Raw genomic sequence first — 72,089 nt, forward strand, 5'->3', positions numbered from 1 at the left:
CTAGTGCAGGTGGTTTCCATTTAAGTAGCAGGATCCTGGAATGGCTCAATGAGAAGGTGGCATTTGAGCCAAGCTCTGGAGGAGGCAGGAAGCCAGCTGTCAGGAAACCTGGAGAAGCCTATTCCAGGCAGAGGGAACAGCCACTGCAAAGACCCTGACAGAAGTGGCAGGTCTAGCTGGAGAGGACCGAGTGTGGGGACAGACTTGCTTGAGGGTAAAGAGGTAATGGGAAGTGGGAGAGGGATCATTTAAAGTAGTTGAATTTGGATTCAGAGCAAGGTGGGAAGCCTTTGGAGGTTTTGAACAGAGGAGTCACATGATCTTAGACCTCACAAAGGTCTCTGCCCCTGGTGCTCAAATAGACTGTAGGAAAGGGGCAGAGTGGATGCACCTGACCAGCTGGGCAGCCACTGCATTGCCATAATCCAGGCAAGGGCTTCTGGCTGCTTAGGGCTGTAGTAGTGGGGATGGGAGGAGTGGTTGGAGTCTGGATATCTTTGAAGGAAGAGCTGAGAGGATTCGCTGATTGACAGGATGCAAGGGGTAAGAAAGGGAGAGGAGTAGAGGATGCCCTGAGTTTTCTGACACAAGCAGGGTCATGCCCACACAGGGCAATCACTTGCAAACTCTGAGTGGACAACAATCACTTGTCATTGTTGCTGATGGCAGTCTTCCCACTTGGCTACCACCCAACTGGGGCAATCCTGTCTCTCTCCTCAACTTTTATCCTCCTGTACTTCACATCCCCTCCCCATTTCCATGTCTCATGGTGCAGCCAGACTGGCCTTCCTTAACAGAGATAGAGCACGTCACCCTCACTTCTTAAAAGCCTGATCTTCCTTATGAGACAAATCCCCTTCCCTCCATGAAGTTAGTCCTTCAAAACACACCTGCATGCGCGCTATGTGCCAGACTGTGCAGAAGGTAGGCTCTGCACCTGTCCCTCTCTCTAGACCCTGCCCCACGGCATCCGTCCAAGCCCAGGACTCTTGGGTATTTCTGGAATTGGCCCTGCACAGAGACACCTGTATTCTTTTGCTCATGCAGTTCCCACTGTTTAGAAATTCTCACTCCTTTCCTCACCTGTCAATATCATTCACTGCCCAGAGCCCACCGCAGGCGGGCAGCGCCTCCTCCATGTAGCCTGCCTTGCATCTTCCTTTCAGAGGGGCTGCTCTTGCTGGCCTCCCATGGCAGCCCTGCCTGAACTGCACAGCCTCTCAAGGCACCCAGACTTGCACCCCAATCCTGTTCTGCATTGTCAGCCATATTGAGTTAGGATCTGCACCTTGTCCAGCTGGGTCTGGTTCACTTTACAGAACATCTCCCCCAGGCAGCCCGAACTACCTCGTCAGTCATTGGCTTTTGTAGAGCAGACCAGAGGTCCTGGAAGCTATAGGGTCTCAAAGGCTAAGAATTGTCCAGTTCCATCTGATCTCCAGGAGGGAAATACAGCCCATGGGGCGTGGAACTGGGAAGATGGCACAGAGGACTGATGTCTCTGAGAGGGACCCGCAGCAACCCTGCTAACAAGTAATACCTAACATTCATTCAGCCCTTCCAGACACCAGGTGCTGTGCTAAGTATTTCACATGTGTTCAGCCATTTAATCCTCACAATAACTCACCTCTTAGATGAGAAAACTGGGGCCCACACAGGTGAAACCCAACCAGTAAGTAGCAGAGCCAGGCTTCAGATGGTGTTAATCTGCTTTCAATGTCCATGCTCCGTTTTTAACACCACTGTGACTAAATATGAAATATAAAAATATAACTGTACCCAGAACCAGCTGCCCTGATGGCAACATGTGAGTCAGGCTCTCTCTAATCTGTGACCATATATAAATTATTTGTCAAAGGTAAAACCTAAAATGGGGATATGGATCAATATACTGTGAGTTCATCATTGATTCTTTTATTCATGATTTTCTCTCTAATAGGGCATCACATCCTAGTCTAGGCTCCTCGAGTGATGAGGGTTCAGTACCTCTTCAAAGCCACCCATGGATCAACATCAGCTCTTATTTAAATACAGATGGATAGCACAATCTCTCCTCATTAATCACAGATTCTGCGTTTATAAATTCACCTGCTTACTAAAATTTCCTTGTAACCCCCAAATCGATACTGGTGGCACTCTCATGGTCACACACAGGCAGGCACAGAGCAGCGGAAACTGGATTTGCATGATGGGCACATTCCATCTAAGATCCGGCGAGGCGACCTTTGTCTTCTTGTTTCATCTCTTATGCTAACAAGTATCCTCTTCGCGGTCTATTTAGTGCCATGTGTTCTGCATTTTTGTGCTTTTTGTGGTGATGTCACTATTAAGAGTAGCCCCCAAGAGTAGCGCTGCTGTCTGGCATTCCTGAGCTAAGCAGGCTGTGCTGTGCCTTACGGGGAAGACCCCTGTGTGAGACAAGCTTTGGTAGTACTGCTGGCCATGCATTCAGTGTTGAAAAATCTGCAAAACTGCACATCCAGGAAAGAAGGAGGAAATTGGCCAGTTCATACGTGAGGCTGTGATGGGAAGTGCTAAAGTAACACCTACTGTGTGTGATGGAGATGTGGAAAGATGGAAAAGCAACTACATTGGAAGATTCATGAGATGATGAAGGAATTTTTAAAAAGCAGGGTGGACAGCACTGTTGTGAAGTAGAAAACTAAGGAAATTTGAAGTCATGTTACCCAGGGTCACAAAAATGGGAAAGGCTTTCCAGCTGGTGTTTTATTAAAAACAATCCTACTTATAATTCACTCTTTGTAAGACTTATATATTATGTAAAGTGTCTTTCAACAGAAAACCACACATAAAGGGAGGTTGATGAAAATATTGTGACCAGAGGTTTGCAAGAATCTAACCCAGTATTTCCCCTTTGAGTGATGACTCTTTATTCTCTAATTCAGCACTCATGGGAGTTTTATCGGAAGCAACTGCCGGGACTACCGAAAATCAACTATGGACAGAGAGAGGGAAATGCATGCGCTTCCAATTGAAATACATAGACATGTAATTTTATATAGATAATACATGTATTTCAGTCTGAGTGAAGATTTCTTCCTCTCCTAATCATCTGACCAGTGTCAGCCTCTGCCTGAAGTTCTACCCTTGAGCCACACACCTACCCTCCTTAGTTAGGACCCTGAGTGTGTGTAGCCATGGCCTATGGTCACGCCGGTCTGGGGTGCGGGTCTCACCCTCAGACAGGCAGAGTTGGGGACATGAGTGTGACCTTGGGTGAAAATCACAGGCGCTGTGCTGCTCTCTCCCCCAGAGTTACCCCCACACGCCCACCGTGATTGATGGAGTGGTGCTGCCAAAAACACCTGAGGAGCTTCAAGCTGAAAGGAAGTTCCTCACTGTCCCCTACATCGTCGGAATTAACAAGAAGGAATTTGGCTGGTTTCTTCCAACGGTGAGAAGGCACAGGCCTCTTGGAGGGACTCACCCACCCAAATCAGCCCTCCTGTCTCTGGTCCCAGGAATGTTTCCCTCTCCAAGCACCACTCTGAGTCCTGGGCAGCTGTTCCCTTCAGCAGGAGTTACCACTTCCATGGAAACCTTCCCCAGGAGGGGACAGTTGTCACTGGGGTTTCAGGGCTCTGGGATCCTCTCTCCCCAGACTCTCTGATTGTCTTCCTATTGAAGAATCCTGAAGTGTCTGTGCTAGGAGGGCCAGTAAAGAAAATAACTGTGCAGATGGGAAAACTGAGGGAGCCTAGGAGGGGGAAGGAGCTGAGGAGTCTGGAGAGGCAGTCAGGTGCTTTCTGGCTTCCCACCTCGGGCTGGGTATGCATAGTTCCCCCATAAATCACTCGTGGTCTTCATCACCTCATTGAAAAGATCCAAAGAAAGTGGCTTCTTTTGATCTACCATTGACTTCTAGTGTACAGTAGATACCAGTGTCTACTTGAGAGATGACGGACAGAGGAGGGTGAGAATGGAAAAGTTACCTAATCAGGTGCTATGCTCAATACCTGGTGACAAAATAATCCATACAGCAAACTCCAGAGACCCAATTTACCCATGTAACAAACCTGCACATGTACCCCCAAATCTAAAATAAAAGTTGGGGGAAAAAATGAAAAAAAAAAGATTGACTTCTAAAAGCAAAAATAGTGTTCTCCTTCCAGTCGAGGACACACAAAACTGACCATGATTAAAGCAGTAGGACAGAATTTATTCGGTAACATGATTGCGCAGGGAAAGAAGAGTCCAGTATGGATTGGACTCAAATCCCCAAAACTAACCCCTGGTGCTGTTTTAAAGGCTGAGCGTGCTAAGGGAAAGGCACTGTGGGTTGTGGAGAGGGTCTTGGTCCATGTGACTAGACCACCTGGATGTCTTCATCCTGGCTCACCTGGGGCAGAAACAAACTTCTCTTATCTTCAGGACAGGAAGCCATGCGTTAGACTGCAGGAAGCTTCCATTGAAGTCAGCCTCTACTCTTTCCACGGGCACTGGGAAGATCAGGAGTGAGCTCCCTGAATGCTTGCATTGCAAAGAGAAGGCTCTCAGGTCCTCAGGGAAACAGGGTTGGGTGGTAGATTCACATCCCAAAGGTCAGAGAAAGTGTTTATCATTTCAGGCTTCTAGAGTAACTGCTCTAGTTGGGTTCAGGGGCGTGTCAGCTTCTCTCTAGGTTTTGGCTGGTGCAGAGTAAATTGTCTTGACAGGGCTGAGCCTTCCCAGGCAGGTATGTTAAGAATACTGGGGTCATTCTAGGGACACAGCCTTAAGCTGCTAGAAGCAATGCTAGAATTTGGTCATCTCTGAGTGCAGAGGTTTGGGCAGAGTTGTTTTATGAGAAGAGATATGAAGTTCACCCCTCAGAAGGATTTCAGAGGTTCTACCAGAGACCAAAGCCATGAAGGCAGGATCTAAGGCTTTCAGTGTCATCTGTGACACGTGGTAGTACTTGGGACGTCTATGTCCTCTTCCCAGAGCCCTGTATTCCACACTGGCCTGGCAGACACCTTGCCTCTCCATATCACTGACCACTGTGGGGATCCCAACCTGAGACACACACATGCACACACACACACACAGACACACACACACACACACTGCAAAACAATGCTACAACTTCTCCAATTTGGTTTTTTTTTTTTTTTTGTAATTTTTGTGATGCTTGAGTTTCTGGATATAAGCCCATTTGATTCATTGATTCTGCCCATTTCAGTAAAAACTCATGCCCTTAGAAACCCCCAAAATTAGAGGACTTTCAGTCTGCATTGGTTTGGTTGGTTGGTCAGTTTGATTCTCCTCATTAATTCCCAATGATTCATAAATGCTTAATTTTTTTTAACAGTTGATGGGCTATCCACTCTCCGAAGGGAAACTGGACCAGAAGACAGCCATGTCACTCTTGTGGAAGTCCTATCCCCTTGTTGTAAGAGTCTAGGAATCATGGGAATTGGCTGAGACCCAGAGAAGGACAAGGACTTGCCCAAATCATAGAGCAATTAAATGGCAAAAAGAAGACTGGGGCCTCAGGGTTTCACCCATCTTTCCACCTTCCCCACTTCACTTTCCATCCTAGGGGGGAGTTGCACAGGGCTCGCAAGGTTCACCATTGAGGCAGGCCTTCCTGGTGGGCTGGAGAAACTGCATCGCTCACCACGGGGTGGTGGTCACTTTGTTGATCTATTTTAGCACATTCCTAAGGAACTGATTCCAGAAGCCACTGAGAAGTACTTAGGAGGAACAGAAGACCCTGTCAAAAAGAAAGACCTGTTCCTGGACTTAATGGGGGATGTAATGTTCGGTGTCCCATCTGTGATTGTGGCCCGGCACCACAGAGGTGAGTCCCAGAGGTCGAACAGGGGAGGGACATGGACCCCACCAGCTTCTGTGTCTGACTCACCTGCCTCCCAGCGTAGACAGTCGTGGAAACAGCCGAGGGTCAGGCCTCAAAGGCTGATTCCATATGGCGTGGAGTGAGGTGATGTCTTATTTTGGTTTGTGCCAGTAGCAGATTGTGAGAAGAAAAATCCAGAGGCAAGTGGTTTTTTAAAGTGATGATCCCAGATAACAGCAATAGGGATGTGGGGAAGTGAGAGAGGAAAGAGATGGAATCCAATCCATGATGCATTGCCAAGAGAATATCCGCTGTGGACAACTGGAGCTGGGAAACTCAAGGAAACACGGAGAATACAGCGCTCAGGGGCATCCCATCTGAGTGGCAAGTGGCAAGGGAGCTGGGGTATTTATCCACCAGCTTCCACTTGTCATTGGTTAAAGGCTCTTGCAAGGAGTTGTTTATTGCCTGTGACTTTGACCTGCTGCACACAAGGGCAGAGTAGTCTCTTGTGACCAGACAAAGGCCTCAGGCTGGCCCTACAGATGCTGGAGGTGGAAGTCAGGCTAGCATGCCCAGGAAGAGGGAATATGGGTGAGACACTGACAGCATCTGCTGCAAGGGCTCCATGCCTGGTGTTATCACATAGGGCTGCTGTAGGACAAATATTGAAAGATGAGTTGTGCAAGGTTTTTAAGGTCCAAGCCGGCTGCAAGAAAGTTTGTTAAGTATTGGAGCTGGGGGAAGACTGGGAGCACTGCATGGGATCCAAAGGATTGTCAAGGACCAAGAAGACCAAAAGGAAGAGCTGTGGCAGGTGTCGGGGAGGTGGTCTGAAGAATGGCAATGTCTGAGACTGGCTTTTGTCTATCTCGGTGTGTGCAGTAATGGGCAAGCACAGGGCCAGGGCAGGGTCTATGCAGGACCTTCTACCACTGACCCAAGGCTGTGTGAGTGGGGTGTGAGGTTAGGGATGCATGGGCTCACTAGAGAGGAGTGTCCTCTCCTGGGTGCAAACTAGAGGAGGCTCACAGGACTCCTCTTTTTCTTTCAGCTGTCATTCATCTAGTCTGCAAGCCAGGAAATGTCCTCTCTCTAACCATGCTGGAAGGATTTTTAAATGCAGAACTTCATAAGCATGATAAAAACTAACTAAGGTTGATCTAGCAGGTGCCCATACACTCCTTTGCACAGGAAGGGGCAGGTGTTCGTAACTCTCACTTGGCTTTGCCCCATGCTCTGCGTCTGATCTATAAATAGTGTTCCCATCTCCATCTTCTGATGGTTTGAGCAATACTGAGCCTCTGTTTTTCATCTGATTTCCCATGACTTTGAGTTCAGGGTTGTTTTTATTTTTCCAGGAAGACACATATTTTATCAACTTTTCCTTATTGTCGTGTCTCACTCTTTTTGATAAAAACAATACTTCTGAATATAAAGTTAATATGATAAAGTTAATATGCAGAAAGTTTCAAAAATATGGAAATCCATAAAGAAGAAACTAGATATCACTCCTAATTCCCCCACCTGGAGGCAAGTGGTGTACATTTTTTTTGTGCTTTCTTCTAAATATTTTTCATGTCCTATATACTTTAAAAATCAATTTTCTATTTTGCTTTTGTTCATAGAACAGTATGTTGTGAGGATTTTCTGAAGGTTGATAAAAGCTCATCAAACCATTCTTTATTGCATGAAATGGCTGTATTAAACAGCCTTTAATATTCCTATCCTATTAGATGTTTAGCCTGGCTGCTCACATTCTGATGCTACAATAAGACTGAGCTCAGCCTGATGTTTATAAATCTCCAACCACATGTCTAATAATTTTCCTAGCATTATTTTTAGAAGTGAATAACTAGGCTGGACCTTAGAAATATTTTAGAACTCTTGGCAAATAATGCAAATTTGCATTCCAGAATTAAGAATGTGAATTTCTTAATTTCCTTTCTCATTTGGGATACTAAGATTAAAAGTTAATGCTGCCAATTTTCCCCACCAAAAAGAAGCACATCACCCATCCTGTTTTCATTTGCATGTCTTTCATGACACGTCTTTCATTGTCTCTGCTTCTCTTATTGTGCCTATTTGTCACTGCGCAAAACTGTGCCCTACTTTCCTCTCAAGACTTGTGTTGTGACTCTAGGAATTGTATGAATATCAATGGCTTTAGCCAAAAAGGTTTTACAAAGTACGTTTTGGGCAGCATGCTGCCTATAATAAGTTCTCTCATTCCCCAAAGCTCTTTCTTCTATGGTTGGCGCTGAGTTCCTTTGGAAAATTTTTGAGGGCAAAGGCAAGGTCAAACCCTCCTTTTAGCAAGTTTTGCTTGACATTGAAGTAGCCATTTAACAGGTGGATTACAGAGCCACAGAAGGATGGCATCTTCACAAGCGCGTTTCCTGCTGAGCCGAGGGTGCAGTGAAGGAGGCTGACGAAGACTAGTGAATAGATTCTTCTTCATTCTCACATTGAACTGACATGTGCGGGTGGGGCATGAGGTTAGGGATGCATGAGCTCCCATTGTTAAATCCTTTTGTGGATAAATATTTAAGGATGTTAAGAAATGATGGCTGGAGGTGGTGGCTCATGCCTACACTCTCAGCACTTTGGGAGGCTGAGGTGGGAGGATTGTGAGAGCCTAGGATTTCAAGATCAGCCTGGGCAACATACTGAGACCCTGTCTCTACAAAAAAATTGTTTTTAAAATGTGATGGTAGTATATTACAAAATAACACATGTAATATCATCCCAAGTTTATATACATAAAAAAGAGATATGCTAAAATAAAAAAAGAAGTGTTCTTTGTGGTAGAGTTATGAGTGAAGTTTTAAATCCGATTTTTAAAATGGATTTTCAAACTGATTTTTAAATTAAGTAAGAGGTGAAAAATGCAAAGTGCTGAGGCACAGGACCGGGTGGCCCATAAGGTAGCCCTGAAGGGGCAGCGATGTGTGGTTCCAGTGAGCCAATCCCTGTGAACCTGGCATCTTCTTGGGGCTGGGACAGGAGAGTTTCGTTGCTGGGATAGGAGGGCAGAGCAGAAGGAGAGAGGGCAGGGGAGAGGCAAGGTCACCCTTACTCAGCCCCTTCTTTTCTCTGCCAGGACTTTAATGCCTTAACACCCTAACACTCCCAGGCCAGGCAGGCAGCAAGACACATGGGGACAGTGAGATATAAAGCAGTGAGCGCCACAGATTCCTGAGACACAAGAGGCAGATTGTTCCTTCTCTGCATATGTTTGTATGTAAATAGCCTCACATTCGGACAAGAAACTTGGATTTGCTTCAGTCTTCTCAGGATGGGTGAGAGAAACACTGAAATGCTTGGAAACACTTGGAAAATGTACAAGTGAATGAATGTGAGACTGTTATCAATGAAGTACATCCAGTGTAACCAGATGTAGAGAGATTGTCTTGTGAGAGAATGCACCAGCAGGCAAAGGGGTTTATGAGGCTGAGTCAGTGTCCCTGCACTGGCAGTTATTTTAAATGAATTGACCCAGGGTCTCTACATTCGTTCATTAAAGATTTGTTCATTGAACAAATATCTGGCTCAAATTTCGGTTCTACCTCAGCCAGCTATGCAGCCTGGAGCACGTCACTGAGCTTTCCTGTGACTTTGTTTCTCTACTGTGCTGACAGCCCGAGGTTTCCTGCAGAGCTGGAGACCTTGGTAGCCTCCAGGTGTGTGTCGGGTAACATGAACTGTGCATGAATCCTTGTCTTCTCAGATGCTGGAGCGCCCACCTACATGTATGAGTTTCAGTATCGTCCAAGCTTCTCATCAGACATGAAACCCAAGACGGTGATAGGAGACCACGGGGACGAGCTCTTCTCTGTCTTTGGGGCCCCATTTTTAAAAGGTAATGGCTCCTTGCTGTCCGTGAGCTTGGAGTTAGGAGACCTGGGTTCCAGTGTTGGTGTGGTGGGCTTCAGCAAGTTTCTCCTCTCCTGGTCTTAGTCTCCTGATTCTCTATAACAGGGTTGAACATCATTGGGTAGTCCCTGGGCTTCCTCCCGCTCTAACACATGTGCAGGGGGATGTGTCTTCATGTGACCTCTGCACAGACACTCAGAATCCTGGGCTGTGTCATCAACAAGACAGGTGTGGGGTGGTCTCCCGCAGGATTCACTATGACGGGGTTTAATGTCATTGGGTTGTCCCCCAGGTTCTGCCTGCTCTAACACACCTGAGGGAGGATGTGTATTCAGGTGGCCTCTTCACAGACACCCAGAATCCTGGGCTGTGTCATCAAGATAGGTGGTGGGACACATGCAGGGCCCTGCTCTAGGTTGAGAAGCCACCGATCAATTTCCCTCTCCCAGGAGTGCTGAGAATGTGACTGAGGGTGAGGTTAGAATTGGTGTTAACCCTGAGTCAGGTCTAATGTGTGTCTGTTTGTCTTTCTGTCTGTCTCTAACAAAAACTCATAAGCCTTTAAATTTAATATATTTAATAATTGTTAATTTTAAATCGTAGGATGTATGAATTTGGAATAGGAGAGGAAACTGTATTTTTGATATGCCTTATAGCCAGCAAGGTGGCCATCCCACAGGCTGGGAAGGTGCCTCTGGCCAAGCCCAGACACAGGTTCATCGAACGAGGTGGGATTGCGTACGAGCTTTACGTAAATGGATTGATTAAACATACGTGTTCAACAGGTTACAGGGGGAGCAATGGATATTCATGAAGATAGTCCTGACATATGTGTATTAAACAAACATGCAAGTAACGTGGCCCATGTTCACCTGGTAATGGAGACTTAATATTATATTACGATTAGGGCTTATAAGTCCAAAGGTCTTCTCAGGACACAAAGCCCAGCAAGTGAGCAGACTCTGTACACTGGCCAGGTCCAGTGCATGGTTGGTGATGTTCTTATCTGGAGAAAGTTACTGAAATCAGTCTCTTATGCAATCAAAGCCATAGTTAAGGCTGGCAGGTCAGGGTTCCGTTCATCCGTGTCTCCAAGCTGCAGCCATTGTAATTGTTTTCACTTTGCTTAACTCCAGGCAATGCTGGTTTAGCTGCTAGAGAAAAAGAAGCACCTTGCAGCAGTGAGAACAGAGTGGATTCTTTAAGGGTAGAGATGCAGGCCTGAACATTTGCCCGGCATAGTCTTAGATCTTTTTTTAATTTGGTGTCTTATTGCCACAAAGAGTGTGTTCTGTCAGAATGATGACCTTTATTTTATTGCTGATGTTGGTCCAGTGGTGTCTAAACCACAAAAGGGAAGGGATATTATGAGGTGTGTCTGACCGCCTGTCTGTTTCCAGGCAGGAACCCAGTTTAGGGCTTTTCTGGGCTCCCCTTAGACCAGAGAGGGTCAGTTCAGTGAGTTGAGGGTGTTAGGATTTTATTTTTAGTTTATATTATACAATATTTTAAAAAATCCTTTCACAATGTCTTCTAAGCCTTAACTCTCAGCTGTTGTAGATCACATGGGACTCACCCCATGGCCACTCAGGATGTACTAGCTCCGCTTGGCATGTCCCAATTATACACCCTTAGGAGCCTTGAGCTCTGCTATATTTCAGAATATGAATTGTGGATGTGTGCAGGAGAGGGAGAAAAGACACAAGAGAGAGCAACCCTGGGAGGTGGGACAAGCACACAGAATGATGCATGCCCATTGCTGAGCCCTAGGTCAGCCATGCTCAATAGAAAAGTACACACAAATCCACCAGGCTCTTCTAAAATTGCAGACCTCAGCTCAGTGGGTGTGGAGCATTCGCCAAGACTATGTTTCTAGCAGGTTCGCATGTGATGTTGATGCTGCAGGTGTGCGGATCACACTTTGAGTCACAAAGGCTTTTTTTCTTCTTCCCCACAGAGGGTGCCTCAGAAGAGGAGATCAGACTCAGCAAGATGATGATGAAATTCTGGGCCAACTTTGCTCGCAGTGGGTGAGGCTCTTGGCAAAGATGGAGCAGGGCTGGTGAGGATCAGGGGCAGGGCATGCCTATTGGGAAGGGGCAGCTTCTAAGGTTCTAGTGATCAATCTCCTGACCCTGTGACCATAGCACTCTGACAATGAGAGCTCTCTACAAATGGAGAGGCCACTCCCGGAGATAGTCAGCTCCCCATCTCTGGAGATATACAAGCCTCTTGACAGAGATAACTTGGGCATCCGCGCACATCTCAGAAAATTGTTGGGAACACACAGCAGCTTTGGGGCAATTCTATTTGATTCTGTTTCCAGAAACCCCAATGGGGAAGGGCTGCCCCACTGGCCAGAGTACAACCAGAAGGAAGGGTACCTGCAGATTGGTGCCAACACCCAGGTGGCCCAGAAGCTGAAGGACAAGGAAGTGGTTTTCTGGACCAACCTCTTTAAGAAGGCAGCGGAGCAGCCACCCCAGACAGAAGACATTGAGCTGTGAATGGAAGGTCCATCCAGCCTCGGGAGCCTGCAGGAGCAAAGACTGGGGTCTTTTGCAAAAGGGATTGCAGGTTCAGAAGGCATCTTACCGTGGCTGGGGAATTGCCTGGTGGTGGGGGGCAGGGGGCAGGGGGCAGGGGGCAGAGTTCATGAGGGAGCAAGTTTTTTATTTGTGACCTCAGCTTTGGCAATAAAAGATCTTTCGATAGCTAAATCAGTGCTTATGTCTTGTATTGAAGATTAATCCATCCTCCTCAGAGACAGGAAAGTGATGAAAGAGGCAGTATGAGAAGGAAGTTGGCTTTGCTAGAGATTGCCTGGCCTCAGGACGAGCAGAGACCAGAGGGCTGGGCCATGGACAGTGCTCAGGGGAGCTCTGGACCTGCTGGGTGTTTCTGGGCCCCCAACAATTTCCAACAATAGGATTTGGGATTGCCAGAGTGCAGCATCCCTATCCTCCATTTGGAGCTGCCTATGGAAATGGAAGTGGCCCAGGCTGAGAATTTGCCTGGATCAGGGAAGAGACAGAGGTGCCGAGGTAATCCCTTGCCACTGTTGGATGGCCTTTATTGATTCTTGCACAGGTCTGCAACACCTTCCTCAGTATGTACACTAGCCTCCTAGACCCCTCCCTGAGGTTGTCTCATTCAACAGCTAAACTCCCTCTGTAATCCAGACCACTTCTGCTACGGGCAGTGACCACCTTGGAGTAAGTCTCCAGAGGGTCATCCTAATACTGTGTCTTTCAGAATCTCAGGGGTGATTTCTGGATTCTGCTAGAATGTAGAAAGCTCTAAAGAGTGTCACTCCTGCCTTATCAACAAGAGAAAGCTGCGTTGTCCTCAAAATCATAACTTTTCCTGCACCAAATAGCTGAAGTTGCAAGGCACATGATTACCCTGAAATCAATGGGAAGACAAGCACTTGGGGGAGTGGTGGGATTTGTTTTTTTTTTTTTTTTTTTGAGACGGAGTCTCGCTCTGTCGCCCAGGCTGGAGTGCAGTGGCCGGATCTCAGCTCACTGCAAGCTCTGCCTCCCGGGTTCACGCCATTCTCCAGCCTCAGCCTCCCGAGTAGCTGGGACTACAGGCGCCCGCCACCTCGCCCGGCTAGTTTTTTGTATTTCTTAATAGAGACGGGGTTTCACCGTGTTAGCCAGGATGGTCTCGATCTCCTGACCTTGTGATCCGCCCGTCTCGGCCTCCCAAAGTGCTGGGATTACAGGCTTGAGCCACCGCGCCCGGCCAGAGTGGTGGGATTTGAACACTGCATTACCTCTCACCTGCAGGCAGGAGACAGGGTAACCATAATGAGCAGAAATACTCTGAATTTTAATAAGTGCTGAATGCCAAGTGCGGGCCACTGTGAGAGTATAAAATCTCTGGGAACCATGGACCCAAGGAGGAGTTGACTCCATTCACAGACTCTACCCAATGGACATCTATCGGGAGCCCATGAGAAAGATTGGATAGATAGAAAGAATGGAGAGGGCCAGGCACGGTGACTCACGCCTGTAATCCCAGTACTTTGGGAGGTCAAGGCGGGCAGATGACGAGGTCAGGAGATCGAGACCATCGTGGCTAACATGGTGAAACCCTCTCTCTACTAAAAATGTAAAAAATTAGCCGGGCGTGGTGGCGGGCACCTGTAGTCCCAGCTACTTGGGAGGCTGAGGCAGAAGAATGGTGTGAACCCAGGAAAAGGAGCTTGCAGTGATGGAAATAATGCCACTGCACTCCAGCCTGGGTGACAGAGGGAGACTCCGTCTGAAAAAAAAAAAGAAAAAAGAAAAAAGAAAATTCCCCCAGAGCAGAGCTGCAGGGGAGGGTGGGAAGCTGGCTCAGGCCCTGCACCTAGGTAGCTGCCCCACCTGGTGCTGCCCTGGGTAACCCACCTACTAAATGAAACTCCCTTCCCCAAGCAGGGACAGATTCCACTCATTCCTGCCCCATGTGCTCTGCTAAAAATTTCTATCAATAATGTGCCTCATTATTCCTTGGGACGGGAAGGACTGGGGAGAAAAAAACCTCACCATGATTGTGTCAAAATACAAGGGAATTCATTGCAAAAAGCTTGCTGTGCTCCACGAATGGGGTGGAGCTCAAGTCTGAAATTACAGGACGGCTACGAAGGCGGATGGCCAGCCACAGCGTGGCGGAAGTGTAACCCTGAGCAGTGGTGGCAAGGGGGCCAGCCCACGGGCAGCAGGGCTGGTGTTGGCAAGGTTGCTGGAGCATATCACGGGTGCCTGGAGGACAGCTTTTCTACCTTGACCTGTAGGAAACAGACTTCTCTCTTTATAGGAAGATAATGCCATAAAATGTCTGTCTGTCTGTCTGTCTATCTATCTATCTATCTATCTATCTATCTATCTATCTATCTATCATCTTTCTACCAATTATCTATCTATCATCTATCTATCTATTATCTATCTAATCTATTTATTTCATTAATTACATTTATTTATGTAATTGTGTTTCAAGCTCTGTTTACCTCCTGAACTTTTCATGTGAGAGACCACATTTATTCAACATATGCTTTAGGTAAGTTTCATTTGGATTTCTCTTAGTACATACAATAGAATCCTGATTAAAATCACTGCTGCATTTGAGCATTTATATTCTATCCTGTAACTATAATTTATATGATCACCAGTAATTTTATCTGTATCAATCTTGTCTCCTGTATTAGATAACAGGTTCTTAAAGTCTGGTACAAACATTTAAGTTTTTTATTGAATAAAACATACATTTAAGAAATATATATATACACACACACATATACACATTCACACAAACACATACACGCTATGTATATATTACGACTTGGTAATTTCACTAACTGATAACACTGTGTAATTAGGACCCAGATCAAGAGACAATATTACCAGCATACCAGAAGCCATATGGAGCTCAATTCCAGGCCCTGCTCACTTCCCCCTCCTTGCCTATCTGCCCAAAATGGTCATCACATTCCTGACGTCTAACAGCAATATTACTTTTTCCAGGTTTTGTGCTTTATATGAACAGCATCACATACTCTTGCATCTGGCTCCTTTCCCTCAATGTTATGTTTAGGAGATTCACGTGTATTGTTGTATATGGCTGCAGTTTGTTATCATTGCTGTATAGTCTTTCATTGTATGGATATGCCATAATTTATCCATTCTACTGGTTTAGGGCATTTGGAGAATGTATTAGTCTGCTCGGAATTCTGTAACAAAATACCATAGACTGGGTGGCTTACTCAACTGAAATTTTGCATTTGCACTGTTCTCAAGGCTAGAAGTTCCAGACCAGGACACAGCGAGAAGGCAGCAATCTGCAAACAAGGAAGACAGCCCTCACCAGGAAATGAGTCAGCTTAATCAACTAAAATTCACGTTTGCTTAGTTCTCTAGGCTAGAAGTTCCAGATCAAGGTGCCAGCTGCCTATGTGGCCTTTCTTCTGTGCATGAGCAGTGAGACAGAGAGAGAGAGACAGACAAACAGACACAGAGAGAGAGAGAGAGCGCACGCTCTGGTGTTTCTTCTTCTTATAAGGACACCAGTTCCACTGGATGCTAGCCACACACTTACGACCTATTTAACTGTAATTAACTTCATAAAGGCTCTATCTCCAAATATAGTTACATAAGGGGTTGGCGCTTCAACATAGGAATTTTGGGGGGAATATAATTCAGTCCATAATAGATAGTCTCTAGTTTTAGATTATTATAGTGTTGTTATGAAGAATATTCTAGGACATATCTTTTAATGACCACATGAGTGCATTTCTCTTGGATATATACCTATGAGTGGCTTTGCTGGGTCAAAAGAGCTTCAGGTAACAGCCTCACCCATTACGAGCAGAATTGGCCCAGAATTTCATCACCATCTTGCTAAGTCTGATCTCCTCTTCTGAGGCACCCTCTGCGGGGAAGAAGAAAAAAAGCCTTTGTGACTCAAAGTGTGATCCGCGGACCAGCAGCATCAGGCTACAGAAGGAGTTTAGACCAGTTGTTGGAAGACACAGCCTCATGGGGGGTTTTGAGAGGCTAGTGTACATACTCAGAAAGGTGTTGTAGGCCAGTGCAAGCATCAGCAAATGCCATGCAACAGTACCACAGGATCACCTCAGCATGTCTCCCTCTTCCCGGATCCAGGCATATTCTCAGCCTGGGCCATGTCCATTTCCACAGACAGCTCCAAATAGAGGGTCTGGATGCTACACTCTGGCCATCCCAACTCCTATCGTTGGAAATTGTTGGGGGCCCAGAAACGATCAACAGGCCCAGAGCTCCCCTGAGCACCATCCATGGCCCAGTCCTCTGGGTTCTGCTCATCCTTAGGCCTGGTCATCCCCAGCAGAGCCACCTTCCGTCTCACATTGCCTATTTCATCATCATTCTGTCTCTGAGAACAATGGATTAATCTCCAGTATAAGACACAAGAATTATTTTGGCCTTCAAGAGATACTTTATTCCCAAAGCTGAGGTCACAAATACAAAACTTTCTCCTTCATGGCCTCTGCCCCCTGCCCCCCACCACCAGACAATTCCCCAGCCACAGTAAGATGCCTTCTGAACCTGCAATCCCTTTCACAAAAGACCCCAGTCTTTGCTCTTCCAGGTCCCCGAGGCTGGCTGGATCTTCTATTCATAGCTCAATGTGTTCTGTCTGGGGTGGCTTCTCCACTGCCATCTTGGCAAAGAGTTTGGTCCAGAAAGCCACTTCCTTGTCCTTCAGCTTCTGGGCCGCCTGGGTGTTGGCACCAATCTGCAGGTACCCTTCCTTCTGGTTGTACTCTGGCCAGTGGGGCAGCCCTTCCCCATTGGGGTTTCTGGAAACAGAAACAAATAGAATTGCCCCAAAACTGCTGTGTGTTCCCAACGATCTTCTGAGATGTGCGAGGATGCCCAAGTTATCTCTGTCAAGAGGCTTGTATACCTCCCGAGATGGGGAGCTCACTATCACAGGGCGGCCTCTCCATTTGTAGAGAGCTCTCATTGTCAAAGTGCTATGGTCACAGGGTCAGAAGTTTGATCACTAGAACCTTAGAAGCTGCCCCTTCCCAATAGGCATGCCCCGCCCCACCCCACCCCCACCCATCTTCAAAAGTCCTGCTCTGTCTTTGCCAAGAGCCTCACCCATTGCGAGCAAAGTTGGCCCAGAATTTCATCATCATCTTGCTAAGTCTGATCTCTTCTTCTGAGGCACCCGCTGTGGGGAAGAAGAAAAAAAGCCTTTGTGACTCAAAGTGTGGTCTGCAGACCTGCAGCATCAACATCACGTGCGAGCCTGCTAGAAACAGTCTTGGCGAATGCTCCACACCCACTGAGCTGAGGTCTGCAGTTCTAGAAGATCCTGGTGAATTTGTGTGTACTTTACCTTTGAGTATATCTGGCTTAGGGCTCAGCAATGGGCATGCGTCATTCCATGTGCTGGCTGCCTTTCTCTCCTGTGACCCTTACCTGCCTCCTCCCTGCTCAGGGTCACAGGCAATGCCACACCCCAGGGTTTCCTCTATGGCAGCCCCACCTCCCAGGGTTGCTCTCTCTTGGGTCTTTTCTGCTTCCCCGGCACACACCCACAATTCACATTCTGGAAAACAACAGAACTGCAAGGCTCCTAAGCATGCACAGTGAGATGCCCAGAGGCGCTGGTGCGTTCTGAGCAGCTGCGGGGTGAGTCCCATGTGATCTGTAACTGCTGAGAGTTAAGGTTTAGAAGACATTGTGAAAGGACTTTTTAAAATATTGTGTAATGTAAAATGTACACTGTATAATGTAAAAATATTGTCTAAAAATAAAATCCTAACACCCCCAGCTGACTGAACAGACCCTCTCTGGGCTAAGGGGAGTCCAGAAAATCCTTCAACTGTGTTCCTGCCTGGGAACAGACAGGAGGTCAGACACACCATAATAATTGCCCCTTTGTGGTTTAGACACCACTGACCAGCATCAGCAATAAAATAAAGGTCATCATTCTGACAGAACACACTCTTTTTGGCAATAAGACACCATATTAAAAATCAGACCTAAGGCCATGTCAGGCATGGGTTCAGGCCTACATCTCTACCCTTAAAGAATCCACTCTGTTCTCACTCAGCTACTTTAGGTGCTTCTGTTTCTCTTAAGTAGCCAAACAAGTACGTCTGGACTTAAGCAAAATGAAAACAATTACAACGGGCTGCAGCTGGGATACGCAGACAAACAGAACCCTGTCCCTCCAGTCTTAACTACGGCTTTGATTGCATAAGAGACTGATTTCAGTAACTTTCTCCAGATAAGAACATCACCAACCACGCACTGGACCTGGCCGGTGTACAGAGGCTGCTCACTTGCTGGGCTTTATGTCCTGAGAAGATCTTTGGACTTATAGGCCCTAATTATAATATATTTAAATATTAGGTCTCCACTCACCAGGTGAACATGGGCCATGTTACATGCATGTTTAATACACATGTGTCAGGACTGTCTTCATGAATATCCATTGCTTCCCCTGTAACTTGTTGAACACGTATGTTTAGTCAATCCGTTCACATAAAGCTCCTACTCAAACCCTCCTCATTTGATGAGCCTGTGTCTGGGCTTGGCCAGAGGCACCTTCCCAGCCTGTGGGATGGCCACCTTGCTGACTATAAATAATAGTTCACTATAAATAAAGACTAAAAATAAGTCTCCTCTCATATTCCAAATTCATACATCCTGTGATTTGTAAATTAACAATTATTAAATGTATTAAATTTAAAGGTTTATGAGTTTTTGTTAGAGACAGACAGAAAGACAAACAGACACACATTAGACCTGACTCGGGCTAACACCTCACCCTAACCCTCATCCTCACTCATATTCTCAGTGCTCCTTGGAGAGGGAAATTGATCAGTGGCTTCTCAACCTAGAGCAGGGCCCTGCATGTGTCCCACCACCTATCTTGTTAATGACACAGCCCAGGATTCTGAGTGTCTGTGCAGAGGTCACATGAAGACACATCTCTTGCCTCAGCAGCTAGAGCTGAGGAAGCCCAGGACTACCCAATGATGTTCAACCCTGTTATAGAGAATCAGGGAAACTAAGACAAGAGAGGAGAAACTTGCTGAAGCCCAACACCACACCAACACTGGAACCCAGGTCTCCTAACCCAAGCTCACGGACAGCAAGGGAGCCATTACCTTTAAAATGGGCCCCAAAGACAGAAGAGTCAGCCCCTGGTCTCCTATCACCACCTCGGGTTTCATGTCTGATGAGAAGCTTGGACGATACTGAAACTCACATGTAGGTGGGCTACCCATCTGGAGAAGACAAGGATTCATGCTCAGTTCATGCTGCCCAACACACACCTGAGGCTACCAAGGTCTCCAGCCTGCAGGGAAACCTCGCTGCGGCTGTCAAAGCACAGTAGAGAAACAGAGTCACAAGAAAGCTCAGTGACGGCCCGGGCTGCATGGCTGGCTGACGGAACTGGAATTTGGAGCCTGTATATTTGCTCTCAATGAACAAATCTTTAATGAATGAATGTGGAAATCCTGGGTCAATTCATTTAAAATAACTGCCAGTGCAGGGACACTGACTCAGCCTCATAAACCCCTTTGCCTGCTGGTGCATTCTCTCACAAGACAATCTCTCTACATCTGGTTACACGGGATGTAATTCACTGATAACAGACTCACATTCATTCACTTGGACACCATCTCCACCCTGACAGGTGTCTTCTGTTCTGCCTCATTTTGAGCATTTCTAGTGTTTTTATCACCCATCCTGAGAAGACTGAAGCAAATCCAAGTTTCTTGTCTGAATGTGAGGCTATTTACATACAAACATATGCAGAGAGGGAACAATCTGCCTCTTGTGTCTCAGGAATCTGCGGCGCTCACTGCTTTATATCTCACTGTCCCCATGTGTCTTGCTGCCTGCCTGGCCTGGGAGTGTTAGGGTGTCAAGGCATTACAGTCCTGGCAGAGAAAAGAAGGGGCTGAGCAAGGGTGATGGCCTTGCCTCTCCCCTGTCCTCCCTCCTTCTGCTCTGCCCTCCTATCCCAGCAACGAAACTCTCCTGTCCCAGCCCCAAGAAGTGACCAGTTTCCCAATGATTGGCTCATTGGAGCCACACACCGCTGCCCCTTCAGGGCTACCTCGTGGGCCGCCTGGCCCTGTGCCTCAGCACTTTGCATTGGTCATGATACCCACCGAGAAGTGACACTAAGAAGGAAAGAGTCAGGGCAATGCCAGGCTGGTGGAGAAAATTTACAATGTCTTCCCTTTGGGTACAGTAAGAAATTTGGAAAACAAAACAAAAACAACTAGGAATAGTTAGAAGAGACAAAACTATGGAAACACATAAAGCCAAACTAGATACCACTCATAATTCCACTACCTGAGGCAAGGGCTATGCATTTTTTGGAATTCCTTCTAAAATTTTTCCATATCCTATCATTTAAAAATTCATTTTAACAATCAAATTTAGAATATCACTTGTAACTCAACCACTCAGAGAATGCTTCTTTTTGATTTTAGCATACCTCTCTTTCACGTATATAAACTTGGGATGATATTATATACAATAGTTTGTAGTATATATATGCAATATATTATGTACGGCATTTCGTAGTATAATTATTTCCTTTTTAAATGTGTTTGTATAAACAGGATCTCACTATGTTCCCCAGGCTGGTCTTGAAATCTTAGGCCCTCACAGTCTTCCCACTTCAGCCTCTCAAAGTGCTGAGAGTATTGGCATGAGCCACCACCTCCAGCCATTATTTCTTAACATCCTTAAATATTCATCCACAAAAGGATTTAACAATGGGAGCTCACGCACCCTAACCTCGTGCCCCACCCGCATATGTCATTTCAATGCGAGAATGAAGAAGAATCTATTCACTCATCTTTGTCAGTCTCCTTCACTGCACCCTTGGCTCAGCGGGAAGCGTGCTTGGGAAGATGCCATCCTTCTGTGGCTCTGTAATCCACCTGTTAAATGTCTGCTTCAAGGTCAAGCAAAACTTACTAAAGGGAGGGTTTGACCTCGCCTTTGCCCCTTGAACATTTTCCAAAGAAACTCAGAGCCAACCATAGAAGAAAGAGCTTTGGAGAATGAGAGAACATATTATAGGTAGCATGCTGCCCAAAACATACTTTGTAAAACTCTTTGGTTAACGCCATTGATATTTATACAATTCTTACAGTCACAAGTCTTCAGAGGAAATTAGGGCACAGATTTGGGTAATGACAATTTGGCACAATAAGAGAAACAGAGACAATGAGAGGGCTAGTCATGAAAGACATGCAGATTAAAACAGGCTGATGTGCTTCTTGTTGGTGGGGAAGGCTTATGAAACTGGCAGTCTTATGTTAATATTTAACCTTAGCATCTCAAATAAGAGGGAAAATTAAGAGATCCACATTCTTATGCAATGGAATGCAATTTTGCAGTATTTGCTCAGAGTTCTAAATCATTTCTATTGCCCAGCATAGTTATTCACTTCTAAAAATAATCCAAAGAAAATTGTTAGACATGCCGTTAGAGACTTACGAACATTAGGCTGAGCACAATGTTATTGTAGCATCAGAGTATGAGCACCCAGGCTAAATGTCTAATAGGATAGGAATATTAAAGTCAATTTAATACAGCCATTTCATGGAATAAGGAATGCTTTGATGAGTTTGTATCAACAATCAGAAAATCCTCACAACATAGTATTGTCTGAACAAAAGTAAAATATAAAATTGATTCTTAAAGTATATAGGACATGGAAAATCTTTAGATGAAAACACAAAAAATTTATACCACTTGCCTCTAGGTAGTGGAATTACGAGTGATACCTAGTTTCTTCTTTCGGTGTTTCCATATTTTTGAAACTTTCTATAATTTTACATATTAATTTTATATTCAGAAATGTTATTTTTACCAAAAAGTGTGAGACAGGACAATAGGGGAAAGTTGATAAAATCTGTGTTGTCCTGGGAAAAAACAAAACAAAACGCTGAACTCAAAGTCATGGGAAATCAATGAGAAACAGAAGTTGAGTATTGCTGAAACCATCAGAAGATGGAGATGCGAACATTATATATAGATCAGATGCAGAGCATGGGGCAAGGCCAACTTTAAGAAAGAACAGATTCAACTGCAATGGTCCTGGTTATAGGGTTTAATCAGGACCCTGTGAAGAAGTGAGAGTTATGAGCACCTGCCTTCTCCTGTGCAAACCAGTGTCTGGGCACCTGCTAGATCAGCTTTAGCAAGTTTTTATCATGCTTATGAAGTTCCAAATTTAAAAACCCTTCCAGGATGGTTAGAGAAAGGACATCTCCTGGCTTGCAGGCTAGGCGAATGAGAGCTGGAAGAAAGAGTCCTGTGAGCCCTCTCTAGTTGGCACCCAGGAAAGGACACTGGTTGAAGGCTCTTACACGGAGTTGTTTATTCCCTCTAGATGAGCCCACATATCCCTAACCTCACACCCCACTCACACAGCCTTGGGTCAGTATTAGAAGGTCCTGCATAGACCCTGCCCTGGACCTGTGCTTGCCCATTACTGCACATACAGAGATAGACAAAAGCCAGTCTCAGACTTGCCATTCTTCAGACCACCTCCCCCACACCCGCCCTGGCTCCTCCCTTTGGCCTTCTTGGTCCTGGACAATCCTCCAGATCCCATGCAGGGCTCCCACTTTTTATCCAGCTCCAATACTTAACAAACTTGTTTGCAGCCGGCTTGGACCTTAAATACCTTGCACGACTCATCTTTCAGTGTTTGTCCCACAGCAGCCCTGTGTCCCACGATAACTCCAGGCATGGAGCCCTTGCAGCAGATGCTGTCAGTGTCTCACCCATATCCCCTCCTCCTGGTCATGCCAGCCTGACTTCCACCTCCAGCATCTGTAGCTCCTGACCTGAGGCCTTTGTATGGTCACAAGAGACTACTCTGCCCTTGTGTGCAGCAGGTCAAAGTCACAGGGAATAAACAACTCCTTGCAAGAGCCTTCAACCAATCACAAGCAGAAGCTGGGAGACAAATACCCTGTCTCCCTTGCCGTTCAGATGGGACGCCCCTGAGCACTGTATTCTCCGTGTTTCCTTGAGTTTCCCAGCTCCAATTGTCCACAGTGGATACTCCCTTGGCAATGCATCATGGATTGGATTCCATCTCTTTCCTCTCTCACTTCCCCACATCCCTCTTGCTGTTATCTGGGATCATTACTTTAAAAAACCACTTGCCTCTGGATTTTTTTTTTCTAACAGTCTGCTGCTGGCATAAACCAAAATAAGACAGCATCTCATGCCATGCCATATGGAATCAGCCTTTGAAGTCTGACCCTCAGCTATTTCCAGGTCTGTCTATGCTGGGAGGTAGGTGGGTCAGATACAGAAGCTGGTGGGGTCCATGTCCCTCCCCTGTTCGACCTCTGGGACTTACCTCTGTGGTGCCGGGCCACAATCACAGACGGGACACAAAACACCACATCTGCTATCAGGTCCAGGAACAAGTCTTTCTTTTTGACAGGGTCATCTGTTCCTCCTAAGTATTTCTCAGTGGCTTCTGGAATCAGTTCCTTAGCAATGTACTGAAATAGATCAATAAAGTGGCCACAATCCCCTGGTGAGTGATGCTGCTTCTCTAACCCATTGGGAAGGCCTGCCTCAATAGTGAATCTCACGAGCCCTGTGCAACTCCCTGCTAGGGTGGAAGGCAAAGTGGGAAAGGTGGAAAGATGGGGGAAACCCTGAGGACCCAGTCTTCATTTTGCCATTTAATTGCTGTACGATTTGTGGCAACTCATTGTCCCTCTCATGCCTCTGTAGCCACCCCATGATTCTTAGACGCTTACAACAAGGGGATAGGACTTCCAATATGAGTGAGACATGGCTGTCTTCTGGTCCAGTTTCCCTTCGGAGAGTGGATAGCCCATCGACTGTTAAAAAAAAAAAAGTTAAGCATTTATGAATTGTTGGGAATTAATGAGAAGGAACAAACAAACTGACCAACTGACCAAACCAAGGCAGACTGAAAGTCCTCACATTTTGGGGGCTTTTAAGGACATGGGTCTTTACTGAAATGGGCAAAATCAATTAATCAAATGGGCTTATATCCAGAAACTCAAGCATTGCAAAGATTACGAAAAAAAAAAATTTCGGAGAAGCTGTGGCAGTATTTTGCTGTGTGTGTGTGTGTGTGTGTGTGTGTGAGAGAGAGAGAGAGACTGGGATCCCTATAGTGGTCAGTGACATGGAGAGCCAAGGTTTCTACCAGGCCAGTGTGGAATGGAGGACTCTGGAGAAGAGGATGTAGACCTCCCAAGTACTGCCACATGTCACAGATGACACTGAAAGACTCAGGACCTCCTTCACATGGTTTTCCTATCTCTTGGTGAACCCTGAAATCCTTCTGAGGGGTGAACTGCACATCTCTATGCACATAACATTTCTTCCCAAACCTCTGCACTCAGAGACTCGATCAAACTCTAGCATCGCTTATAGCAGCTTAAGGTTGTGTCCCTAGAATGATCCCAGTATCCTTAACATACCTGCCTGGGAAGGCTCAACCCTGCCAGGACAATTTACTCTGCTCCAGCCAAAAACTGGACAGAAGCAGAAAGGCCACTGAACCCAATTAGAGCAGTTACTTTGGAAAACCTGCAATGACAAACCCTCTGCCCTTTGGGATGTGAATCTACCACCCAACCCTGTTTCTGAGGACCTTGAGAGCCTTCTCTCCTTGCAATGCAAATATTCAGGAGAGTTTCACTCCTGATCTTCCCCAGTCCCTGTGGAAGGAGTAGAGGCTGACTCCCCAGTGGCTCCCATCCTGCAGTCTAATGCATGGCTTCCTGTCCTGAAGATAAGAGAAGTTTGTTTCTGTCCCAGGTGAGCCAGGATGAAGACATCCAGGTGGCCTAGCCACACGGACCAAGCCCCTCCCACAGACCACAGTGTGTTTCCCTTGGCACACCTGGCCTATGAAACATTGCCAGGCTTCTGTTTCGGGGATGTGAGTTCAGTCCATGCTGGACTGTTTTCCCTATTGCAATCATGTTACTGAATAAACCCGTCCTACAACTTTAACCAGGGTCAGCTTTGTTTATCTTCAACTGGAAGGAGAACCCTTCTTTACTTTTAGAAGTCAATCACTTTTTCCATTTATTTGTTTCCATCTTTTATTTGAGGTTTGGGGGTGCCTGTGCAGGTTTGATCATGGGTAATTTGGGTCTATAGAGTTTGCTGTATAGATTATTTTATCACCAGGTATTTATCATGGCACCCGATTAGGTAGCTTTTCCATCCTCATCTTCCTCTGACCCTGCACTCTCAAGTAGACCCTGATGTCTACTATTCCCTAGAAATCAACAGTAACTCAAGAAGAAGCCACTTTCTTTGGATATTTCCAATGAGATGATGAAGAGCATGAGTGATTTTCAGGGGAACTATGCATAGGCAGCCCGAGGTGGGAAGCCAGGAAGCCCCTGACTGACTGCCTCTCTGTACTCCTCAACTCCTTTCTCCTCCTAAGCCCCCTCAGTTTTCCCATCTGCACAATTACTTTCTCTACTGGCCCTCCCAGAACAGACACTTCAGGATTCTTCAAGGAAGACAATCAGAGAATATAGGAAGAGGGAATCCCAGGGCTCTGAAACCCAGGTGGCCCCTGTGCCCTCCTGGAGAAGGTTTCCGTGGAAATGGCAACACCTTCTGAAGGGAACAGCTGCCCGGGACTCAGAGTGGGGCTCAGAGAGGGAAGCACTCCTGGGACCAGAGACAGGAGAGCTGATGGGGGTGGGTGAGTCCCTCCAAGAGGCCTGCGCCTTCTCACCATTGGAAGATTCCAGCCAAATTCTTGCTTGTTAATTCCGACCATGTAGGGAACAGTGTGGAACTTCCTTTCAGCTTGAAGCTCTTCAGGTGTTTTCGGCAGCAGCAGCCCATCAATCACGGTGGTAAACAAAGGGTGACTCTGGGAGAGAGCAATGCAGTGCCTGTGATTCCCTCCCTGGTCACACCCATGTCCCCAACTCTGCCTGTCTGAGGGTGAGACAGGTACCACAGACCGGCGTGACTATGGGCCATGGCTGCACATGCTCAGGGTCCTAACTTAAGGGGGTAGGTCTCTGTGACTCAGGGTTAGAACTTCAGGCAGAGACTGACACTGGTCAGGTGATGAGGAGAGGAAGAAATCTTCACTCAGATTGAAAAATATGTATTATCTATATAAAATTACATGCCTATATATTTCAATTTGAAGTGCATGCATTTCCCTCTCTGTGTCCACAGTTGATTTTTGGTAGTCCTGGCAGTTGCTTCCGATAAAGCTCCCATGAGCGCTGAATTAGAGAATACAGAGTCATCACTCAAAGGGGAAATACCGGGTTAGGCTCTTGCAAACCTCTGGCCACAACATTTTCATCAACCTTCTTTTATGTGTGGGTTTCTGTTGAAAGACACTTCCACAGCTCCATCCCACACAAGAGATGTTACTTTAGCCCTTTCCATCACAGCCTCATGTATGAATCAGCCAATTTCCTTCTCCTTTTTCTGAACGTGCTATTTTGTGGATTTTTCAACACCGAATGCATGGCCAGCAGCACTGCAGCTCCTGCCTCACCCAAGCTTGTCTCACACAGGCACCTTCCCCGTAAGGCACAGCACAGCCTGCTTAGCTCAGGAATGCCAGACAGGCGCGCTCCTCTTGGGGCCGCTCTAAACAGTGACATCACCACAAAAAGCACAAATGTGCAGAACACATGGCACTAAATAGACCACAAAGAGGACACTTGTTAGCACGAGAGATGAAACGAGAAGACAGAGGTGGCCTTCTCGGATCTCAGATGGAACATGCCCATCATGCAAATCCACCTTCCCCTGTTCTGTACCTGCCTGTGTGTGACCACGAAAGTGCCACCAGTATCGATTTTGGGGTTACAAGGACATTTTAGCAAGCAGGTGAATTTATAAACGCAGAATCCATGATTAATGAGGAGAGATGGTGCTATCTATCTGAATTTAAACAAGAGCTGTTACTGATCCATGGGTGGCTTTGAGGAGGTACTGAACTGTCATCACTCAAGGAGCCTAAACTAGGACTTGATTCCCTATTAGAGAGAAAATCATGAAGAAAAGAATCAGTGATGAACTCACAGTATTTTGATCCATGTCTTAATTTTAGGTTTTACCTTTGATGAATAATTTTTATGCTGTCACAGATTAGAGAGAGCCTGACTCACGTGTTGCCATCAGGGCAGCTGGTCCTGGGTAGTTATATTTTTATATTTCATATTTAGTCACAATGGTGTAGTTGCTAAGATAGAGCATGGACATTGAAAGCAGATTAACTGGATCTGAAGCCTGGCTCTGCTACTTACTGGCTGGGAGTTTCACCTGTTTGGGCCTCAGTTTTCTCATCTAAGAGGTGAGTTATTATGAGGATTAAATGGCTGAACACATGTGAAATACTTACCACAGCACCTGGTGTCTGGAAGAGCTGAATGAATGTTAGGTATTACTTGTCAGCAGGGTTGCTGCGGGTTCCTCTCCTAGACCCCAATCCTCTGTGCCATCTTCCCAGTTCCACGCCCCATGGGCTGTATTTCCCTCCTGGAGATCAGATGGAACTGGACAATTCCTAGCCTTTGAGACCCTATGGCTTCTGGGACCTTTGATCTGCTCTACAAAAGCCAATGATTGACGAGCTAGTTCAGGCTGCCTGGGAGAGATATTTTGTGAAGTGGACCAGACCCAGCTGGACAAGGTGCAGATCGTAATCCAATATGGTGACAATACGGAACAGGATTGGGGTGCAAGTCTTGCCTCTTTGAGAGGCTGTCCAAGAAGGCCTGCCCTGGGAGGGCAGCAAGAGGAGCAGCCCCTCTGGAAGGAAGATGCAAGGCAGGCTACGTGGAGGAGGCGCTGCCCGCCTGCGGTGGGCTCTGGGCAGTGAATTGTATTGACAGGTGAGGAAAGGAGTGAAAATTTCTAAACAGTGGGAATTGCATGAGCAAAAGGACACAGGTGTCACTGTACAGGGTCAATTCCAGAAACACCCAAGAGCTCTGGGCTTGGAGAAATACCGTGTGGCAGAGTGTAGAGGGAGGGACAGGTGCAGAGCCTACCTTCTGCACAGTCTGGCACACAGTGAGCATGCAGGTGTGCTTTGAAGGCCTAACTCCATGGAGGGAAGGGGATTTATCTCATAAGGAATGTCAGGCTTTTAAGAAGTGGGGGTGACATACTCTAACTCTGTTAAGGAAGGCGAGTCTGGCTGCACAAAGAGACATGGAAATGGGGAGGGAAGCTGAAGTAGAAGAGGATAAACGTTGAGGAGAGAGACAGGAGCACCCCAGTTGGGCAGCAGCCATGCAGAAGACTCCCATCAGCAACAATGACAAGTGATTGCCGCTGTCCACTCAGAGTTTTCAAGTGGCTGCCCTGTGTGGGCATGACCTTGCTTGTGTCAGAAAACTCAGGGCATCTTCCACTCCCCTCTCTTTCTCACCCGCTGCATCCTGTCCATCAGCAAATCCTCTCAGCTATTCCTTCCAAGATATCCAGACTCCAACCACTCCTCCCATCCCCACTGCCACAGCTCTGTCTAAGCAGCCAGGAGCCCTGGCCTGGCTTATGGCAACACAGTGGCCACCCAGTTGGTCAACTGCATCCACTCTGCTCCTTTCCTACAGTCTATTTGAACACCAGAGGCAGAGACCTTTGTGAGATCTAAGATCATGTGACTCCTCTGTTCAAAACCTCCAAAGCCTTCCCATCTTGCTCAGAATCCAAATCCAAATACTTTAAATGATCCCTCTCCCACTGCCCATTACCCTTTCAGCATCAGGCCAGTCTATCCGCACACTCGGTCCTCTCCATCCAGACTGGCCACTTCCATCAGGGTCTTTGCAGTGGCTTTTCCCTCTGCCTGGAATAGGCTTCTCCGGGTTTCCTGACTTCTCCAGAGCTTGGCTCAAATGCCACCTTCTCACTGAGCCATTCCTTGATCCTGCTACTTCAACTGAAACCATACACAAACTCTATCCCCTAATGCTGCACACCATCAAACAGAATACACACTTGATTTGCTTTTCTATTGCACTCTCCCTGCACTGTAATGGAGGGTCCCAAGAGGGCAGGGAATCTTTCTTGTTTCACTCCTTTATCCCCAGCTCCTAAACAAGTCCTGGCACATATGAAGTGTTTATTAAGTCTTTGCTGAATGAATCTCATGTACTCCTCCCAAGACCTTTTAAGGAGAGTGCTGTGACTTCCAGGGAGGCAGCATAGAGGACAGGATTGTAAGATGCTGCAGAGGTGATGTCACCAGAAACAGTCAACCCACTGGGCGGTGGGGGTGGGGGTGAGGAGATCGGGAGGATATGTTGGAGTTTCCTGTGTGCTGGGAGGAGGCGAGTGTCCTTGGACTGAGATTCAGGCTTCCCCTCTCCATGCCTAATCATCCCTGTTATCTCTGCTTCCTGATAGTGGAAGGTTCTGGTTCAGCCTCCTCCCATAGTGCCATTTTGGGGAGCAGAAAATGTAAAAAAGAAGTGGAGTGGGCAGAGTCCATTCCACGCAGAGGTGAAGCCTGGGAGCACTGGACTGGGAGTCAGGAAAATGGGTTCCAGGCCTGCCGCTAGTCCTCCTGGCTGTGTTACCCAGGTGAGTCACTACGCCTGTCTGGGCCTCAGCAACAAACACACAGGAGTTACTACAATTACCCGAGAGAGGATTCTTTCACTCTTTTTTTTTTTTTTTTTCTTAAAGTTGAAATTTTAATTCAAGACAACTTTCATAAAATACAATTATCTAAACTGACACAATAAATAAAACAAAAAGAAAATAGACCTGTAATTATTTTCACACATGAACCACACATCAGTTTTTAGGAAAATTGTATCAAATTTTGGAAATGAATTATAAAAATGAGTGAGTTAGTTCCATTTTGTTCCATCATTTGAAACAATTTGTATAATATTGATGATTCTTTCACTCTTAATTGGAGCTTAAAGGTGCTAAGACTCAAAACCTGTAATTGAGAAACAAAAGGTCCTTACCTCTCTGGGGTCTCCATGTAAATCCAGAGAGAAGAATTTCTGTGAAGACAAAGGCAGAGGATGTGGGTTAGAGGCTTCCCAGGAGAACACTGAGCTGGGTGACTGGGACAACAGAGGTGTCAGGTTCTCCCTCCTGGTGCCAAGCTGGCTGGGCCAAAAGGAAGTGGGCAGGACTCCGGCTCTGCTGGGCCTGAGCACAGGGTGAAGGCATAGCAGGGAGGGGTGGGCACAAGCATGGGAAGGATGTCCTGGGGACTCCGAGCCAGAGTCGATGGAGCTCTGGAGAGGAAGCCTGCTTATTGAGGCTGACTGGCTCCCCATCCTTCTCCCATTCTTCTTCCCCTGGAAAGAACCCATCAATTCTCCTTCAGAGACGTCTCTCTTCCCCTATCACTCCATGAATTCAGATATCTATATGTGACCTGGTGTGCTCCATCTCCCTGAACATGAATATTAGTTCAGGGATGGGCATACACCCATGTCAATCCAATAGAGTATACCCCAAAACTTTTGCAGGAATTGTTTAGAAACAGATTTTTTAAGTAATAGAACATTAGTGCCACTGTCTTTAACCTTCCCAGGAGACATATCTGCCTAAGAGTGAAGCCAGCACAGAGATGTGCAAATCTGAAGGATAGAGAATGGTAGATTTTCAATAATATCCTGTGATCATCTGGATCCAGCCATACCTGAAGGCATCAACTCTGGAGATTTTCAGTTTACACGAGAATGCTATTGCAACACATTTCTTTTTCTGTTCAAGGCACTTGGGGGAGTTTCCTCATCTCCCATTAGAAAGCCCAGACTCATACAAGCTTGCTGAGACTCATCCTACCCCATGCTTCTCTTTGGTGTGTGTTCACCAAGATTGCGGTGACTGTAGTGTTGCACTGCAGTTCCCAGATCTGACCTGTGCTCAGGGCGTAACCAGTGCAGGATCCTCCATTAAGGATTATAGTCCCACTAGCCAGGAGCGTGTGTGTGTGTGTGTGTCTATGTGTGTCTCTTTGTGTGTGTGCCTGTGTGTGTGTCTGTGCGTGTGTGTCTATGTGTGTGTGTCTGTGTGTCTATATGTATGTGTACTGGAGAGAGTGGGTAATCATGGAGGCGCTTCCACAAGATCTCAGAAAAACTCAAAAAGATGTCCCAGGATCTTAGGGATGGGTTACCCAAAGACTCAATTCTTTCCTTTTAAGCTGGGTCCTGTGATACCACATGCAGAATTGCTGGGATATTTTCCTCCTTCCAGGCATTAGAAAACAGGTGTGTTTTAATTCCTTGAATAGTTTGGTCACTTAGAGCCTGAACCAAGACCTAAGCCCCAAGAACACATTGGATTCAACCCATGAAAACACAAGTAGAGTCCAGTGGTAGAGGCTGGCCCTGAGACCCAGGAGTAGCCTCAGGTCCAAGGATAGAATCCAGGCATCAGGCTACTCTTGAACTTGGAATTCAAACTATTCCCCCTCAAAGGCAATAGTTTGCAATGTCCCTGGGTGCTGTGTCCTCTGGATGTTTCTCCTGCTGGGCTTCCCTGTGATGAGAGACTGCCATGGCCGTCCATCAATCCTAAAGGTCCACAAGTCCTAATATGTGAGGATGGAAGTGGTGGCAGAAGATACTCTAGAGGCGCAGTTGTGGGTTCTGGGTCCCACAGTGTTGCTTCTGTGACTGATTTGAATTGTGACATGGGGCAATTACAAAATTCATCTGTCTTTGTTACCTCTATTAAAATGGGCACAATGATCTCAAAGCTGAATTTTTCAAGAAAGATAAGGTGGAATCAGGGTTAAGGGCATGAACTCCCGAATTCCACTGTCTGGTCTCAAACCCGGCTCCTCCACTTTCCCTGTGAAGCATCCCTGATGACTATAATGAATGCTTCCCCTCTGTGCTACCACCATACTCAACCTGCGAAGTATGTGAATGTGTTTCTCTTTGGATAGTTCCCTGTGAGCAGGGAGTATATCCCCTTCATGTCTATTTCACTACCACTAACACCCACCCCTACATACTGAGCATGGATGGATGGATGGATCAATGGAGGGATGGATGGAGTTGGTCAATGCATGGAGTACAGTTGAATTGGATGGACGCATTAATAGATGGGTGAAAACAAGCAGATAGCTAATAACTGGATTGTTGGTTTTGAAGGAATGGGTGATGGAGTGAAGATATAAGGTGGCTGGATGATCCATGAATGGTGGATGGATTGAAAATAGATAAATAAAAAGTTATGAACAAGCTGATATTAGATTGATAAAAAGATGTCAGTGAATTTGGATGAATTAGTGAACAGATAGATGGATAAGAAGATCATAGTAGATGGATTAATGATTGAGTGGACAGGTGACTATCTTAGAATGACAACTGAGTCAGAGTCTCAGAAAATCTAGAAAACTGGACCACCACCAGGTCTAATACAGACAGTTTCTAAGTCAACCAAGATAAATTGTGACGTCTTTCTGAAAATCTTTGAGCTTAATATCTCCATCCTCCAAATTCAGGATGATGGTGTCCCCAGGGAATATGTACTGTTTAGTTTCTCAAAAATACATCTGAAAACAAGAACGGCAAAATATTAAATTTTGGTCAAATATTAAATTTGGTCAATTTTTTATCATGTTATTTTTGGACCTTTTTTTTTTTTTTTTTTTACATTTGTGCCATTTTACAATAAAAAAGGACAAATTAGATTCCCCATTCAGATACTGACACCCCTGAGAGTTGACAAGTTGTCCAGGTAACTGTCCCAGGGCAAGAGGACAGCTGAAATGAAGAAGTCTGGGACCAAGTTTACAGGGTTTGGGCTACAGGAATGGGCACACCTACCATTTTCAATGTCGTCTCCAAGAGCTCCTCTTCCGTCTTCTGTCGCAGGCAGTGAACCATGACAGCTGAGGTGATGGTTTGACACCCAGCAGCAATAGCAATTTTCTGCAAAGATCACAGGCAGTGGTAGAGTTCAAGAGCTACGTCCCTTCCCTCCATCAACGTGGAAAGTGGCGTTCTACCCCAAGCCCACCTCATACAAGTGGCAGGGGGCAGCAGAAGATACTGTAGACCTGTGGGTGTGGGTTCCAGGTCCCACAGAGTGTTGCCTCTCTTACTAATCTCAATTGTAACATGGGTCAATTATGTAATCTCTCATCTCTGCTACCTTATCTCCATTGCAATGGATGTAATGATCTCAAGCTGAATGTGTCAAGAAAGACGAGGTAGAACTGGGGTAGAGAGCATGGAATCCTGAATTTCCTTGTCTGCCTTCAAATCCTGGCTGCTCCACTTACCAACCATTAGGCCGCAGGCAGTCCACCTGATTTCTTTGGGCCTTGGTTTCTCCACCCATGGATGGGAATAATGACTGCACCTACCTCATGAGTTAATAAATATGGGAGAGTGCCATGTCTCCCACACAATAAACACGTGCGGAATTGCAGGAGGCCTAGATAAGACGATTCACACAGAGGCACTTCAGAAGGTAGCGAATGTACTTTAAAGGTGAGTTCTAAAGATAAACACGATGTCTTCCCTTGTAAGACATAGTCGGGGTTTCTCAGCTGACTGAGGCGTCTGTGGCACAGCCAGGAGTTTCCAGCTGCACATTTGTGTACTAGAGTCCTAAACAGTAATCAAGCATGACTCTTTAGGGCACAGGTTGGCAATGTGCCCATCAAAGGCCTAACAGTCTCTGCTGCAACTTCAACACTGCTGTTGACATGAAACACAGCCATAGACATGAGGTAAATGAATGGGTGTCGCTGTGTTCAAAGAAAACTTCCTTTTATGGATTACTCGAAATTTGAATTTCATGTAATTTTTATGGTTCATGAAATATTATTCTTCTTGATTCCTTTGATTAAACATTATTCTTCTTTTGATTCTTTGATTGGGCCGCTATTCTTTTCTTTTGATTCCTTTCAATCATCGTACCTTTTAAAAACATCCTTAGCCTGCTGGCCACGCAGGCATAGATCCAGATGTGGCAATGAGTGATGGTCTAATTCACCTTTGTCCTAAGTCAAGCCACAGAGCAACACCAATTAGTGCACCAAGAACTCTTTCAATCTTTAAAAATATGTAAAAAACGTAAAAATAAAAAAAGGCCTCCTGAGAGTGAGGCTCCCTTATGCCTGTCCTGGGGATTGGGGTCAGTCTGCCCAGCACACTCTGGTTTCCTTCTTTTCTAAGGGTCCAGGGACATCTAAGCAAAGACAGGACAGTGAGCCTCTCTCCTAAGTGACCTGGAATTGGGGCGGAGAGCTGCTAATGTAAAAACGCTCATTTTTCACAACAGAAAAGACAGCCTGACTACTTTCTGGAACCAAAAGAGAGTCCTTAAGCTTAGGGGCAGATAGGGTGCTCATGCAGACTGGAAGCAAAGTGCAGCCAGAAAGAAGGGCACAGAGGGAAAGCAGGCAGGCTCCATGGTGGGGAGGCAGGGCGAGTGTACATGCCCCAAGAGCCTGGTGCAGGATCTGGAACAGAATCAATGCCCAGGGTGTTTTTCGAGTAAATAAACAGGGACCGGGAGAAGTAGAGGGCGAGACAGAGAGAGAGAGACAGACAGACAGAGAGAGAAAAAAGAGAGTCTACGATTCCCATCATTTTGTAATTTCTGTTTCCTATTTTTTCACAAAGCCCAGCCTCATCCCAGACCTCTATTTCCTTGAAAAATTAATTCTCCCTTTATAAAGAAGTGTTTGAGACAAGGTCTTGCTTTGCTTCCCAGGCTGGAGAGCCATGGTGCAAACACAGCTCACTGCAGCCTAGACCTCCTGGGCTCGGGTGATCCTCCCTCTTCAGCCTCCCATGTAGATGGGCCCAGAGGCTTGCGCCACCATGCCCAGCTCAATATTTTGATATTTTGTAGAGACAGGGTCTCACTTTGTTGCCCTGGCTGGTCTTGAACTCCTGGGCTCAAGCAATCCTTCTGCCTCAGCCTCCCAAATTGCAGGGATGACAGGCATGAGCCACCACACCAGGCTAATGCTCCTTCTTGACTTAAGTTGGGTCAATGGGCGACTGTTGCTTATAACCAGTGAATTCTAAAAAAATTCTCAAAAATTCTAAAAATTCTTGACATCCCCATTTTCTCTCCTATGTACCAGCCCTTTAAATTTGAATGCTGTCCTCAAAAAAGCTTTCACATCTACTGAAATCCTCCATGCCACTGGCTCCAACGGGCACTCCTCAGCCTAGGTCTGGATTCCTATTTGTCACCTCTTCCTTTGGCTTCCAATCATTCTACAGACAATGACAAAATCCTTGCCAGGGTCCTGTGCGGTGTGGCCCCTGCCAACATTCCAGCTCTCAGTACTCGCCACGCTCCCCCTGCTCTCCCTGCTCTGACCCCATCGGCCCTGTCTCTGTCTGTCCCTCGCGATTGGGATGCGGCCTCCTGCCACAGGACACATGCATGTGCTGCTCCCACTCCCTGGACATTCTTTGCTCCTGACTCACTGGTCACTTTTCCGGCAAGCCTTCTCTGGTAACCTCTTCCCGCCCCGGGACTCACTGCTCTCTTTAGATTCTGCTGTGGCAGCAAGTACCTCACCTTCACTGCTCTTGTCATAGGTGACGCTTTGTAATTGTGTGATTCTGTAACTACTCATCTATTCCCTACATTATAGCAGAAGCTTGGGGAGGCGTTAGGTGTTTGGCTAGAATGCAGAGCCACATAAGGCCATATAGTGTCCACATTTCCTCCACACGGACATCTGGTTTTGAGCCAAACAATGACCTCTGCACACCTCTTGTTTTTGCCTTCACTTATTCACCTAGTTTTGTTGTGTGAACAAATGAAACGATGAGTGATTTCTCCAGGAACCAACCCTGGTTATCAGGCGCTCAGTGTGGAACCGCTCCAGGCCTACAGCCCACAAGTCGGTCCACAGAACTCAGACCCTGAGAGATACAACACATCATCTCAGCCCACTGCCCCCTGCCCACTGCCCCTGGCACATAGGAGGAGTGTGGTCACAGACAGGGCACTGTACTGGCTGCAAAGGCCAGGAGCTGGAGTCCCAGCTCTGCCTTGATCACCTGCTGCCCTTGGCAAACCCCCTCCAAGCCCTGTGTCGGTTTCCTCGGTTGTGAAACTGGGACGTTAATCAAGGTGTCTCCTCGCCCTTCCTGCTCAGCCACTGATGCCTCAAGTGATTCTAGAAGAACATTAGCTAGAACCCACCGCAAGAGAGACCCCTGAGGATTCAGGAGCATAGAGCCAAGGGGGTGGGGGCGTCCACCAGGAGACCTACCTCAGCCAAGGGCTTGACATCACCTTTCTTCACCAGAACAGCAGTGAGGGCCACGCCACTCTCAGAAATGGCCCGGTGGAAGAGGTTCTTTGCCAATGGAGACAAAACCTGAGAGCAGAGTGGAGGGGAGGAGAGTTCATGCTCAGGAGTGGGGTCAGTGACTTGCTCGCTCTTCCAGGCTACATCTACCCCACCTCTGCCCTGACCCATTCCCCTGAGACCCTGGGGCTCAGTGGACGCAATGGCTCCTCACCTGGCCCTGCCTGCTTGCCAGGCTCTCCGCCCACCTGGCCACCCAAGGGAACCTCAGTGGGATTGGGACAGAGCACAGGGCAGGGACATAATGGGAGGTGTGTGGCAGCCGAGCCTAACCAACAAATTTATTGGAAAGGCAGCTTAGCATCTCCTAGCCACAACTTCCGAATCAGCATCTCCATTAATCAGAGTTTATCCTAAAAAGTGATCCTGGCGGCACACGAAGATTTCTAAGAATGCCTCTGCTGTTTATAATGATACACACTGGAAATAACTCACAGTTCCAATATTATACAATCGGGCTAATAAATGGTTTTTCATTTTTATCATGGAATACTGTGCAACTGTAAAAGATACTATTAAGGGACAGCACTTAATATTTAGTAAAATAGTTGCATTGTATTATAATATTCAGGAAAGTACTTTTGTAAATAAAAAAGACAAAGATAGATAATAGATGATAGGTAGATTCATTGATAGGTGGATGGATGGATAGATGGATAGACAGATAAATAAAAAGTCAAGGAAACAAGACTAGAAAAATCCATGTCAAACTGAGCACAGTGACTATCCCTGGGTTATGGGATTGTAGATGGCTTTTTGTCTTTCTTGGGCTTATCTGTATTTTTCGTTTTTCTCTACTTTAAAAAGTATAAAAATTTTTCCTCTTGTATTCAAGTACAAAACCAACACAGGATTGAAGACTCCAGCAGTGGGCTGACCCTCTGCCCACCTCGAGGCAGGCAGAAGGCTTCCTACAGCTCCCGGCACTTCTCATCTGGTTTTTCACCCCAGCTCCCCGTTTCTCCCGCACCCAATCCCCCACTCCAGCAGGACCCCTCAAATCCCCAGGTTGCGTCTGTGTCCCACAACCCCTGCCCCATCCCTCCCTATCCCCGGCTCCATCCCTCCTTCCTCTGCCCGCCTCCCCTAGCCCACCAGGCCCAACAGTCACAGAGACTGTTGCCTCCTTCTTGGGCATGGACCAGCCATCAGACCACCCCAGAGGAATCCCCAGCCTGCTCAGTGTCCATGTCTCCTCCACGCATAGTTCTGTTTTATCTAAACAACGAGCTCTGTCCACCTCTTGTCTTTGCCTGCCCTCACTCATAATTTATGCCTATCCCTACTTCCCAAGAGAAAGGATGTGAGTACTTATGTGAAAATGAGTGGGAAGGAGAGAGAGAGAGAGAGAGAGAGGGAGAGCTGAACCAAGCTAGAAGAGGAGAATGCCACCTTTGCAGGCTGCAACTGGAGATTCATATGGCCCCGGGACACTAAGCTGAGATCTGAGCTTCCTGGGGGTCAAGGAGAGCTTGGTCTTTAGCTTTCCACCCCCTGATGCTAGGCAGTGAGTAGGGTCAGTTCCAAATCCAAGTATTGTAATCAGAGGTATCCATAGCTGGATTGACAGGTATCCAAGAGGTCTCATCAGCATCACATCAAGCATGGGGTTGGACCTGGTGCCAGGAGCACTCACAAGAACAGAGACACTTTCTCCTCCCGCTGACTCTCCAAGGGTGGTCACAGGCCTGGATTCCCTCCAAAGCTGGCAATGTTGTCCTGGACCCAGTGCAGGGCAGCCAGCTAGTCCCGATGACCCCAGTTCCCCAGCTGTGTTCATCCCCTGTGCTGTGAGGGAAGAAACAGGTTGAGGGTGGGGAGCAGAGATGTATGGCAGGACCTTCAGGACTAGAGATGGGGCTGAGGCTCTCAGAGCCTTTAAAGACAAGACTGGGCTTCAGCATCTCTGAGACCCTGCTTTTATTCCCTACAACATTGTGGTGATGTATAGTTCTACGGTACTCAAACTGGCAACTGTTACTGAGCCTCTACTGTATACTGGCACTATCCTATGAACTAGCAAAACAGGTAACACCTGTGGCTGACACAGAAGCTCCACCTACAGATCACAAGCAGATAAACAGATGTACAGAGAATATAATGATGTGGGGAGTAGTCAAAAGTGCGGTGAGGTAAATACAATGGAATAAGGAAAAAAAACAGGGTGGGACAGGGGATGCCATTTCAGATGCCAATCCACGGGCTTTTGGAGGCAGTGGCATTTGAGTTTTGGAGACAAAGACCTTCATAAAACAAGCACAACAAATTACATGAGCAACACAAATATCAAAAGAAAGAAATTTCAGACAGAAGAAAAAGCTGGTCACCAAAGGCCCTGGGGCCCAGTGAAAGTGTGAGTCAGGAGGTACAGCTAGAGAGGAGACCTGGGGCCTGGCCAGAACTGGCTGTCATGCAGTAAAAAAGGAACATGGGAGCCTTCTACAGAGTTTAGCATGGAGGCATTGCATGATTCAGCAGCACATCTTAAGTGATCACTCAGTACTGTGCGACTCAGCCTCAGTATAAAAGTGGCAGGAATCACGAAATAAGTGTTAGGATCCTATAGTAAGGTGAGAGAGACAGAGAGCTTTGGCTGGGGTAAAGGGAGGCGAGCCAGGGGAAGATTACAAGTGGTGGATTCTGAAGGTGGAGTCAAGAGGGTTGTAGAAAGAGGTCAGGCTGCCCGCTGAGGCCTCACAGGCCTGGAGGCCAGCAGCAGCTGGTGGAGGCATGGTGGGAGGAGGAGGGGATCTCTGTTGTGGGGGCAGTGGGGTCAACGATTCCAGCTGTCCCTGGGAAGAGTGGGGGCCCTTGCTTACAGTCAGGGGCAGGGGGAGAGGCGGTGAGAGTGGCGCCTGCAGGATTCAAGGTGAAGTGGGCTGGAAACAGGGGGCTCTGGGCTGCTCCTGGGATCACTGGGACAAAATGGGGAGGGAGGGAGACAAGGGAGAAGCCTGTGGACAGGGGTTGGGGACTAGGAAGGCTGGGAGAAGCATGTCACAGAGGCTGAGGCGTATCTGCTCACTGCTAGGAGGTCCTGTGAGGTTGGGTGGAGAGCAGGGGTCATGGAGCCACGAGGGATCAGCCAGTGGCATGGTCAGGAAAGAAACCTGACTTGCATGGGTGGAAGATACACGGAGGAGAGGAAGTGGAGAGATCATGGCTGGCCTTACTGTAATGGGAGCAGAGACATAGGCTGTGGCTGAAAGGATGAAGATGATACTGCAAGACTGGCGGGATGCCTTGCTGGTGGGCCAGAAACCCATCCTCCATCTCCTAGGCCTTCTCATCCAGTGAGTGGAATCCCTTCCACAGCCCTCCTATCACTCACTTGGGATTAGGGTGCTGGGATGTTAACCCTTGAAATGAGTTCATAAGTAATTGCACCTTAGAAGGGTCTGACTCCTGTCCCCATGCGGGAAAAGCCTGATGGGAGACTCCATCCTTGCTTCCTGCACTTGCCAGATTTCAAGCAGAAAATGGGGTGAGGTGGCCGTAGTAGTCCCTCCAGGAAGAGTCCAGATGCTCCCGCACCCCACCATTTGCAGCCCCCATTTCTTCACCCACAACATGCCCTGAGCTCCCTCTGTGACTCTGCCCCTTCCCTCCTTTCCATGAGAAGTCAGATGTGTCAACCTTCAAGAGCTGGGCTGCCTCCTAAGTGTCATGACAGAGAAATTCAATGTGCTGGAGAAACGTAGGTGAAGAAGAGATGAGTCTTTCAGTGGAGGTAACTGGGGGCTGGGTCTTGCAGGATGATGAGAAGTTCCTCAGGTAGTTAGCATTCCAGGCAGAGGGAACAGCACATGGAAAAGCTCAGAGGCAAGTGGATGAGTGTGGCTGGGGAGTGAGAGGGTAGGTAGTGTCCAATTATGATGAGGCTTGTATGCTACAATGAGGAACCTAGCTAAGGTCTCCTGAGGGTTGACATGACCAGAGTTGGGTCCTAGCAGCCTCATGTTGGGGGCCAAAGTGCAGTGAGGAGAGTCTAACTTCTTACCTGAAGAATCCCAAGATGCCCAGGCGGTGCTGAATGGTCACCACCACCACGTTTTCGTGGGCAGCGAGGACCTTCCCATCATAGGTTGATGCTGCACCCACCACCAGTCCCCCTCCAAAGATCCACACCATCACCTGGGCAGGGAGGAAGCAACATACCAGTTACAAGACACAGAGCCAGAGAGCACTCAGAGGGTGTTTTGTTTGGTGACCTACCTGTTGGTCACAACTAAAGGAGGATGTTACCCAAAGTTCACCAGCGCCCAGCAAGGTTGCAAAAGCCAGTCTCTCTCCTCCAAAATTCTCCCAATCGGAGCCTGAGCCACCACCCCACTGCACATATCCTGGCTGCCCCTTTCTTTCTACCCAGCCTCCAATGCCTCCTCCTCCCAAGGCTCTTCATGCTGAGAACATCATCATGGGCATAGCAAAGGCTAAGGATGTCGTGTTATCCCCCTCACTCCCATCACCCTCAAGCCTGGACTGTTTATGCACTCAGCGTACCCATGGGGCAGCCCTTGTATCTCAGTTTCATCTCAATTTACTCTCTCATGGTGAAGTAAACTTCTCTGTGCATGAATGACTGTCTCAAGAAGCACACATACCTGTGATAGTGTCTCTTCCCTAAATGCCTCCTCTATGATTCTGCATCCCCAAATCCTATCCATCCTGCACAGCGCAGCCTAAAACCCACCCGCTTCAGGATACCTTCAATCAATGGACTAACACTGTCTGAGAACTTACTATGTGCCAGGAACTCTGCTAATACCTGAGATGAGAGTAGGTACAATTCCTAATGCAAAGTTCTTGCATTTTAAAAGTCCACATAGTGGGGAAGTAGTGAGAGTGACTAAAATAATAATATTGTAATAATATTATTCATGAAATATAAAAGAACTCATAACATAAACCATGTACTAAGTGCTGTTCTAAGCACGTGTAGTTCTAGAACCTGTGACCATTCCTGGAGGTTCTCCTGCCTCCAGGTTCCCAGAGTTCCCGTTTCTCCCACACATCTAATCCCTGCCTGCTTCCTGGGGAGGGACTGAATGTGCATTCATCTGTGTGTGAAGGCTGAGCCCGAGGGCTGGCCTGCAATAATATGCTGAAGAGAGGATATGTCTCTACAGCCCAGATGGCAAGATCTTCGAAGGTAGGGGCTGCGTGGAGTGGGTTCATGTTCCCCCTTTCCCTGAAGCCCCAGGTCTAACTGTGTATATGGGGCACTGAGTACAAAATAGAAGAATGAATGAATGAATGAATGAGTAAACCTTTCTCCCACTTCCTGTGTCTTACAAAGCACATGTAGGACCAACTTCTAGTCACACGTTTGCAGACCTGCTCCCCTACTCCTGGGCACCATGCCAGGGTGCCCCTGGGAGACTGGTTGGATGTGACACCCTTTCCTCTTCCACCCTGGGGTGGCCTTCTTTGCCAGGAGACCCTCCCTACCCTGCAGCTGGCAGCCTGCCCCATCTCCAGCCCTTTGTTTATTTGGGAAATGCTGACACATTGGGTCATCAGCCTTTATCAAGACAATTACGGAGGGAAATTAGGTACAAAAAAATCCCAGATATTTGGCTAAAGGCAAAAGAAAGAGCTTCTGGGATTGTCCCAGGCTCCGCCCCCAACATCTGTACCCAGACAGTGAAAGTTACACCAGATGAATGCTGGTGTACTGGAGAAAGGCCACATAAAATCTCAATGCCCTACTCTGTGTCAAAAGCACTGGTTTGAAGATCAGAAGACTTGAGCCAAAACTACCCTACTGCGTGACCTCCTCTTCCCTGTCTGGGCCTCAGTTTCTCTATCTGAAAAGAAAGAGTTGAGGTGTTGGCTTTTCTCTAAGTTCCTTCCACCGCTAACATTATTGAAAATCATGTCTTACCCACTCTAGGTATCAGCTTTTTAATCTAATAACTAAAAGTAATCATTTACATCCTTCTATTAGCATGAGGGAACTTGGAACAATTAAGCTGTTCATAAAGATGCACAGCAAACTCCCCCAGAGTTCCTGTGTCATGAGGGGAAACTGAGGTGTGGAAAACCTGTGTTTCCTGTGGAGGCCCTGAGGTCCTGGCCTGTGCAGCCCCCTCCCCAAGCTGCCTTCATCCCCTTCCGATCTACACTAGAAGATCCGGGGTACTGGAACTGACAGGCCTTGACCAGGGCATCCCATGGCTTACCGGCAGCCTGTTTTTCTTGGTCAAGTCAGCAGGAGTGTAAATATTGAGGTAAAGACAGTCTTCGGAAACCGTGAGAGAAATGTTCTCCTTTCTGTTACTCAATAGGTCTGAGAGAAACTGCCCCGCCTTGGGATCTTGGATGCACCTGGGGATGGGGAAAGAAGAACCCCTGAAGTTCAGCCAGCTATAAGCCAGGTGTCTTCTTTGGCAGGGCCTTGGACTGGGAGGTTTAAGCTTGAAAATGGACTTGATGTTTACAGACTCACGACACTGTAGTGAGTAGGAGGCTATCAGGGGCTTCAGATGGGGGCGCTGGGACTCACTAAGGTCTCCTAAGACCAAGCAAAGTGAGAAGGGCTTCACACCTCTTTCCTTTCAAGAACCTTTGGGACTCCCAGCGTTGAGGAGGGGAGACGACAAATACACTGATTCTTCCTGGATGGTGACATTTCTCACAATATCTTAGGGGTGAAATCTTTGTGGGACAACATCAGGAGAACTGTGCTCTAGTTTTGTCTCTCCCACGCATTTACGGGGTGACCTTGGGTGAATTCCTTTCGCATTCTGGGTCCCAAATCTACCAGGTCTAAGTGAGAGCAGTGATTTCTACATGGGTCTTGCAGCCCTGACATGCCAAGACTCTACCATCAACCCATCCCAGGCAAGTGCTGTTGGTGGCCCTGATGAAAGATCTCAAGGATACAATATAGATGAACATTGGTAATAGTTATTGAGTCCTCCCAGTGTTCCAGGCACTGTTTTAAGTACCCTTTGTATATTAACTCATTTAAGCCTCAGATCAGTCCCATTACATAGGTTCTATTATCTCCATTTTACAAATGAGAAAACTGAAACCCAGAGAGGTTAGAGAACCTACCCAAGGTTACATAGCCAGGAAGATTCATGCCATGTGGTTCTTATACACAAGTATATTATAAGCAACAGTCCCAGACCTCAGAGTACCAGAAGGCAGGCATCACCGCCCCCACTAGGTACATGAGGAAACTGAGGCACTCAGGCTCTGGGATGACACAACTGTCAAGTGACAGAATCAGAGCCAGCAAAGATGACTTCTTGATTTCCATCCTGGGAGATTTTCCTACAGAACACCCAGTACAAGCGGCGTAACAGTAATAATAATAATCAAAAGACATTCCAATGTGAAGAAAGGGAAAAAGAACTCAACTTCACTGGTCTTTGCATAAATGCAAACTAAAGAGGAAAATAAGATTGCTATTATTATTATCGTTTTGCCTACCGAATAACCAAAAACAATTTTAATAACCCGAAGCACTGCAAAAACATCTAATGAATGGAGATTTTTGTCCATCAATGAGAGAAGTGTAGTTGGAATATTTTGGCAGCGAATTTTAACAAAAGATATATACTTTTTGACTCAGAATTATAACTTCTGGGAACTTATCCTAAAATATTCATTCATCGGCATAAAGGTTTCACTACAAAATATTCATCACAGTGCTCCCTATATTATCAAAAACATCATATGTAACTTAATGACCCCAGATAAAAGCTTGGGAAAATTAATTATGGTGCAATACCAAATATAATGCAGCTGCTAATATCAGGCTGTGCCATTTAATGGCATAGAATGATGCTCCTGATATACTTAATGAGCAAAGCAAGCATCCAAATTATCTGAACATAGCACTCCTTTTTAAAGAAAGAAAGTATAGCAACAGGCCAAAAAACTGGAATACAAACGAAACATTAGATCATAATACTGTACCATCTAAAATATTGACAGCTGCTCTCTTTGAGTGGTGGGATATTGTATGTGATTTTAATTTTCTTACTTTTCCTTATCTAAATTTCCTAAATTTTCTGTAATAAGTATATACTATACTTGCAGTCAGAAAATAAAAACAGTAAATATTATTTTTTTAAAAAAGGAAAGAAAAGAAGGCAACCAGAGGTGGGCTGCTGGAAAACCGCTGAATACCTGGCTGCTGAGATGCATGGGGTTTCCTCTGATGCCTGTAGGGTCCTTGGTACCCTGGGGAGTGGCGGTGAGGCCAATTAGAACCTTTGGGAATAAAAAAAAAAAAAAAAAAAAAAAAAAAACAAACAAAAAAAAACACCTTTGGGCTTTTCTTCCCAGCTTGGCCAGGGTGAATGGACACATCTGCCATCGTTCTCCTCAGGAATACGGAACTGGGCACACCTGAGAGTTGAGCACTTGCCAAGCGGACACCTCAGTACACTTGCCACCCACACACCTCCTGGCCCTCCCTTCTCCCCACTGTGTCAAAATTCAAGACAGAGGAATTCATGGGATCCTTCTTTCTGATCTCCCTCACCTGCTTAACTGCTTCTTTGTTTCCAAGGCACTTATCCCGTTCTAATATTTCACATAATCTATGGGGTAATTTGCATGTTGTTCTTCTCTGTCTCCCGCTGCTAGAATGCACGCTCCATGAACCTAGGGGTCTTTGCTTTGTTCACTAATGGATCCCAAGAACCCAGAACATGCCTGGCACACAGTAGGTGCTCAATAAACATGTGTTAAATAATGGACTCCAGAATGCTGTGAGACTTCTGGAATGTTCTTAAGGATCTACAATGATCTTAAGGATTCCAGAGCAAAGGATCAGCCCATCGGAGGGACTGCCTTGACTCCTTCCTGCATCACTTTGAGACAGCATCCCACAGACACATGCCACAGCCACCCCTGGCTTACATAGGAGGTTAAGAGGGTGGCATTCTTCACGAAGCTCCATGGCTCTGCAGGCTGCGGTGGAGTAAACCTCAGGGGTCCAAGAGGGGGCTTGGCAAAAGGGATTCCCAGGAAAACCGCCACAGGCTGTGCAAATCCTTCTAAGCTGACGAACTTCCCCAGCACTTTGCCATGCACGGTGTCCACCACAGGTGGCGAGGACGGGTGCCCTGCTGGACGTGGAGAACAAATCAGGATGCATCAGAGTCAAAAGGCTGGACCCGGATTCCAGGTGGGGTTTGCCACTTTCTAAGTGCATGACCTTGAATAAGTCACCGAAACCCTCTAGGCCTTAATTTCTTTTGATGTACAATAGGGATGAGGATCACTGTCCTTACTAACTGAGGTGGTTTAAAGCGCAAATTAGATTTGGAGGCATAAAAACATTCAGCCAAAAATAAATGCAAGAAGGAGAACTACTAGGAAAGAACAAGACATTTATCTTCCCCCTTAGAAGCCTCTGGAAACATTTATCCATTAGAATCCTGGCACTGAGCCACATGCTGGATGAGAGGATGAACAAGAGGTGCTCCGTATTCTCAGATGCATTGACCCTTGTAGGGAAGGGTCACTTATACACCTGGGCCTACAGACGGGAAAGAAGCGACTGTGTCCTGGGAGAGGTACTCATAAGGCAGTCTAGGAATTAGAAGAGGGGGCAAGGCCTTCTGATTGCGGGCATCATGGAGGAGCTGGGACTTGCAGTAGGGGAGGATTGAATAAGGGGAGATGAGACGCAGGGAGTGGTACCGAGCAGAGAGAAGGGAATGTGCTGAGGCTCAGAGCAGCAGAATACAGAGCCTGCCTGGGGAAGGGAGCATGGCCCACATGCACCAGGTGGTGTCTGAAGGGAGTAGAAAATATTCCTGGAATGAGACAGCGCATGTCAGGGAGGGCCTAGAATGCCAGGCTAAGGGCTTGAGTTTTCTTTAGTGGACAAATAAGCAGCAGGGACCATTCCAGATAAGGGAAATGATCAAGTCGAAGAACATTTTTCTGGTGGCCCTGGGCACATCTGATCCATTCTTGCAGCACAGACAATGCTTCCTTATTGAGCTGAAATTCATTTCCCAGCCTCCGCATCAGTCTTGGTTCTATCTGTCATGGGACCGCACTGGCCTGTGGCCTTTCAGACACTTGATAACGCCACCCACCCCTCAGGTCCTGTCTGACTCCGGTGACCTCAATTTGTCTAAGCTTCCCTCCTACGAAATGATTTCCAAACTCTTGTCCTCTCAGTTGCTCTGCTTTGGATATAGACAAGAAGGCAATATCTCCATCAAAGTGGGGCCAGAGCAGAACAGAACAATTCAGATTTGATCTTACAGGGGAATATCCAATCGCAATGGAAACTCCCTATGCAAAGCCCAGACGCACAACCGCATCCATGTCTCATTATCAGCCAGCCCCACACTGAGAATAGTTAACTTGTTTTCTTCTGTTGTTGCTAATTACAAATAATATTGAGATAATTTTCTTGGAAGCATGTTTATCAACATAGCAGTGGGTGGTGGCATTACAGGTGGCCTATTTTCTTGGTGATTTCCATGTTTTCCGCACTGTATGGGATTTCTGGTCTTCACCTGAAATCCTTCCCAGCCCCATATTAATTATTTTAAAATTTTAAATAAAAAAGAAAATATTTATGAAGAAATATGATGATGTCTAAAAGGTACTTTGAAAGACTTGGAGACTGGGCACAGGGGCTCACATCTGTAATCCCAGCACTTTGGGAGGCCAAGGAGGGCAGATCATTTGAGGTCAGGAGTTTGAAACCAGCCTGGCCAACATGGCAAAACCCCATCTCTACTAAAAATACAAAAATTAGCTGGGCATGATGGCGTGCGCCTGTAATCTTTGTTACTTGGGAAGCTGAGGCACAGTCCAGGAGGTGGGGATTGGAGTGAGCCGAGATTGCACCACTGCACTCCAGCTTGGGTGACAGAGTGAGACTCCATCTAAAAAAGAAAAGAAAGAAAAACTTGGTCCCTGATCAGTTTTGGGGGACATGGAAGATGAAGACCAAAGAGCTGGCTTGTGATGCTGGATCCCTGTTTACATAGGCTCAGTGGAGATGTCAGTGGGTTATCCTGGCAAGATGGTGCCACAAGACGTGGGCACTTCAAGACTGGAAGGAAGCCTGGCGAGAGAGCAGGGTAGAATTTTCTCCTAGACAGTGAGGGTACACACCATGGATGTGTATGGCTTCATCGAAGATGCCAGTGTGAGAGGGAAGGGAAGAAAACAAAGATCAAACACAGGGACCACTACAGCCAAGACCAAAGATCCATCAGAGTGGGAAGGAGAGAACATCCCAGCATCCTGGAAGTCCAGGGAGAAGAGGACAAGGTGCGAGCTAAGATTGCTGAGGGCTTCAGGGAAGTGGAGGAGGATCAAGGCAGAGAAACCACTGGGCTGGTCTTTCTCAGCTCAGGGATTCATTCAGCAGGATGAGGTGGATGGCAGCCAGATTGCCAAGCATGAAAAAGTGGGTGAATGGGGGGAAGCAGAAAGAAGAATGGGAACAAGAGCAGTTGTCGCTGACGTTATATGAAGCATGAACATGATGGGCACCTACTATGTGTCAGGCATGCATTCCAGCTTGTTTAATCTTCAAAAAAGCCTTGCTGGGTAGGCATCAACATGCCCAATTTACAGAGAAGGAAATTAAAGAAGTGGAGGCAGCCTGTATGGTCTTCCTAAGGAAGGAAATGGATGGCATTGCCAGGAGTCACCAGAAGTAAAGGAATATTCAGCTCCAAGTAGGGTTCCCCTCTTCCTCTGCCCTTCCCCACAGTTCCAGAGCTCTCACAGTGTCAGGCTGCCAGAAGGAAGACAGGATGCAGATGGGGCCTGGGCTGTCAGGATTCAAGACCCAGAGACAGACCCAGGCATGATTTGTACTACATTTCCCTATGTGAGTCTCAGTTTCTCTGTCTATAAAGTGGCACAGGGGTATTTTGAGGCCCCTCGCTGCACCCCCTCTATGTACCATGTGTTTTGCTTCCTGTATTCTGATGCTCTGGCATCTGAGGCTTTGCTGATATTGGAGAAACTGTCCCTCCCAGAGTCCAGCCAACCCGGAGCCCACACCCCAACCGCCTCTTTGATCGGGTTGCCATGCCCTGGCCACTACCCACTTGCCCTAATTATGCCAGAGCTAGGTACCAGACAACTAGGAACAGCCCCTGTGCCCCAGAGACCCCTGAATTATCCCAACTCGCCAGTCCTCAGCCTGGGGATGGCCAATTGAGCTGCCTAAAGTTCTCGTGTGTGCGGCGTGAGGTGGTCCGGCCGCCGGCCTCCTTGGGGCAAGCAGTGCAGGGCGGTTTCAGTGTGTTCACCTTCTCTGCGTCTCCGCCCGGGCCAGGCTGACTGGGCTTAGCTGCTCCAAGTCCAAGTCCAAGCCCGGAGGGCGCGCACCACCGCGGAGCCGGACCTGTTGTGTCTGCCTTTTTGCGCATCTGCGTTCACCTCACCTTTTTACGCACCTGCGGTCCAGAACAAGGATTTCAAAAAGTGCCCAGCATCTTTATGTTTCAGAAGGACTCACCCCAAACCGTGGAAGCAGCAAGAGTGCCCAGGACAAGAGCGCGGAGCCACATCCTGGAAGGATGACTGGTCTCGGAGCCTGCAAGGTCTTCTTGTAGCTGATCGGGACTGCGCTGTCCAGCCAGGAGCTCAGCCCCGCCCTGAGCTACCGCCCTGCTCTAATTGTGAAATTTCAGAAAAGCTTTCCCTATCTCCAGAACTCCCTGGGCGACGCCTACCTACAGTCCCATCTCGCCAGTTCTCAGCCTGCCCGTCCTGCCTTTCCTCTTACATCCTTGGAAGCCGCAATAAAAACACCTTGGCCTGTTTCACCAAAGCAGTCTGGTCGACACTCTCAAATTACAGAGAGCTAATAAATTCTACCAACTACTTGTTGTATAAGGGTTTCTCCCTTGCAGGACTCTAACTTCAGTACACTGTGAAGGCCCCGAAAGGCCCGCACCAGCAGGCGGATGCTTTTAGGCAAAGGGATACTTTGGTCTGAGATCCTCAGAAAAAGTTTAAAAATTTTAGAGCCACTCACAGTCCCACAGCTCAGCTGGGTAACTTCGCACACATCTCAGCTCCCAGGGCTTGTGTTTCCTAGCATTCCAGGTTCTCAAGTTTGGAAGCGATCTTAAATTTTAACCAGTCTCCTTTCTAATGCCTGAATTAGCTTCACAATATCCTGCCAACTGGCCTAGCCTTCTGTCACACAGCTCCAATGTCAGGTAAATCACTGTCTTCCAAAGCAGGAATTTTTGGACAGAATGTAAAAATGATTCCATCTCTCAATAGCCCCTGGCTTTAATCATTCATCCATTCATGTACCCACCCATTCTGTGAACATTTACCACAATGCCTGGCACCTGGCCACGTATAATGGATACAAAGGCCAATTCAAGACATGGTTCAGTGTCTGAAGGGACCTCCATTGGTAGACAAGACAGATGGGGTGGAGAAGCAGCAGGGGTGATGTCAAGGCAATGTGAAATCACCGAATCAGGGTGATACAGAGTGCTCTGGGCACACCTGGAAAGCTGTCATTTACAAGCTGCTGGGGACACAAGGAAGTCACTTAAAGCCTCTTTCATGGGATCATTAAATGTCCAACAATAGGGAATTCACTAAACACACTCTGGTACAGCTGGCTAAGGAGATATGATGTATTCACTCAAAATAGTGATGTGCACAGCTATTTGCTAACAATGAAGACAGGATGCGTTATGAAAGGAGAAAATAACAGGTTACAAACTGTTGTGTGGTGTAGGCAGCTCCTCAGAAAGTTCTACATAGAATCTCCATATGACCCAGCAATTCCCCTCCTAGGTGGCTACCCAAGAGAACTGAAAACATGTCCATAAAAAAACTTGTACACAAAGAGCAGTGTCATTCATACTAACCAAAAAGTAGAAAAAAACCCAAATGTCCATGACCTGATGAATGTGGAAATGAAGTGTGGTCTATGCATGCAGAGGCATATCATCCAGCCATAAGAAGAACATGCTACAACGTGGATGAAGCTGGAAAACATTTTAAAGGAAAGAAGCCAGCCACGAAAGGTCACACGTTGTATGATGCTTTTTATATGTAATTTAGATTACATATTAATTTAATATTTAATAGGCATATTAAGCAGAATAGGCAAATCCATGGAGACAGAAAGGTGTTGCCGGGGCCTTTGGAAGGGGAAAGAGACGGGAATGAGGAATGACTGCTAATGGGCATGAGTTTTATCTTGGGGGTAGTAAAAATGTTCTGGGATTAAATAGTGATGATGTTAGCACACCTCTGGGAATATACTAAAAACCACTAGCGTGTACACTTTAAAAAGGTGAATTTTATGGTTTGTGACTTATATTTCGTTAAAATAATGAAATATTTTTGGAATATCTAGATAAGTATAATATCCCATTTTAGTAGTGACATATGTATTTGTCTGCATAGGAAAATACTGGAAGGCTATATACCTAATTAGAATTACAACAGCCATTTTCTGGCTGTAACCTTGTCAGTGTTTTTACTTATTTGCATTTTCCACTTTTATTTCCTCATACATTCATTGGCAAATATTTACTGAGAGCTTACTGTGTGGCAAACACTATGCCGAGAGTTTTGTATGCAGGATCTCAGTTCTCAAAATAACCCTGTGAGATTAATGCTGTCTCACGATCTTAAATTGATTTCTGTTGTTTAAGCCACCCAGTCTGTGATATTTTGTTCTGGCAGCCTAAGCAGACTAATACATAGGCTCAACCAAGTCCGTTCTTTATTCCCAGAAGAAATTAAGGCCCAGAGACGGGGAGGGATTGCCTAAGGTTACACAGTAACTCAATGGCAAAGTCAGAACCAGAACTTGAGGCTTCTGCCTTCCTGCACAGTGTGGCTGGCAGCCATTTTTCTTGCTTTAATACATCAGAAAGATGTTCTAATTGGCAGCCTTATCTAAGGTAAAACACCACGATTTTGTACACAGTTGGCTTGTCAGTTCATTGACCCAGGCTGAGCACGGTCAGGCTAAAGGGTTAGAAATGGCTAGGGGAGGCTGGGCATGATGCCTGCCCCTCTGTAATCCTAGCAGTTTTAGGGGGCCAATGTGGGAGACAGGAGTTCAAGACCAACCTGGGAAACATAGCAAGACCCCATCTGTACTAAAATAATAATAATAATAACAACAATAAGAAGAAGAAGAAGAAGAAGAAGAAGAAGAAGAAGAAGAAGAAGAAGAAGAAGAAGAAGAAGGAGGAAGAAAGAAGGAAAGAAGGAAAGAGAGAGAGAGAGAAAGAAAGAGAAAGAAAGAAAGAAAGAAAGAAAGTTGTTAGAAAGAAGAAAAAGAAAAAGAAAGAAAGAAAGAAAGAAAAGAAAGAAAGAAAGAAAGAAAGAAAAGAAGTTAGCTGAAATGAGGAAGGAAGGAAGGAAGAAGGAAGAAGGGAAGGAAGGAAGGAAGGAAAGAGCTGTGGGTACCTGGAGAGCCATGTTCTATTTTCCTAATGTTACTTGGCAAGCCTGCCTTGTCCAGGCTATTCACTTCCATTGACATCAGGAAAGACTGGGCAACCAGCAGCCATAAATCACACAACAGTCCCAGAGCTGCTGATGAGTTCTTGCCTAAGACTATGGACTGTAGCTGAAATGAAGCTTCTGGAGACCCAAATTCAAAAAGGGGTGCTCATTAGCACTCATTCTAGCCACTTGCGGGCTGGTGAGGGTCATTCTGTGATGGGAATGAGGATGCTGTGACAGCAAGAGAATCAGTCCCCAGAGCTAATTGACTCTACAAAGATTGACCTGAACTTTAGGGTTCCTCCCTTGCTTTATCCAGGACAGAAACCTGGTTGATAAACAGCATGCTAATAAAAAGCATCCTGGCTGGGTGCGGTGGCTCACACCCGTAATCCCAGCACTGAGGGAGGCCAAGGCAGGCAGATCACGAGGTCAAGAGATCATCCTGACCATTGTGGCCACCACGGTGAAATCCTGACTCCACTAAAAACACAAAAATGACTTGGACGTGGTGGCACGCACCTGCAGTCCCAGCTACTTGGGAGACTGAGGCAGGAGAATTGCTTGAACCCAGGAGACGGAGGTTGCAGTGAGCTGAGATTGCGCCACTGCACTCCAGCCTGGTGACAGAGTGAAACTCCATCTAAAAAAAAAGAGAGAGGCCCCGGGGGAGCAAGATGGCCGAATTAGGGAACAGCCCAGTTCCAACTCCCAGCGCCAGTGCTTACACAGAAGACCGTGATTTCTGCATTTTCAACTGAGGTAACAATTCATCTCAATTAGAGCGCCAGATACCGATGCTGGTCAGCTGTTGCAGCCTGACTCAGCTTAGGAGTTGAAGCAGGGTGAGGTATCGCTCACCTGGGAAGCTCATGTGGTGCGGGGAATCCTTTTCCCTAGCCAGGGGAACTGAGACACACAACACCTGAAAACGTGGGGTAACTCCCACCCCACTACTGGGCGCCTCTGCTCAAGCAAACAGGGCACACCAGAGATTATATATCCCACACCTGGCCGTGGGAGGGTCTCTGAATGCCTACCGAGCCTCCTCATTGCTAAAGGGCTGGTGCAGTTCATGGAGGACATGTAAAAGGGGCAGCAGCTAGGCTGTGGGGAGGGGTGCTCACCATTGCTGAGGCTTAAGCAGTGGTAAACAGCCGCTGGGAAGCTCAAACTGGGGTGTGGGAGCTCACAGCAGCTCAAGGAAACCCGCCTGTCTCTGTAGACTCCACCTCTGGGGACAGGGCACAGTAAACAACAAAAGCAGCAGAAACCTCTGCAGACTAAAATGACCTCTGCCTGGACAACTTGAAGAGTGCAGTGGATCTCCCAACACGGAGGTTGAGATCTGAGAAGGATGACTGCCTGCTCAAGTGGGCCTGACCCCGAGTAGGCCTAACTGGGAGACATCTCACTAGGGGCAGCCTGATGACTTACACTTACAGGGTGGAGTACACCCCTGAGAGGAAGCCCCCAGCAAGAATCAGACAGGCATACTTGCTGTTCAAAGCAACATTCATCTTCCACAGCCTCTGCTGCTTGACACTCAGGCAAACAGGGTCTGGAGGACCCCAAGCACTCAACAGACTCCATAGCTGAGGGTCCTGACTGTTAGGGAAGGAAAACTATCAAACAGAAGGACACCCTACACCAAAACCCCATCAGTACACACACCATCATCATCAAAGACCAGAGGCAGATAAACCACAAAGATGGGGAAAGCAGGGCAGAAAAGCTGAAATCAAAAATAAGAACGATCTCCCCTGGCAAAGGAGCGAAGCCCATCGCCAGCAACGGATCGTTGACGAGAATGACTTTGATGAGATGAGAGAAGAAGGCTTCCAGTCCATCAAACTTCTCAGAGCTAAAGAGGAATTATCGCACGAAGCAAGAAAGAAACTAAAAATCTTGGAAAAAGTGAAGAATTGATGGCTATAATTAATGAAGAGAAGGTCAAAAACGAAATGAAAGATGAAAACCATGACATGAGAAATACGTGACGAATGCAATAAGTTTCAGTAACCGACTTCATCAACTGGAAGAAAGAGTATCAGCTGATTGAGGATCAAAATGAACGGAATGAAGCAAGAAGAGAAACCAAAAGAAAAAGAAGAAAAGAAATGAACAAAGCCTGCAAGTACATGGGATTATGTAAAAAGACCAAATCTACGCCTGATTGGGGTGCCTGAAAGTGAGGGGGAAATGGAACTGCTGTTGGAAAACATCGCAGGTGATATCATCCAGGAGAATCAACCTGCAGGGCAGGCCAACATTCAAATCCATACAGGAAATACAGAGAACGCCACAAAAGATACTCCTCGAGAAGAGCAACTCAAGACACATAATTGTCAGATTCACCAAAGGAAATGAAGGGAAAAATCTTAAGGGCAGCCAGAGAGAAAGGCCACAATGCAATTTAAGGGAAGCCCATCAGACTAACAGCAGATCTCTCGCAGAAAAACTCTACAAGCCAGGAAGAGAGGGGGCCACATTCAACATTTTGAAGAAAAGAATTTTCAAACTCAGAATTTCATATCCAGCCAAACTAAGTTTCACGAGTGAAGGAGAAATAAAACTTTACAGATAAGCAAATGCTTAGATTTTGTCAAACACTAGGCCTGTATTACAAGAGAGACCCCTGAAGGAAGCACTAAACATGGAAAAGGAACAAACGGTACCAGCCATTAGAAAACATGCCAAAATGTAAAGACCATTTAGCTAGGAAGAAACTGTGTATCAACTAACGAAACAAAAATAAATCAGTTATATTATCATAATGGCAGGATCAAGTTCACACATAACAATATTAACTAATTGTAAGTCGACTAAATGCTCCAATTAAAAGACACACAGATTAAGTAAACTGGATAAAGAGTCAAGACCCATCAGTTGTTGTATTCAGGAGACCCATCTCACATGCAGATACATACATAGGGCTCAAAATAAAGGGATGGAGTGAAGATTTTAATAAGCAAATGGAGAATGGGCCAAAAGCAGGGTTGCAAATAATAACTTCTGGATAAACAGACTTTAAAACCATCAAAGATCAAAAGAGACAAAGAAGGCCATTGCATAATGGTAAAAAGGATCAATTCAACAGAAGAGCTAACTATCCTAAATATATATGCACCCACATACAGAGGCACCCAGATTCACAAAGCAAAAAGTCCTTAGAGAATTACAAATAGACTTAGACTCCCATACAAGGTCAATGGGAGACTTCAACACTCCACTGTCAACATTAGACAGATCAACGAGACAGAAAAGTTAACAAGGATATCCAGGAGTTGAACTCCCCATTCTGCAGCAAGCAGACCCATTGTGACATTACTCTATAGAACTTCCACCCAAATCACGAATATATATTCTTCAAAGCACCACATAGCACTTATTCCAAAATTGACCACATAATTGGAAGTAAAGTACCTCAGCAAATGTACAAGAACAGAAATTATAACAAACTGTCTCGACCACAGTGCAATCAAACTAGAACTCACCTACTAAGAAACTCAATCAAACCAGCCAACCACATGGAAACTGAAACAACCTGTTTGAATGACTACTGGTACATAACGGAAGAAGTAAGAAATAAAGATGTTCTTTTGAAACCAAATGAGAACAAAGATACAACATACCAGAATCTCTGGGACACATTTTAAAGCAGTGTGTAGAGGGAAATTTATAGCACTAAATGCCCACAAGAGAAAGCAGGAAGATCTAAAATTGACACTCTAACATCATAATTAAAAGAACGAGAGAAGCAAGAGCAAACACATTCAAAAGCTAGCAGAAGGCAAAAAGAAATAACTAAGATCAGAGCAGAACTGAAGGAGATAGGAGACACGGGAAAACCCTCCAAAAATCAATGAACCAGGAGTTGATTTTTGAAAGATCAACAAATTGACAGACCACTAGCAAGTATTCATACATTAAAGAAGAAAAGAGAGAAGAATCAAAATAGGACGCAGAATAAAAATGATAAAAGGGATATCACCACTGACCCCACAGAAATACAAACTACCATCAGGAGGAATACTATAAACACTCTATGCAAATAAACTAGAAATCTAGAAGAAATGGATACTTCCGACACTTTCACACTCTTTCTCCAAGACTAAACTAGAAGAAGTTGAATCCCTGAATAGACCAATAGCAGGTTCTGAAATTGAGGCAAGCAATAATTAATAGCCTACCAAATCTAAAAAGTCCAGGCCAGATGGATTCACAACTGAATTTCTACCAGAGGTACAAAGAGGAGCTGGTATCATTCTCTTCTGAAACTATTCCACTCAGATAGAAAAAGAGGGAATCCTCCCTAACTCATTTTATGAGGCCAACATCATCCTGATACCAAAGCCTGGCAGAGACACACGAAAAAGAGAATTTTAGACCAATATCCCTGATGAACATCGATGCAAAATCCTCACAAAATACTGGCAAACCGATTCAGCAGCACATCAAAAAGCTTATCCACTATGATCAAGTGGGCTTTCATCCTGGGATGCAAGGCTGGTCTAAATATCTACAAACAATAAACATAATCCAGCATATGTAAAACAGAAATCCAAAGACAAGAACCATAATTATTCCTAATAGACGAGAAAGGCTTTTGACAAATTAAACAGCCCTTCATGCTAAAAACGCCAATAAATTGGTATTGATGGAACATACCTCAAAATAATAAGAGTTATTATGATAAAACCCACAGCCAATATCATACTGAATGGGCAAAAATTGAAAAATTCCCTTTGAAAACTTAAGAAGAAGACAGGGGATGCTGCCCTCTCTCAACAATTCTATTCAACATAGTGTTGGAAGTTCTGGCTAGGGCACCAGTGAAAGAAAGAAATCAAGGTATCTAAGTTAGAAAAGACAGCCAAATTGTCTCTCTTGCAGATGACATGATTGTATATTTAGAAAAATCCCATTGTCTCAGCCTTCCAAATCTCTCTTTAAGCTGATAAGCAACTTCACCAAAGTCTCTTGTGGATACAAAATTAATGTGCAAAAATCACAAGCATTCAGATACAATTCAGTAACAGACAAACAGAGAGAGCCAAATCATGATTGAAACTTCCATTCACAATTGTCAAAGAGAATAAAATAATTTGTAGAATCCAACTAAGGGATGTAAAGGACCTCTTCAAGGAGTACTGCAAACTACTGCTCAGTGAAATAAAGAGGACACAAAACAAATGGAAGAAACATACCATGCTCATGGGATAGGAAGAATCAAGAGTCGTGAAATGGCCATACTGCCCAAGGTTATTTATAGATTCAATGCTATCCTATCAAGCTACCAAATGAGTTTCTTCATTGTAATTGGAAAACTGCTTTTAAAGTTCATGTTGAACCAAAAAGAGCCCGTGATTCCCCCAAGACAATCCTAACAAAAAGAACAAAGCTGGAGGCATCAATGCCACCTGACTTCAAACTATACTACAAGTACACAGTAACCAAAAACAGCATGGTACTGGTAACAAAAACAGAGATAGGGGACCAACGGAACAGAAGAGTCCTCAGAAATAATAATAATACATCTACAGCCATCTGATCTTTGACAAACCTGAGAGAAAACAAGAAAATGGGAAAGGATTTCTAGTTTAATAAATGGTGTTGGAAATTTGGCTAGCTCATAAGTAGAAAGCTGAAACTGATCCTTTCTCATTCCTTTATACGAAAAATTAATTCAAAAGATGGATTAATTCAAGATGGACTTAAATGTTAGACCTAATACCATAAAAACCCCTGCTAGTAGGAAAACCTAGGTGGTACCATTCAGGACATAGCATGGGCAAAGACTTCATGTCTAAAAACACCAAAAGCAACGGCAGCAAAGCCAAAATTGACAAAATGGGATCTAATTAAACTAAAGAGCTTCTGCAACAGCAAAAGAAATCCAATGATCAGAGCGAACAGGCACCTACAGAATGTATAGGTAAATTTTTGCAATCTGCTCATCTGACAAAGGCTAATATCCAGAACCTACAAAAGAACTCAAACAAATTTACAAGAAAAACAAACAGCCCCATCAAAAAGTGGGCAAAGGATATGAAATAGACATTTCACAAAAAGAAGACATTCATACAGCCAACAGACACATTACGAAAAATGCTGATCATCACTGGCCATCAAGAGAATGCAAATCAAAGCCACAATGAGATACCATCTCACACCAGTTAGAATGGCTTATCATTAAAAAGTCAGGAACAACAGGTGCTGGAGAGGATATGAGAAATAGGAACACTTTGTCTGTTGGTGATTGTAAAACTAGTTCAACCATTATGGAAAACATATGGCGATTCCTCAAGGATCTAGAACTAGATGTACCATATGACCCAGCCATCCCATTACTGGGTATGAGTACACAAAGCGATTATAAATCATGTGCTGCTATAAAGACACATGCACACGCATGTTTATTGCAGCACTATTCACAATACAAAGACTTGGAATCAACCCAAATGTCCATCAGTGACAGACTGGATTAAGAAAATGTGGCACATATATAATGCCTATGAATACTATGCGTACATAAAAAGGATGAGTTTGTGTCCTTTTGTAGGACATGGATGCAGCTGGAAAACCATCATTCTTAGCAAACTATCACCACCAATACAAGAACACAAAACCAAACACTGCATGTTCCCACTCATAGGTGGAACTGGAACAATGAGATCACTTGACCAGAAGGGGAAACATCACACACTGGGGCCTATCATGGGAGGGGGAGGGGGAGGGGGAGGGATTGTATTGAGTTAAGTACCTGACGTAAATGATGAGTTGATAAGTTGACGAAAGTTGATGGCAGCACAGCAAATACATGGGCACAAGTATACATAACACACCTGCACGTTATGCACATGTACCCTAGAGCTTAGCATAATAATAATAAAAAGAGAGAGAGAGAGAAAGAAAAGACTTATCTCTATCCACAGGCTTAAAATCTGGGTGGCTCTCCAAGTAGAAAAACAAGTATAATTCTACTCACTCAGCACAACACACAAGTGCATATGCGCACACACACACATACGCACGGGCGTACATGAGCACACACGCCCGTTAACCATCCTGCCTCATGCCCCAGCCAGCTGGCCTTTGCAACCTGGGAAACAGCCCTGGCTCTTGGCTTATGATTTTCATGACGCTTTGCTCACAAAATATAAAAGGTAAGAATGAATTCTTCTCCTCATCCACTGCTCAATCACATGCCCATTTGGAACACCAGCCAATTCTGCAAACAGAGAATTTTTTGTCCACTCCTAGGTTTTGCCTACCTCTGGCAGCAGCCTCTGAAACCCATTTCTGGTTCATGATGACTCTGCAGATGTGATGGGTGAGGCTGGAGCCTACCAAGCCTTACAATAGATCTCTTTTTTGCATAATAAGTATAATTTCCCTACATTACTTTAACTGTAAGCAATACGTCTCTTGTTTAAGTGGCAGTTGATTTGGGTCATTGCTTTTCCCTGGGGAATCCCTCTGGTTTCCCATGTGGAACTATATGATGTGGAAAGTAAAATCCTAGGAACTGGCCTTAACTTCTAAGCAGTTGGGCAGGACTTAGGAGAGTGGGCATATCTGGGGGCTTTAAATGAACTCCCCCAAACCCTTCCACCTCCATCAGTTTACTCAGCAGATATATGGAGAGCTCGTATTAGAGCAGGCATTGGGCGCAGCAAGTCCATGTCCTGCTGGGCCCCTCACTCAGCTTAGTCTCTGAACCATGGGATTGATCAGGTGTAGATTTTGTGGCGGAGAACACTGAACTGGGAGACAGAAATCTGAGAATCCACTGGATGACATTTGGGAATTCCTTGTGGAAAGACAGGGGGTGGCTCTGGGGGAGGGGCTCTCTCACGCACCCTTCACTGTGGCTCCGCACTCCATGAATCCAGGATTCTATGACATTCTCCACTGCAGCCTAGGCATATGCAGTGTTTCTGGAACCTCAGTTATTCTCACACTAATATCATGGTTTTTTGCCTCATCAGTGTATCATCTGTACTTCTATGAGCAGTTTTCTTTAAAAGAAGTCACTCTTTTTACTTCAACATGCTCACTCAAAAAGGAGACTTTATACTATTTCCATAAGTGCAAGACCTGTATAACCTGCCATAAATTAGAGGTATGCATGGAAAATGTGTGACTGCATTTTTTAAATTAAAATGATGGTAAAAATAAAGCAGTGCATAAAGAAATGCCAGTAAAAGTACTTCTAGTTTACAAGAGTGTGTAACTGAAAAAAGTCACTCAATGGGGAAAGTGAACCATTGAACGCCAGTTAGTTACTTGAAAGCAGGGCCAGCCTTGATCGCCATCATGACCACCAAGTAGGTGACAAGGCAAGGGTTACCTACCTTTGGGAAGGGTCATCGTCACCAAGGTCATTTCCTTCTGCTTCACAGAACGTCTTCCTGTTAACATTCAGTTCAATGGGCAGAAATTGTATTATGTTTACACCTTCCCAGGACCGTTATACTTAGGAGGTCAGACTCCCTGAGGTCAATCAGGTCCTAGGACTGACTGATCAGAGTATCTGGAGGAAATTTTGGCCTGGTAGTGGGTCTCAGAGAAGAGAGCTGTACTCCCATGGGCATAAGTAGTCAGCCTCAATGGCTCAAACAACTGACGATTGGGCCATGTACATTCACCAGTCAATCACCCTGTGACTGCTGAGCAAGAATTATTAGTGAGAGTAGGGTAAACCATGGTGCGAATAGGCCCAGAATTTCAATGGCTTATTTTTCATTTACATGAAGAAGTAGAGTGTTGTTGTTCAGGTCAACAATGTGGTTGCCCTCCATATGGTCACTCAGTGATCCAAATTAGAGTATCAGCAAACTTTTTCTATAAAGTGCCAGATAGTAAATATTTTAGGTTTTGCAGGCCATGTTCTCTCTTTGGCAACTGCTGTGATAGTAAAGGCAGCCATGGATGATACCTATGCAAATGGGTGTGGCTGTGTTTCAATTGTTTCATTCTTCTGCATATGGCTGACCAGTTATCCCAGCACCATTTACTGAATAGGGAGTCCTTTCCCCATTGCTTGTGTTTGTTGACCTTGTCAAAGATCAGATGGTTTTAGGTGTGTGGTTTTATTTGTGAGTTTTCTTTTCTGTTCCATTGGTCTGTGTGTCCATTTTTGTACCAGTATCATGCTATTTTGGTTACTGAATCCTTATAGTATAGTCTGAAGTTGGGTAATGTGATGCCTCTGGCTTTGTTGTTTTTGCTTAGGATTGCTATGATGATTCTGGCTCCCTTTTGGTTGCATATGAATTTTAGAATTGTTTTTTCTAACTCTGTGAAGAATCAGCACAGGTAGTTTGATGGGAATAGCATTGAATCTGTAAATTGCTTTAGGCAGTATGGCCATTTTAATGATACTGATTTTTCCTATCCATGAGCATTGAATGTTTTTCCACTTATTTGTGTCATCTCCAATTTCTTTGAGCAGTGTTTCGTAGTTCTCCTTGTAGAGATCTTTCACTTCCCCAGTTAGCTATATTCCTAGGTATTTCATTTATTTGTGGTTATTGTAAATGGGATTGTGTTCTTGATTTGACTCTCAGCCTGGATGTTATTGATGTATAGAAATGCTAGTAATTTTTGTACATTGACTTTGTATCCTGGAAACTTACTAAAATAATTTATCAGTTCTAGTAGCCTTTTCATGGATTCTTTAGGGTTTTCTAAGTATAGAATTATATCATCAGTGAAGAGAGACGGTTTGACTTCTTCTTTTCCTGTTTAGATGCCTTTTATTTCTTTTTCTTGCCTGATTGCTCTAGTTAAGACTTCCAGGGCTATGTTTAATAGGAGTGGTGAGAGTCAGCATTTTTGTCTTGTTCCATATCTCAAGGGGAATGCTTCCAGATTTGCCCATTTAGTATGATGTTGGCTGTGGGTTTGTCATAGATGGCTCTTATTATTTTGAGCTGTGCTCCTTTAATGCTTAGTCTGTTGAGGGTTTTTAACATGAAAGGATGTCAGATTTTATAAAAAGTTCTTTTCTTGTCTATTGAGATGAACATATTGTTTTTGCTTTAAATTCTGTTTATGTGACGAATCACATTTATTGATTTGTACTTGTTGAACCAATTCTTGCATCTCAGGGATCAAGCCTGCTTGATCATCGTATATTAACTTTTTGATGTGCTGCTGAATTTGGTTTGCTAGTATTTTGTTGAGGAATTTTGTGTCTATGTTCATCAGGGATATTGGTCAGAAGTTTTTTTTTTTTTTATTGTGTCTATATCAGATTTTGGCATTAGGCTGATGCTGGATTCATAGAATGAGTTAGAGAGGAGTCCCTCCTCTTGGATTTTCTTGGAATAGTTTCAGTAGAATTGGTCTCAGTTCTTCTCTGTACATGTGGTAGAATTTGACTGAATTCATCTGATCCAGGACTTTTTTTTGGTTGGTAGGGTCTTTGTTATTGTTGTTGTTACTGATTCAATTTCAGAGTTTCATTAGTCTCTTCAGAATTTCAATCTCTTCCTGATTCAATCTTAGGAGAATGAATATTGCCAGAAATTTATTTGTTTTCTCTAGATTTTCTAATTTGTGCACATAGAGTTGTTCATAATATTATCTGAGGATCATTTGTATTTCTGTGGTATCAGGTGTAACATCATTTTTGTCATTTCTGGTTGTGCTTATTTGGATCTTCTTTGATTTTGTTAATCTAGCTAGAGGTCTATTGATCTTGTTTGTTTTTACTAATAACCAACTTGTAGCTTTATTGATCATTTGTATGAATTTTTGCAACTCAGTGTCAACTTCTTCTCTAATTTTAGTTATCTTTTCTTTTGCTAGCTTTGGGGTTGGTTTGTTCTTTTTTTCTAGTTCCTTTAGGTGCAAACTTACATTGTTAATGTAATCTTTCTAACTTCTTGATGAAGACATTTGGTGCTATAAACTTTCCTCTTAACACTGCTTTAGCTGCATCCCAGAGATATTGGTAAGTTGCATCCCTATTTTCAATAATTTCAAATAGTTTTTTGATTTATGCCTTAAATTTGATATTCACCCAGGAGTTATTCAGAAGTAAGTTGTTTAATTTCCATGTATTTATGCAGTTTTGAGAGATGTTCTTGATAATATTTTTATTTTTATTGCACTGTGGTCCAAGAGTGTACTTGGTATGATTTCAACTTTACAAAAAAATTTTAACACTTGCTTTATGACTGAGCATGTAGTTAATCTTAGAATATGTTCTGTGTGGCCAGGTGTGGTGGCTTATACCTGTAATCCCAGCACTTTGGGAGGCCAAGGCGGGCAGATCATTTGAGGTCAGGAGTTCGAGACCAGCCTGGCCAGCGTGGTGAAACCTGGTCTCTACTAAAAATACAAAAAAAAAAAAAAAAAAAAAAAAAAAAAAAGCTGGCCATGGTAGCAGGTGCCTATAATCCCAGAGATACTCAGGAGGTTGAGGCAGAAGAATCACTTGAACCTGGGAGGCGGAGGTTGCAGAGACCCAAGATCACACCATTGCACTCCAGTCTGGGCAACAAGAGTGAAACTCCATCTCAAAAAAATAAATAAATAAATAAAAAATGAATTTGTTCTGTGTGCAGGTGAGAAGAATATTTGTTCTGCGGTTGTTTGGTGGAGTTCTCTGTAGATGCCTTTTAGGTCTAATTGGCCAAGAGTCAAGTTTAAGTCTAGAGTTTCTTTGTTTGTTTTCTGCCTCAATTATCTATCTAATGCTGTCAGTGGAATGTTGAAGTCTCCCACTATTATTGTGTGGTTGTCTACGTCTTTTTGTAGTCCAAGAAGAATTGTTTCATGAATTGGGGGACTCCACTGTTGGGTGTGTATTTATTTAGGATAGTTAATTCTTCTTGTTGAATTGTACCTTTTAGCATTATGTAATACCTTTCTTTGTCCTTTTTCTGTTGTCTTTTTTTTTATTATTATTATACTTTAAGTTCTAGGGTACATGTGCATAATGTGCAGGTTTGTTACGTATGTATACATGTGCCATGTTGGTGTGCTGCACCCATTAACTCATCATTTACATTAGGTATATCTCCTAATGCTATCCTTCCCCCCTGCCCCCACCCCACCCACAGGCCCTGGTGTGTGATGTTCCCCACCCTGTGTCCAAGTGTTGTCATTGTTCAGTTCCCACCTATGAGTGAGAACATGCAATGTTTGCTTTTCTGTCCTTGTGATAGTTTGCTCAGAATGGTGGTTTCCAGCTTCATCCATGTCCCTGCAAAGTACATGAACTCATCCTTTTTTATGGCTGCGTAATATTCCATGGTATGTATGTGCCACATTTTCTTAATCCAGTCTATCATTGATGGACTTTTGGGTCGGTTCCAAGTCTTTGCTATTGCGAATAGTACCGCAACAAACATACGTGTGTATGTGTCTTTATAGCAGAATGATTTATAATCCTTTGGGTATATACCCAGTAATTGGATGACTGGGTCAAATGGTATTTCTAGTTCTAGATCCTTGAGGAGTCACCACACTGTCTTTCACAATGGTTGTATTAGTTTGTAGTCCCACCAACAGTGTAAAAGCATTCCTATTTCTCCACATCCTCTCCAGCACTTGTTGTTTCCTGACTTTTTAATGATCGCCATTCTAACTGGTGTGAGATGGTATCTCATTGTGGTTTTGATTTGCATTTCTCTGATGATCAGTGATGATGAGCATTTTTTCGTGTGTCTGTTGGCTGCATAAATGTCTTCTTTTGAGAAGTGCCTGTTCATATCCTTTGTCCACTTTTTGATAGGGTTGTCTGATTTTTTTCTTGTAAATTTGCTTAAGTTATTTGTAGATTCTGGATATTAGCCCTTTGTCAGATGGGTAGATTGTAAAAATTTTCTCCCGTTCGGTAGGTTGCCTGTTCACTCTGATGGTAGTTTCTTTTGCTGTGCAGAAGTTCTTCTGTTTAGTTAGATCCCATTTGTCAATTTTGGCTTTTGTTGCTGTTGCTTTTGGTGTTTTAGTCATGAAGTCCTTGCCCAGGCCTATGGCCTGAATGGTATTGTGTGTGTTCTTCTTAATAGAAATTGATTTAATGTCTATTTTATCTGATATAAAAATAGTGACTCTTGTTCTTTTTAGTTTTTCATTTGCATAGTAGATATTTCTCCATCCCTTTACTTTGAACCTGTGGGTGTCACTACATGTGAGATGGGTCTCTTGAAGACAGCAGATGGTTGGGTCTTGTCTTTTATCTGGCTTGTCACTGTGTGCCTTTTCAAGTGGGGGCATTTAGGCCATTTACATTCAGGGTTAGTATAGGCATTTGAGATTTTGAGCCTGTTGCTGTGTTGTTAGCTGGTTATTACGTAGACTTGGTTGTTTAGTTGCTTTATAGTACCTGTGGGCTATATTCTTGGTGTGATTTTGTGGTAACCAGTATTGTTCTTTTGATTCCATGTTTATCACTCCCTTAATGACCTCTTGTAAGGCTGGTTTAGTTGAAACAATGCCCCTCAGCATTTGCTTGTCTGAGAAGATTTTGTTTCTCCTTCACTTATGAAGCTTAGTTTGGAGGAATATAAATTCTTGGTTGGTATTTCTTTTCTTTAAGGACACTAAAAATAGGCCCCCAATCTCTTCTGGGGTGTAAGATGTCTGCTGATAGGTCTGCTGCTAGCCTGATGGGGTTCTCTCTGTATGTTACTTGACCCTTCTCTCTAGTTGCCTTTAAGATTTTTTCTTTTGTGTTGAAGTTGATGAATCTGATGACTATGCTCCTTGAGGATGGTCATCTTGTATAGCATCTACCTGGAGTTCTCTGTGTTTCCTGAATTTGCATGTTAACCTCTCTAGCGAGATTGGAGAAATTTTCGTGGACTCTAACCCCGCATATATTTTGCAAGGTTGCTTATTCTCTTTTTTTTCTCTCAGGAATGCCAATGAGTTGCAGATTTGGTCTCTACATATTTCTTGGAAGTTTTTTTGTTCATTAATTTTTTTTAAATTTTTGTCTGACTGAGTCAATTTGAAGAACTGGTCTTTGTGCTGTGAGATTCTTTCCTCATCTTGGTCTCTTCTGCTGATAATACTTCTAATTATATTATAGAATTATTGTAGTGAATTTTTTTAGCTCTGAAAGTTCAGTTTGGTTCTTTCTTAAAATGGCTATTTTGTCTTTCAGGTCTTGGATTGTTTTACTGGATTTCTTGGGTTAGGTTCCAAACTTTCTCCTGAATCTTGATGAGCTTTCTTGCCATCTGCATTCTGAGTTCTATGCCTGTCATTTCAGTCTGGTTAAGAGCCATTTCTGGAAAGCTAGTGAACTCATCTGGAGGTAAGGGGATGCTCTGACTTTCTGAACTGCCAGAGTTCTTGCACCGATTCTTTCTCATCTGGGAGGGCTTATGTTCCTTTTACTGTGGTGTAAGTTGAGTATTGTCAGTTGGCTTCTGGGTGTTTTCAGAAGGTCAAGGTTCTGTTCAGGGTCTTTATTTGTGGTTAAGTTCATGCCCTTGGTTTCACAGGAGGGCATGATAGCAAAATATTTTTGATGTGATAGTTTAGGCTATGATCTACTAGATCTTAAAAGATACAGAGTGGCTTAAGGGTAATGGGCAGTAGATAGGCTCTTAGCAGTGTGTCTCCTCTGTATTTCCTTTCATTTGCAGCCAGACTCTGCTTTGCAGTGGAGGAGAGGTAACCCCCTCACCAGGTTTGCTCTTGGGCCTTGGAGGAGGCCCCTCCTATCACTGGTGCTGTGCCCATGATTCTTTTGTTGGATGTTCCAGACTGCAGGGGTCCCTGGCTGAGGCCAGGACCCAAATACGCATTTCTTAAGATGTCACAGTCCATCCTTTTGGGTCACTCTAGCCAGAGACCCTTTACAGCAAACAATATAGAACTCAAAAAAATACTGGCACATTACTAGAATCCCATTCTATCATTAATAATTAGTCTCACTCCATCACTATATTGTATGAAAATGTCTCCCAGGGAGAGACCACTTGGGTTGGTAGACTTATTGGAGAGATCTTGTTGGGTTCCAAAAGCAAGACTGGACTCTACAAAAATACAGTTTTAGCCTTTTAGGCATCTGTATAATTGAGCTAAGAGACAATATCATCACTTGCTCCGAGCCTCTTTTGAGGTGTTAGTATATATTGGATTTCCCTCATTACACAACCCATTTATTCATTCCTTTGCCCTCAGCTACTCTTCCTCCTTCTCCCCATTTTTACCTAAACTTTCCAACTTTTGGAAGGTACATTAGTTTTGACCACTGTGCTAGTCCAGATTGCAGGCAACAATGCTAGTCTAGCAAGTGCCTCCCCCTTAGTCCACTCCCATTCAGATAGGGTGAAGTTACACAGGTGCAGAACTAGTGAGGTATTTCTACCACCTGGTAAAATATAAATACATTTACTATGAACCCCAATTTTTACAGATGGGATCAGAGCACAACCCACCCCATCAGGCCCTTAGGAATTTATACTTTTTTTGTAGTTGGAATCAGCCCTGATCCTATAACCACTGCATCAGGTAGGAAAAAGAAAAAAAAAGTTGATATAGTGTGAAGAAGATAAAAAATTTATAGTAATGACTATCAGCATATTCTTTCCCTACTAAGAACTGCATAGTCACACCAGCATTCTCCCCATCTCCTCCTTCCCAGATTCACCAGGAAATCAGAGGAATCTATCTGGTGGGGGCACTCCTTCATCCCCTCCTGCTGAGTGTGAGCACACACTTGTGAAGGTGTGCAAGTCAGCCCTTCATGCCTTGATCTCCTTCCATTTCAGACAACCAATGTTTTAGTTGTCTGTTTCAGTTTTCTATCAAACTATTATTCTGAGGAGGAGATCTGTCTGCCCACTGTTGGACATTATAGGCTATATTGTGTATTTCTTGGTCTAAGGAAATGTGACTCGGCCATCCAAATTGGTGCAATATCTTCTATTCCAGTTCTTTTATGGCATTCTGAGTATTTGCATCTTCCACCAGGTAAGCAAAGCCCAGTCCAGAGACAGCGTCTATTCTGGTCAAGACCCATTTGTAGCTCCCCGACCCCAGGGCTACCACCGTCAGTCTCACTTGCCAGCTAAGTTCAGGGCCTTCCCACCAAAGTCTGCCACATAGCCCTCTGGAATGTCTGCGTCTTGTTGGTAAACAGAGCAGTTCTTATTAGCATTTTGTGCCTCAGAGAATGCAAAAGGAATATGCCTAGATTCATTCCAGCTGCATTGCTGCCCTACCCCAGCGTCCGTTCATTTCACAGAGCCAGGTGACCACCTTAAGCAAGCACACAGGGACGTCTATTTACCAATTCCAATTACCTTTGAAATCTGGAAAGGGATTCTTCTGAAGGGCATTGATATGTCCTACTTTAATGAATCCCTCAAATTCCCATAGGACCATGCCCCATATGACCATCCTTTTACTAGGCCAGGTTTCCATTGCCCTCTGGCCTGAGTGTGTGGCCAGGCCACTGGCCCCAACATAGGGGCTTTTCACACTGTTCAATTCTTCCATCATGCCATCATGCTAGGTAAACAGCATGCAATTCAACCCACTGAGCTGATTTGGTTTTGCCTTCTTCAAACAAAGTGGTGGCCTTCCAAACAGGATGTTTGTTCACCTTGGAATTGCTGTCCACAGAACAAGAAGCTCTTAGTGCTCAGTTAAGAATGGTTTATAGGGCACTGTACAACTAATATAACTCAGAAGGTCCTCACACAGTTCTGGAATCAGTCCTAGGGTGAAAGAGGCTCTCTGTTTGTGAGTGCCTCCTCCTTGCACTCCCAGACAGCATGATCCTGTATAAACCATTTCCATTGAATTCTATTTCCACTGAACTCATTTTAATGGAATACTTCTGAACACTACCTTCCCCCTAACCCCAGTAGATTGTTTCTCTGACATCACCCAAGATATCATGGGTATTTCAGGATTTAAGATCATTTTATGTCCTTCAGCCAGTGAGGTAGCTTCAATTAATGTCCAATCACGAGGTAATAAGTGGCCCTCAAGTGGAAATTCTCTAGTTCGAAGTCCCAGTGTTCATCACTGGGAGGCACTCACAGGCTTTTGCCATAAGTCCTGGTTTATGTTATCCCCACCCCACCCCCGCCAGGGCTATCACACTGAGAATTTGTTCGTACCAGTGTTCCAGCTTCTAATCTACACTGTCTGGGCTCAGACAATCTTACTGGTTCCCGTTTATCATGTTCAATTAATATTGCTTGGAGGTTGGATATATATGCCTTCTGTTTTACAGTGCTAGGTAGGTGAAACATTCCCCAGTCAGATACAACATCTATTCCCATAATACAATCACGTAAAGGAGATGCAAGCACTTCACATAAAGCCTGCCCAAACATATTAGTTTTCATCCAAATGTTCACCTTAATTCCCTCAACTCTTACATTCCTAACTGTAGTCTCCATTAGGACTTCATCAACAGATTTCAGTTTTATAATACTAGGTAGGAGAAGTGTTCTCCAGCCAGACAATATCCCTTCCCACAAAACACTCAGGCAGGCCAGGCACGGTGGCTCAGGCCTGTAATCCCAGCACTTTGGGAGGCCCAGACGGGTGGATCACGAGGTCAGGAGATTGAGACCATCCTGGCTAACACGGTGAAACCCTGTCTCTACTAAAAATACAAAAAATTAGCCGGGCGTGGCGGCGGGCACCTGTAGTCCCAGCTACCCTGGAGGCTGAGGCAGAAGAATGGCATGAACCCAGGAGGCGGAGATTGCAGTGAGTCGAGATCATGCCACTGCACTCCAGCCTGGGTGACAGAGCGAGACTTCGTCTCAAACAAAACAAAACAGAACAAAACAAAAACAAACAAACAAAGAAAGTACTCAGGCAAAGGAGACACTGCTTCCTTATATAAAGCCTGTTCAAATAATCCAACTTTCATAATCCTATCAGCCTTTACAATTGTATATTCTGTAAATCTAACCAGAGCCCATGTCGGGGCTTCACCACAGCACGTGTGGGCTTTGGTATCAAGGAGCGCTGGAGTTTTTCTTCTCCAACTCCTGACCATTTCACCCACTCTTGTGCACAAAGCTTGGGTTTCCAGCAAGATGTTTAGCAAAGGGACCTTGGCCCTTTTGTCAGTTGATTAACCTCCCTAATCATAGCCCCCTGCAATTTTTGGTCAGGTGTCTCATTGTAATCTTTCCTTTCTGGCTTTTAGGGTAAATAGATCAGACTTCTTTGGGGGCCTTTTATGTTGGGGTACCTTTGGCCTGCCCAACCTTTTGTAGTGTTTTATTAAAACCTTTGTTTTAGGAACATAAAGTCAAACAAAGCTTGTTCTCACTCATAGTGAGAAGCTTTAAAAGTTGATCTCATAGAAGAAAAAACTAGAACAGAGGATGCTAGAGGCTGGGAAGGGTAGGGAAAGGCAAAGACAGTGAGAAATTTGTTAAGGGAGACAAGACAAAATTACAGTTAAATAAGAGGAATACATTCTAATGTTCTACAGCACTTTAGGATGACTATAGTTAACAATAACGTACTATGCAGTTCCAAATAGCTAGAAGGAGAATATTGAATATTTCCAACACAGAGAAATATTAAATGTTTGAGATGATAGCTCTCTTAATTAACCTGATCTGATCACTGTACATTATGTGTAGTGAAACATCACTACATGCCCCCATAAATATGTACAATTATTAGGTTGATGCAAAAGTAATTGTGGTTTTGGATTGTGAATTTTAAATTATTATAACTAGGCTCAAACACATCTTTATTAATCAAAATAAAAACCATTACAATTAATACATTTTTTCCAATGAGAAATATGTTTGTTTACTCCTGTAGCATAAAAATCGATGCTTCGGGATTTGATGAACTCTTGGAAAGCATTTTCTGCATCCTGCTGGTTGTGAAAGCATTTTCTCTGCAAAACGTTGTCAAGATCCTTGAAGAAATGGTAGTCAGTTGGCTAGAGGTCAGGTAAATTTGGCGGATGAGGCAAAACTTCATAGCCCAATTAGTTCAACCTTTGAAGTGTTGGTTGTGCGACGTGCAGTTTGTTGTTGTCATGGAGAATTGGGCCCTTTCTGTTGACCAAGACTGGTTGCAGGAGTTGCAGTTTTCAGTGCATCTCATCAATTTGCTGAGCATACTTCTCAGATGTAATGGTTTCACCAGGATTCAGAAAACTGTAGTGGATCAGACTGACAGCAGACCACCAAATAGTGACATGACCTTTTTTTTTTCTTTTTTGGTGCAAGTTTCCTAGCCAAGGAAAGCTGTGACAGATGGCACCTGGAAAATCGGATCACTACCACCCTAATACTGTGCTTTTCCAATGGTCTTAGCAAATGGCACACCAGGAGATTATATCCTGCGCATGGCTTAGAGGGTCCCAAGTCCACGGAACCTTGCTCATTGCTAGCACGGCAGCCTGAAATCAAACTGCAAGGTGGCAGCGAGGTTGGGGGAGGGGCGCCCACCATTATTGAGGATTGAGTAGGTAAACAAAGCAGCAGGGAAGCTGGAACAGGGTGGAGCCCACCACAGCTGAAGGAAGCCTGCCTGCCTGCCTCTGTAGACTCCACATCTAGGGGCAAGGCATAGCTGAACAAAAGGTAGCAGAAACCTCTGCAGAGTTAAATGTCCCTGTCTGACAGCTTTGAAGAGAGTAGTGGTTCTCCCAGCATGGAGTGTGAGATCTGAGAATGGGCAGACTGCTTCCTCAAGTGGGTCCCTGACCCCTGAGTAGCCTAACTGGGAGGCACCCCCCAGTAGAGGCAGACTGACACCTCACACAGCCGGGTACCCCTCTGAGACGAAGCTTTCAGAGGAATGATCAGGCAGCAACTTTTGCTGTTCAGCAATATTTGCTGTTCTGCAGCCTCCACTGCTGATACCCAGGCAAACAGGGTCTGGAGTGGACTTCCAGCAAACTCCAACAGACCTGCAGCTGAGGGTCCTGATTGTTAGAAGGGAAACTAACAAACAGAAAGGACATCCACACAAAAACCCCTTGTGTACGTCACCATCATCAAAAACCAAAGGTAGATAAAACCACAAAGATGGGGAAAAAAACAGAGCAGAAAAGCTGAAAATTCTAAAAATCAGAGCACCTCTCCCCCTCCAAAGGAATGCA

At 45.2% G+C, this 72,089-nt stretch overlaps 1 protein-coding gene and 1 pseudogene across 5 annotated transcripts in view; one reads left to right on the forward strand and one right to left on the reverse strand.

The window, feature by feature from the left end:
* CES1 (carboxylesterase 1) overlaps positions 1–12,388 on the forward strand; it is a 43,804-nt gene extending 31,416 nt beyond the window's left edge. For all 4 annotated transcript variants that reach the window (XM_031657924.1, XM_031657923.1, XM_031657925.1 and 1 more), the window contains 6 exons: positions 3,275–3,415; positions 5,312–5,392; positions 5,656–5,803; positions 9,531–9,662; positions 11,634–11,706; positions 12,003–12,388. In XM_031657924.1, the coding sequence (XP_031513784.1) occupies positions 3,275–3,415; positions 5,312–5,392; positions 5,656–5,803; positions 9,531–9,662; positions 11,634–11,706; positions 12,003–12,183 (756 nt within the window). In that variant the 3' untranslated portion in view covers positions 12,184–12,388. The remainder of the gene's footprint in view (positions 1–3,274; positions 3,416–5,311; positions 5,393–5,655; positions 5,804–9,530; positions 9,663–11,633; positions 11,707–12,002) is intronic.
* Positions 12,389–16,616: 4,228 nt separating this feature from the next.
* On the reverse strand, positions 16,617–42,878 carry LOC101002946 (annotated as a pseudogene). The gene is made up of 11 exons (XR_004179681.1): positions 42,739–42,878; positions 40,554–40,687; positions 38,190–38,341; positions 36,455–36,562; positions 33,027–33,131; positions 30,195–30,233; positions 25,967–26,107; positions 23,988–24,071; positions 23,576–23,723; positions 17,311–17,629; positions 16,617–17,003 (listed from the first exon to the last, which is right to left on the reverse strand). The product of XR_004179681.1 is annotated as a liver carboxylesterase 1-like (transcript).
* Positions 42,879–72,089: the final 29,211 nt, after the last annotated feature.

Source organism: Papio anubis, chromosome 18 (assembly GCF_008728515.1).
Source record: "Papio anubis isolate 15944 chromosome 18, Panubis1.0, whole genome shotgun sequence".
In the NCBI taxonomy this organism is placed as follows: Eukaryota; Metazoa; Chordata; class Mammalia; order Primates; family Cercopithecidae; genus Papio; species Papio anubis.